The sequence below is a fragment of the Diplotaxodon limnothrissa genome, linkage group LG9 (assembly GCF_057381915.1).
Source record: "Diplotaxodon limnothrissa isolate DT_005_m linkage group LG9, D_limnothrissa_male_GT1.1, whole genome shotgun sequence".
In the NCBI taxonomy this organism is placed as follows: Eukaryota; Metazoa; Chordata; class Actinopteri; order Cichliformes; family Cichlidae; genus Diplotaxodon; species Diplotaxodon limnothrissa.
Window position 1 is genome coordinate 7,684,969 of NC_140604.1, and position 72,089 is coordinate 7,757,057.

The 72,089-nt window shown below is 42.7% G+C and overlaps 1 protein-coding gene across 2 annotated transcripts; it reads left to right on the forward strand.

Moving 5' to 3' along the window:
* The first annotated feature begins 523 nt into the window (after positions 1-523).
* znf438 (zinc finger protein 438) lies at positions 524-53,926 on the forward strand. 2 transcript variants are annotated; one of them, XM_085361917.1, is made up of 5 exons: positions 524-631; positions 27,680-27,765; positions 31,316-31,405; positions 51,309-53,074; positions 53,210-53,926. In XM_085361917.1, the coding sequence occupies exons 4-5, from the start codon at positions 51,333-51,335 to the stop codon at positions 53,796-53,798; spliced, it is 2,331 nt and encodes a 776-aa protein (XP_085218043.1). In that variant the 5' UTR covers positions 524-631; positions 27,680-27,765; positions 31,316-31,405; positions 51,309-51,332; the 3' UTR covers positions 53,799-53,926. The 2 variants fall into 2 exon arrangements, with proteins under 2 accessions (XP_085218043.1, XP_085218044.1); XM_085361918.1 differs by lacking the exon at positions 524-631 and adding an exon at positions 27,504-27,575.
* Positions 53,927-72,089: the final 18,163 nt, after the last annotated feature.

Below are 72,089 nucleotides of genomic sequence, written 5' to 3' on the forward strand. Positions count from 1 at the left end.
GCCCCTCCAAAGGAATGGGGTCCCTTGTGTCACTGCAGCCTTAAATAAAATACCCTGTTGCATACTGCACACGTACAGTAGTTGTATGTGTGGTTACGTGCTTTCTTCTAAAGTTTTGAAACACCGTTATGCGTCTGTTACCGTGTCCTGCAGTGACCCCCACCAGCCCGCTCTTATATGTTTGATGTGTCTGAGCTGTCTGACAGCTTCAGTGCTGTGCTGCGCTGCGCTGCTACAGGTTATTACACGGCTACTCATTGGCTGCTTTGACAGAACAGAGGAAAGTAGGTCCCCACGGGCCGTACTATTTATGCCTAAACGGGGTGATAAAATAAATGAGCGACTGTATTATGTTCTTCCCTTTTCACTCAGACTGACACTGCCAGTTGCAGAGTGGAATAATTGTTTGTTATTTAACTTTTAAAATATAGTTGAAGTGTGGGAACGTCGAGAAACGTAAGCGTTTGATAAGTCGCACACATTCATCACCCCTCGCCGGATCAAGCGGATGGTTTGGCTCAAAATGGCTGTAGAGAAACAGTTTTGAGGATCGACGCTTTTGCCAGGTTTTTAAGAAAAATGAGCCACCCTGTAGTTTGAGGGCACATCCGCCACATAACTGGGGATCCAGGTGAGACACGTTTAAAGGTTATTCAACATTTGCACCCGACCCGTAGCTTACAGGGGGGAAAAACAAGGCCGAAAACGGCTCGCTTTGCAATGTTGTCAGGGTGCCTTGTACTTGCAGCGGGAACAATCCCTGGCTCTGGTGTTGATTTATAGTGTGGATAGCGGCTTCAAACTGAAATAACAGTCTCCAGAAAGTGTGGAATTTGGTGTAAAAGTACTCATGCATCACACGGTGGGTAGAGGAAATGTAACTACGATGTCATACAGGCTGTGTGTAGCTAATGCAGAGCAGGCCTGCGGCTAACCCTGCAGCTGTGCTGTGCACAAATACGTCACCAGGATAGGATTCCCTGCAGTGAGATGTGTACACTGACACAAAGCAGACCCGAGACATGTGGAAGCAGATACTAGGCTGATTCATATTGTTTTGAATGCAACCCAACGTCTGCCCTCAGCTCAGTTCCTGGGCTTTTAACGTGTGAGTGGAGGATCGAGCTGGAGCCCCAGTGTGTATAAATTTGATGGATATCGGTCTTGATTGCTGTAGACGTTATAACTAAGGCTGTGCAGATGGGTCAGGGGTTTAGCCAGGATATGCAGTATAATGCCAGCTGACATTTAGTGGCTGGCAGAGATTTTGTCATTCATACAAATATGTGTGTCAAATATCTAAAATAAAGAACACTGCAAGTCATGCTGCCAAGAATTTATAGGACCTTTTGGAGCAGTGCAATGAGATGCAGCCCCCAAAACATTTCTTAATTGTCAGAAGTTGTGATTTTATTATAGCATATGTGATTTTTAAAGTAGATAATAATAGACGTACTTGATTTTCCACCTCAGGCCCTTTGCAGATTAAGAGCTGCGGTGTTTATTCAAGAGGTTCCCAAAAGATGATCAGAACTAAAGAACATCTGCAACATGCACACCATTTGTTTCAGAGTGTTTTAATCGGTTTTTAATCACTTTTCTATGTGAAACTGTGTACAGTGCTTGACACAGAACTGTCTGATTTGTAGTGGAGATTGGAATGTGCACATGTGATGTGATTATGCATTCACCCTCTGTGAACACTTATTTTGCATGAATCTTCTGAAAAATATCTGATTGTTATCATGGGCGCTCACTGAGTCTGTCATCCTGCAGTTCAACTCTGCGATCCTGGGCAGTGGCACAGGAGATGGTGGTATTCCTGCTTTGGAATAAAAGCAGATGAAATCAGCAATACTGAGTATTTCTGAAACGGTGTTTAGGGGAACCCATTCTCCCCACTCTCTGTGCATTGTTTTAAGTGCCAGTGGCTGCTGTCCAACCCCCAAAAATGTTTCTACCTCTGTGCTTAACAGCTGACAAGCTGTTCTTTTCATCAAATGCTGCTCATTTTCCCCCCTCCAAACATACCTCTGGTGATAGTCCCAGAAGAGCTCAGTTTACCTGCATGTGTCCAGAGCGCTTGTTTCCAAGTGCAGTCTCGCTTATCCAGATGTTGATTTTTGTGATGAGATGGCAGGTAAGGTTTCCCTCTGATCACTCTTCCAATGTCGGCCCGGTTTGCGCATCCATGCGTCACAGTGGAACCATCACTCCTGAGTCAGCAAAACCTTCCCGCTGCTCGTTTGTAGAGCCACAGAGGGCTTCTTTTTGTTTCTTCTTTCAGGCATGCTGTTTGATGTGGAAGTCAAGGTTCTTGACTTAATTGGCATTGCTTAGTGACATTTTCACACAGTGGAAATCCAAGGCTGGAGGAGGGTTGGCGTCTTTAATAGACCTGTGATTGGCAGGCTTCAGTTTTAGATCAGCTGTCTGCTTATGGGAGCTGTGGAAGAGTCAGAGAATTTGTAGTATGACAACAATGAGACATGTACTAGAAGTGGAATGAAATCTTTGTTACACATTTATGTGGTTTTTAGATTTTTGGTTCCAGTTCTGATCTCAGTAAACAGGCCGATGGGCTGCTGTTGATGCCCTTTTCAGTTCTTTCACAGAAAATGGAAAGTGGATATTAAATGCTTTTAAAGATGTTTTAATGACGGATTTTGGAGAGGATCGAGGGAGAAAATTCCCCGCCAGTCAGAGCCATCTATTTGGAGCTGGAAATCTGTCTTGCTGTGGTATACATGTTCCAGCCAGTATTCTTGGTCTTTCTTTCTAGACACAGCTATATATTATGGTCACCATCTACAGCAGCCCAGTATTTATTTATTTATACATAATAAAGATGCTGTAACTCTCTATCTTTACTGTGGGAAAGTCTGAGACTTCAGTTCAGTGCCTTGCTCAAGAGCACCTGGCTGGCAGCGTTTTAGAGAAGAGCTCTTTTTCTCCTCTTGCTGGTCTGCTTGATTTGATGCCAGTGAGAACTAATTCAGAAGTGCAGAGAAAAAATGTTTTCACTGGAAAACCCTTTATTCACAGAAATCGCTGTTTCAGCGATATTTGTGCTGATGATGGAAAACAGGTCATGCCACTCAAATCAGAAGATGACTTTCTGCATTTGGTGGAGGTCTTACACTCATAACAAAACTCCTCCAACACATGCTTCACAAACAGTAACCGCCACCACTCAGTTTCCTACCACCAGCCTCTCCAGTGTGATTGAGCTTGTTGTCATCACTGGAAATCCTGCATTCTGTTTCTGTTCTGATTGGCTGGCTCACAGAAAAAACAATGAAACCAAAAAAAGAAAAGAAAAGCTGAAGAATTGACAGAAAAATCTCTCTCTCTACAAACAGTGTCCTAGCCTAGGACCTGGATGTCATATCCAGGCCATGCAGCTTTATAGTGTGTGAATGAAAGCATGGAGTAGCCAGGAGGGAGTCATCATTATCATCACCTCTTTTAGCCTGACAAAATACTAGCCCCCCTGAAAAACTGACCAATGCTGAGTATTTAACTTTGTAATGCTCAAAGTTTGTAAAATCAAGTTAAAACTGAGAGTGAGCTTCCAGTTTATACACAGCATACAAACTTCAGGAAAGGTTTGAACTGTAACGGGCAAAAAACAAATAATTATTGTTATTGTTGCTGTGGAAATTTTTTTATTTCTAGTAGAATAATATAAGCATCCAAAATATAACTAGGATGCTTGGAAAAGCTGTGTTTAATTCCTTGCTCTGTTTTGCAGCACTTAATAATTCTGTCCTGTCTACGTGTGTATGTATAATATAAGACGCGAGCTACCAAGTTATTGATTAATACTTTTTAGCAGGTAGTTGTCTGCAGATATTCAAACTATCCAGTAGCTTTTGGCAAAAAGATGAACAGAGGAATTTTCTCTTTCATCCCTACACTGCTGCCTTGCTGAACATGATGTACTCGATGCCATCAGCTCTCCATCAGATGCAGGTTCTGGTTAGTGTGATTGTCCACTTCACAGCTGATCACAGTAAAGAGATCTGACGGGTCACAGGAATGGCAGCGAAAACATGCAGTTGGCAGGGGCTAGCCAGCTAACAGCAACAAAAGTTAGGAGGACAGTCCACTGTTAAACTGATAGTATATGCAATTAGGGCTGCTCAATTAATCGAATTTTAATCACGATTACGATCTGGGCTTTCAACGATCATTAAAAATGACTGAGCCGATTATTAGCCCCTCCCTCATTTATCCGCGACCCCTTAAAGGCCGGTCCGTGAAAATATTGTCGGGCATAAACCGGTCCGTGGCGCAAAAAAGGTTGGAGACCGCTGATTAAGAGGACCTGAAGGAAGCTCGGAAAACTAAGCAGAAGTTATTTGGAGAGGAGAGTGACTGCCGTTGGTTGAAAAGAGGTAAAAAAAACTTCAGTGGTGTTGCACACTATTTTATATTATTTTTTAAAGTCATTGTTAACCCTTTAAAGCCGGTCAGAGCAGCACACTCCGTTTTGTGTAACTATTTTTAAATCCCCGTGGAACCTGAACCGCGTAAGCTAGCGCAATAAACCGGAGGAGTTGTACTTACATCTGATGCCATCAGCTTGTCCTAGGTCACGGTTTCCTTCCACATAAAGCTTTGCAAAAATTGCATAAAAAGCGCTTGCAGGAACAAAAACATAATATTCCAGAAACACGCTTTGCCGATCCGATCAGCTGTTCATAACACTTCCTACGTTGGAATAGACGTCAGCGCGAACTTGTGCATTTCCGCCATTACCTGCCCGAAACTGGAAGTGACGTCAGTTTCGCGGAAATGTAGTCTTTTTCACTATCAGGGCCTCAGGGCCTATACTCGTCTTTTTAAAAGTTATCTTTGACTTTATGACTTTCTGTGTCGTTTCTGGGATGCTTAGGACTCATATTGCACTGCTGGAAATAGTTTATTTTGATGCATATGCTGCTTTTTTGCAAATTTGCAGTATAATATTCAGTATAATATAACTGTCGCATGTCGCATGTCTGCCATTTCCTGGCCGAAACCGGAAGTGACGTCATTTTCGCGGAAATTGTAGTTTTTTACTTGTAGGCCTTAAAAACCGCTACTGGTCATGTTTGACTTTTCTGAATAGTTTCTGGGATGCTTAGAACTCGAATTGCACTGCTGGAAATAGTTTATTTTGATGCACCTGCTGTTTTCTTTGCAAATTTGCATCATAGGATTGTTTTTTCGTTTTTCCTGCAGTATATAAAAATTGGTGTATCTCCAAAATAAAACTATGAAGACACTCAAAATAAATTTCCTGTTGTTGTAAACTATTTTTTGCAACTTTTTTGTATTTAAAGTTTTGAGGGATAAACCTCTTAAATTTCTCCAAATAGAAATATATGTAAAAAAAACAAAAATGATTTTCAAATTTTTTTGTAGTTTATTGCACTTTTTTGCAATTAATGTAGTTACTATGGACTTAATGCATACATATTATTAAAATATGGGCTATAACAGTTATTTAGCAACTTGAAATGCTCCCACAAATGGCACTACAACATGTAAAAAAATAATATAAGCTCTGGCGGACTTGGTTCTATAGTAGGTCTTAAAGGGTTAAATAAATATCGTCAAATAATCGAGATCTCAATTTCAGTGAAAATAATCGTGATTATCATTTTTGCCATAATCGAGCAGCCCTATATGCAATGTTCTCTCGGATTGATGGAGAAAGAAATGTGCTAACATTTTAAATGAATCACTCCCTTATTTAAAAGGAATAAACGTGTCCCCAGAATGTCATCAGAATGTGTATTGTCCTGTTATTTATGACTGTATCATAAGAATAAATACTCTATTCTATCTAAATAAACCCTGTCAATCAAACATTTACGGTGCTAATGTGTTTCCTTTGGCCCTGGGTAATAACGTCTTTTATGGAAGGAAAAACTGAAAAAGGAAAAATTAAAATAAAAAAAAAAGTATTTAAGCACTGCTGGACTTCCAGCTAATTTAAAGTAATAATGAATATGCTGCACTTGCCATTTTCTTTACTCTCTTCTTTAGAATAAAAAAAAATGCCCACGGAGACGAGCGCAGCATATTTATTGTGAACTTAAATGAAGCATTAAAGGCAGCAGAGCAGCTGGCTGCCTTTCACTCTTAGTGACCTGAATATTTGTGAAATCCTTGCTGTGTGCGTCCCTGGCCGTTATTTCTATGGGAAAATCTGAAGATTTCTCTGGAACTGCTTTCTACTGGAGAAGAAATTCCTGACAATTAGTCAGATGACTAATTAAACATAATGGATACATTACTGAAAGTAGTTTTTATAGCAAAGCTGCCACAGACAGCATAGAGACAGTAGTCGATATATTACATGTTATAGCAAATGTAGTTTTTGGTTTCTTGTGAGCTGAACAGAACATTTGGTGATCTCCTCCACTCTCACTCAGTATTGTAATGAATGTATTTCAATGATTTCTGATGTTGTAAACACAAGGCTATTATCTGATCACCAAAATGGTCAGGATCCCCAATCAAAGCTGCAGGCGCTGTTAACCCAAGCAGTGAGGTGTGATGGCAGCACCCTGCCAATATTTGCATAAGAAAATGAGTATTTGTATGCTGTACAAAGAATTAAGTGTAAGGAAAAGTGAAAAGAAAGAGGAAAGGTCTCAATAAAATAAATACATTTAGATAGGTGGTTTATGGTAAGTGGACTGATTCTTATATAGTGCTTTTCTACTCTCCCAGAGTACTCAAAGCGCTGTATACAACATGCCTCATTCACACAAGTGCAAACTAATCTACGTTCACACTCTGATGAACACATTGGAGGGCAACTTGGGGTTAGTATCTTGCCCAAGGATATTTGACATGCAGACTGGGGAAGCCAAGGATCGAACCACCAACCTTCCAATGGGTAGCTGATCTGCTCTACCACCTGAGCCACAGCCACCCATTATGGTTGTAGGGTTTAACTTAACTATTCACTAAACTTGAATGACTTGAATTGCAATGAATAACTGGAAAAACTGGGGTTTTCTAAAACGTTTGACCGGTAGTGTATGTATTAAAAATTCCAATTATGTGTGACCTCATATTCAAGGTCAGAGGTCAAGTTTTCTGAAAATCTCTGTAAATGCAGTAACTCAAAAAGGAAGTCACCAGGATTTAGAAATGTATATGATGGCTGCATCTCGTAGCTAGACTAATTTAATTAGGACATTCCCCTAAAGTTTGCTCTGTTGTGTATCTTTCCTGTGGGTAACTGTTGTGGGACTTCCTGAAATATCAGTAAGATGCCACATAGCTTAACCCCGGTAGAAGAATCATAGGGCTATGGCACGGGCACCCAGGATCCCCTCGAACAGTAGAATCTGAGCTAATAGACATCAGACCTGCATGGCTAGATAAGTGGCAAAATGTTTTGATTTGACCTAATTCGAGTGAAGTGGCCCTTTTGCGATGTGCAGAATGGCGCTCTCTGCCTTTAAGTGGCTGCTTTATGTTTGCCTTGCAAGGACTGTCTCATGTGACATGAGCGCAGGTCACTCCAGCTGAGCACGGCAGCGTAAACTGAGTGTGCACTTCATTTAGGCTAGCTGCCAGATTATGTGACATATCCACTTATAAAGCTAATGACGTACTCATAAATCAGCTTTGATTGTGGCTTTGGTAAATCTGGGAAATGACTTGCATTTACTTTTATTGTTCATTTCACAGAGCAGCTTTCTGCTCACTTGGAAAATTGGTTAGCCTACACATTTTTCTTTTAAAGATTTTTCTTTTTTTCGCCGACTCAGAGCCGCGCTCTGGCCTACAGATGACTCAGCATGAGGAACACCCTCTCTGTCTTCCTACATGCACGCACGCACGCACGACCTCCTTTATCACACAACTCACTGTGGGAAATGTCTCACACTTTTAAGGTTCAACGATTAAAAAAAAAAAAAAGAATTGTGCTACATGATAACATCTCCCACCACCCCCTGCTCCCAGAATATGAGCAAGGGACTGGCATGCAAAGCCCAGCATCCAGCGTGTAAACATGTTTGAGCGCCAACAACTGGAGCATTTAGTTCTAGCCGGCGCACAGCTAAGCTGTGGTTTCACATGTGGCTAGATGAGGATGGTGGAAGCAGGCAGAGGAAACTTAGATGCTTGTCTAACATTTCCGCTCAATCATAACCAAGATCAGGTTACCATAACGCACAAACACACACACATGCACACACCAGATTTCTGCACTCAGGCATCATTCTGTTTCCAAGCTTTGAAGTAACAGCCTAAGTAGTAGAGTAACAAAAAAAGACAAAGAAGAAGCTGAGAGCATTCCCAAAACTTGTTGACATTTTACACGAGGGATATGATAATACAGCCTAACATTCCGCCCATCATTCTGCATGGATTAGCTCGCAGGTCGGACTGTGTAGCTGCTAATAATTGTGTTTTTCTGAGCTGAAACTTGCTGGAAGGCTTGGCCTACTTTCTCAGTTATGGTGCGTCTACATTATGGGCCCAATATAGACCCTGCAAAACAGAATTAACATGCAGCTCTTTTCCTAAAAAGATAAAACTCTCCTGTGTGAGTTTTGAAAAGAAAACCTTAAAGTTTCTCATCCCATTTAGCCCACTTTCCCCCCCATTTTTTTTCAGTTCTATCTGAATTCTGTGCAGATGATATGCATTGCATCTGTTAAGTGCTGCCCAAAGAAGTCAAGAGTGGCGGATTGAAGAACAAGGAAAGTGCATCTCTAGCCTGAATAATGAATAGGCGACCATATTGTGGATGGGGGAAAAAAGGAGGATGTGGTTCAGTAATAGTCTGGTGAGCATTTCTTTCTCGGCTAAATTGTTGGTCTTGCTAGACTCTTGTTTCCAAGAAAAGTTAATGAAAATTACATGTGAAGTCTAATGACCGACTGTTACAGGATTTGTAGGCTGCAGGCAGCTAAGGTATATTATTATATTAGGCTGCCCCTCTGAGTATTAGCATAGTTCCTGGCTGTGTTCCACTTCTAGCAAACCATTTTGGTCAAAAATGCCACCGAGTGCTGTGATGAGAGTAGACTTCAGTACCGACCCTGTACTTACCGGTTACAGGGTGGTACTTTTTAGATTTGTCAGTGTGATGCGTCACAAGTCAAATCAGGTGCTTTATGATAACGAGTTTCAATTACAGCTCTTACAGATCTAGTGAGAAAGTGTATATACCTTTTTCTGCAATACCTCCACACTGGGGTGCCCTTGATCAAAGCCCTTAACCCCAAGCTTAACCTCCAACTGAAAACAGCTCTTAAAAATGTGTAGCAAGATGTTCTCTCTGTTTGTATATAAAGGTTTTAGGAAAAGGAAGCTGCGTTCTGCCACGATCATGAAGTGGTTTAGTGGCCTAGCCCTGCTATGAGTTGGTGCAGTCATGGGGTTTTCTCATCATTCTCTATTTTTGTATTGGAGTTTTTTAAATGTGTATAGCAGGGTATTTTTAAAGGTCTAATTTTGCTGCAATGTTTTGCAAATACTGATGGTTGCTAAAGAAGAACAAGAGTATTTTTGAAGTTTAAAGTTATTTTAAAAAAGTCTCAGTTTCATTGAGTCTTAAGAGGAAATAAATGACATTTAAACTGGTTACTTTGGGCATAAATCCATAAGCATGAATCAAGTAGGTTTCATTTGTTCTGGTTCTTGTTGGCCCCTACAAAAACAAGGCATAGTGCTCCTACTACCCCCCCCAATCCTCCACTCTGTGTGAACCCTGTTCTGTTTTTCTACACATCTCGCAATAAAGCAGGACCCGAGTCATGACACTTAAAATTATCACTAATGTTGTGTAAGAAGCATTCTTTAGGGACTAGCAGGCAGTTTAATCTTACAGTTTAAGAGTTTGAATGCCATACACAGTGCTGATTTTTAACTCTACTAGAGTAGCAGAGCTAACACACTTTGTTGTGTTGTTACCGGTGTTACAGTGTCTTATTTTCCTTGATATAAAATGTGAAATATGTCTGGTCTTCTCTTGTTCCAAATGTTGATATTATGTCGTGTTTTTATGAGAAACAGAGAGTATAGGAGTTGTTCTAAAAAAATAAAATGGGGCTACAGATATCAGCTTCTTTAAAATGCTCACCAAGCTGAACGTGAGCATTTTAAAGAAGCCGATAAAGGAAAAGGGGCTAACGCTGGAGTTCATAGTTAGCCACAAGCTAGCAGCCTCGGTATGAGCAAACGATCCGAGCAGTTATGAGGAAACTTGTAGAGGCCAGTTATGTCCTGTTAGTTGGTGAAGTTACTGCAAAATGATGCACGTAACTGACATTTATTTTATGCTAGCCTCTGTAAGTGTTAAAGTGATCCTTTGCTTTCTGCTCCGTAGAGCAGGTTAATTCCCGGTTAAATGTTTTGGCCTATATGAAGAGGGATATATTTATTTATGTCTGCCAGTCTAAGTATCTCAGACATCAGGGAAAATGGAAGTCATTTTGGGCCTACGCGTGTTTATTCTGTTTGAGACGGGCTTGAGAATTTGAAACCCAAACCCACGCCTTGTCGTCCCTCCGAGGCCCCTCCCACTCCGGTCGGCAGGCACGGCGCTCGCATGAAAGTTAGAAGAGAGGCGTTCGCTTTCATCCCCTGTCATTTGGCCATTTCCCAGATATACCATCTCACCTTCCCTCCCCTCCGCTCTCCTCTTGCTGCTCATTTCTCTGCCTGCCCTACCCACCGTCTCCTCAGCCTCTCATCTCTCGGCATATCTTTCCTCCAGACACATTTGTGTGTCTCCCTGCCTCCATCCCACAGCTATGATTTAGGCGTCAGGGCTGCTCCCACTCCTTCCCAGCCCTGGATCAAGTTACCCCGCCATTACTCAGACGTTCCCCCTGCGATGGTGCTCCATGTCAGGGGTGTAGCGGAGCCTGCCTGCCTCTCCAGACCTGCAGACTAGCTCAGTTCAACCACAGACGCCCCTGGTCAGTGGAGTCTCTCCAGCTATGGCACAGACTCCCTGGAAAATGATGTGGCGTGGTGGGCAGAGGGGTTAGTGTAGTTTTACTTTGGTTTCTATGTGGGACGCTGTCGTAACTCCAGCACTTGGGCTGCTTTCGCCTGGCCCACAGAGCAAACGGGCTGCATTGGGGATCTTTTGTTGTTGTCGTTACCAGTTCACCCACAAACACTAGACTGTGCAGACTGTGTACCAGCTGTGAGCCACACAACAAGCCCAGCCCTTCCATGCGTCACAAGTCGACGGGTGATTTGTGGGCCTCATCGTTTTATGGTTATGTAATGTCGGTTCCTTTGACGAGTAAAATGTCTTGTTAAAGCCCACACCGCCCTGTGCCCATAAAAGTGACTGATGCAGGCAGTATGAGGGCCTGGCTATCCCGTTAGGTTTGGTCTCCCATCCTAGACAGCGTGTCACGGGGCCTGGATGAGAGCTGTCCAGCTTGTGTAGCCAAAACATGACGCTGCAGAAATTTCACAGGCTTGGCTTTATCACTTGATTGATGCACGCTGAGTAAAACTGCTAAATCCACTGAGGAATTGTGGGATCCTATAGGTCTAATTTATGGCAGTCACTGGGGGAAGGCGTATACCTGTTTCTCTGCCCACGCCCCCTTTCATTGGGTGTAAAGTTTTATAGAGGCTATAGCATCCTACTCCCATTAAGCCTGTTGTGCACTTCAGTGGAGCCATAACTCCCTTTCTGCTATCGCCAAGCTTTTCAGCTCCTCTGTAATTTATTTAACTCTGACATATGGCTGTCCTGCACGAGGCAAGGTAGCATATCACAGCACAGGAAGGCCCGCTCAGGCTAAGCTAATCCTTTCTAATTGAAAGGGAGGCAGCGTTGTGGGCCAGTGGCTTGTACGTCGCTCATCTTTCTGCTTGTTTTACAGTAATGAGACATCTGGGGCCCGAGCGCAGAGCTGTTTGTAGTGGGAGAAGTGGTTCCCGAGCCCGAGGGCCTGCAAGGCTTTCGCAGACAGAACAACAGAGCTGACTGCTTGTTTGCTCCTATCTGTATGTGGGCATTTTTATTTTGCCCTAGCCGCCTTGGCACGGTGTCATCAGCCATGCTAATGTTAGATTTGATTTATTTCTTTGGAAAGAATAATACATTTGGGAAATTTAGGACAAGGATGAGGCTATTTAAGTTAAAGGGAGGACGTTTCATTGCCCTGTCTTCTAATATTAAGTTTGCATTCTCTACATCTCCTGTGTTGGTCTGTAGCCTGTTATTCTGAATATAAAGCTGCCAAGAGGCTGTCACTTAAGGTATAATTTGACTATAGGTTTTTTTTAGCATCAGTGCAAACTGAAGTTCTGTTTTACTTTAAATGTATTTACTTATTATTTATATTGTGTGTTGGCTGTAGTTTGTGTATTGAAGAATAAAATTGGTTTCTGTTAGTTAGATGGTGAAGAGCAGCGGCCTAAAACAAAAACCTTGCAGGCTGGGCATTGTGGGTGTCATAGTGTCACTCAGTCACTTATAGCTCCAGGTTGGCCCTCAGTACAGCCTCCCTGTTTATGAGGAGAGTAAGAGAAACCTTTTTCTTCTTTTCAACCACACTGATGTTCCTCCTGAGCTTATAGTTTAGTTGAAATTGACCAAAGTTTGACATGTTCTCGGTTCTGCAGTTTTGACTGCAACTCAACTGATTTTCTCCATGTAGGCTGAAAGCACTAAGCAGTTTATACCATATGTAAGTATATAGTTTTATTATGATTTTTTCCCCATTGATTTGAGTAGGGTAGTGGATGTTTGTCCATAGGCTACAGCTAGTATAAGAGCAGGCTGATCCTAACAGTCATATAAGAGAACTATATGGGTGCTTTTTCTGTTCGTGTGTAATTTCTTGATCTACCACCAATCTAAGTAAGTGTTTGCATATGGTTTTATTTTTAATTTTCCTTCCATTGTTTGTTGTGAGCTATAACTAGTTCTGTCTAGATGTTTTTAATATTTCCAAAGGAGTCTTGTAACCTTGTAAACTTGAGCTTGTTCCTTCCCTTTTGGTGCATCGATCCTATTCTCTTCACCTCTTAAACATTGTCTTTAGGGAAAGGAAGAACTTTACCACAGTGACTTCATGTCCATCCTATTCTTCTGGATGTGATGTCTCAGGAGCACCAGGAGGAGATGTATTTGTACTTGAGGATGAACTGATGGATGAACTTGGATGAACTTCTCAAGATTTCACTTGGTAATCATAGCACATCTGGTAGTGATCTAACTGGTTAAAATGATAATGTAATGATAACGACATATTGTTTTGCACACATACACTTTCTTTGCGTGTTTTTATTTTTATCATTCTTTTCTCCCAACTCGTCTGTGATCAGTTTCCTGGTGGGCAACCCTCCCTGAATCTGAAAGTTCAGTTGTTCTTCTGTTTTTTAAATCTAACGGCTGGCCTGTCCATGTTGTTGCTGCTGCAGACGGACGTGGTCCCTAACTCCACTGTCATGGACTGCAGCTGGCAGCTGTAGTCGTTGGGCTCTGGAGGTCAGCTGTGGGTTGGAGAGCTACGCTCCTCTGTGCTGAGGCTGCAGAACAGTAACTCCGTGACATCGGAGTTGGAGTTAATTGCAGCTTACTACTGAGACAAGAGGAGAAACTTGTAAACTAATATTTACAAGTTAGATCTACTCAATCTAGCTCAGTGGCAAACACTGTAATGTTTTCTTTGATGCCATAAGGAGGAACAAAGAGGGATCTGTGATCACATTTTCCCATTTGGTTCAATAATGAAATGGCAGCTTGAAGCTGTTGTTCCCATCTCTTAAATTCTTTGAAGTCCCCATAATGAGTCTTAACAGACATGGATTTACACTGCAGCATGACCGGTTGGCAGTCATTCTTGCCTCCCCCCCCCTCCCTCGTTCTACTACCACCTTGTTTATTTGCCCCAAGCTACAAGCAGTCACACTGTCCTTGCATTGCCATTTTCACACAGAAACGGTGACCTGGCAGTGCATTAAGGCAGATCTGCAGCTACACTTCGAATCCTGTTGGACACGCTGAACCCTGTGCGGCTCACCAGAGACCTCTAAATTACTGCTTTTCACAACCAGAAAAGCACCTTGCATGTTTGAGAAGAGCTTTTTTCCCCTTCTATTTTCTTTTTCTTTGTTTGCAGTTATGTTTTTCTGTCTCAGTGGCAACTACACAAACGCACGCACCGAAAACACTTAAATCTGATATCTTTCCTTGTGCAAGATGCTTTTTTCTGTTAAAAGCAGAAGTTGGATCTCTATCACTTCAGTGTGGAACGCCAGCGTTACTTCACGTTTTATCCTGCTCAGGAAAATATATGCTCACACTCTAAAAGCCATGAGGCTAACCTCGGCACAGGTATTTAAGACGCTTAAGGTTAATACTAAACTGCTGTAATCCAGTTTTTGGTTGGATTCAGAGCAAAGATAGCAGCGGTTCAGCATGTACCTGTCAGTACTAAATGATTGCTTATTTCCTGCCAGAGAAGAGTGGAGTTGGGGGGGTTGGGATGGAGTAATAGCAAGCAGCTGCCTCAGCTGGACCTTACCTTTCCTTTTTGTTAGCCTGCTGCTCTCTCAAAGCTAACCTGCATGCCAGAACGCCTACTCCCCCCCCCCAAGTTCTGCCCTGGCTGTCCGAGATACTAAGCGCTGTAGGTGGCACATAATCCGGATGCAGCATGACAGGGAACAGGCTTGATCCATCTTGTTGAGTGAGAACTTCTTGTTGGGGTGTTTGGACAAAGCCTTGTCGTTTTGTCCTGAGAGGTTTTTTTTTATTTATTTATTTTTTATTCATGCTGCTTTTCTCCGATTAACTAAATGCTCCAACGATCGGCCAAGTTTAAGCAGCCAGCACGAGTGGCCATATTTTATATTTATCACACAGAGAGAGAGGAGCAGTGCAGGGCAGTTGCACCGGCTATCACTCTTTCATTGGAAAACGATAAACATAAATCTGTGGAATGCATCCCTGTGATCTGAGTCCGTGGTGGATCAGGGAATGACGGGGAGTAGCAGAAGGCCCGATCTGCTTTGCCTTCCTCAGGCAGTAGAATTCGAAGGCTCTCTGGCTCTGTGGGGTTTGCTGACATTTTCTTTTTTGGGGAGGGGGCCCTTCAGCAAAGGCAGACAGTGTCACAAGTGCAAGATTGGTGCTTTAAAAAGTCAGTGAGGATGTGAGAGCTTCTTGGAAACCCCCTAAGCAATACAGAGGGACTTTGGGTAGGGCAAGGCTTTTCCCCATGAATCACAGCTAATTAACGAAGTAATTAAGATCGGAATCTCGGCTCACAGAATTGTCTATACGTTCAAATAGGCCATCAAATGGAAAATCCCTTCCATTTGTGAAAGGGCTAATTTAAAGCGTTCAGACCTTTTCCTCTCCATTTTTCCCCGCCGTGTGTCACACAAGGGACATCTGTTGAAAAGAGCAAGGCAATGTTACGGTGAGTTAATGCGCTCTCCACTCCATCAGAAGCGCTGTTCATAATGCATTCGCTATACACATTTCAGCTTGAGTGAATTTATTTCAATAAATAATGTCACTCCAAGGACACGCTTCGATCTTTGCACGGCGGCCACGCTCACCGTAAGCCACGTCGTATTGTTATCTCATTCCTCCTTGTGCCAAATGATAGATTAACAAACAGTTTAGAAACGGGGCACTGAGTATGTCTGCACTTTTATCATCTCCGCACACTGCCAAAATAACCTCCTCCTCTTTATGATGGATGTATTTTCCAGTTTTATTCTGCTCCTACAAGCTGGACTGCTATCTTTAGGTATGGCCATAATGTTAGGGCTTACAGGGAATTTCATATGGTGGGCAAGAAGTGGATACGATTTATGGCTGGGATTATGCCCAGTGTGCTTTTTCTGGTAGGTGCTATTTAGGTGGTGCTAGCATGTACTGTTTAGACTTTTCCCTATGCCTGTCTCTTTCCTGAGTTTCTTCTAGAAGTAGAAAGCTTGTTGGGAATTAAGGGAAGTGTAAAAGAGATTGTGGATTGGTGAGTGGTTGACTGGTTGACCTCTATTGTGAAACTCATTCATGAAAAAAGGGCATTTTGTAGCATTGTTTCCCTGCAGTGTCTCTAAGGATTTTGAACTCTCTGGTTTAGCTGCAGTTAGTTTAGTTTAGTTGGGTTTTTTTGGGGTTTTTTGAGCAAGGGGGGGTTGGAGTGCTGAGTCACCAGCTAACGCAGACCTTCCCAAAGTGTGGGGCCCGCCCCCTAGGGGGGGCGCAGAGCCATTGCAGGGGGGGCGGAATGAAAAGGGGGAGAAAAAACAAAACGCTTGGACACTGCTAGCACGGGGCGGCCACAGAAACGCAAAGCAGGAGATGAAGCATCAGTGAATATGTTTCCAAACCAACTTCATTCTAAACCAAAGACTAGAAAATATAGTGAAGCCAATCTTCCCTTTGGTTTCACCTGCACAAGTGCCGAGGTAGGTCTCCCCTGCAGAATTGGTTTTCGCTGGGCTCTTCAAATCACGGACAAACAGTATCCCACATTCTTGATTTTTAGTTCACAAACACTCGTTGTAATGACTAACTACTCCTGACATTTTGGAGATTTTAGCTCTTTATACAGTAAAGTTACAGCGGGATATAAATAACATCAGGCTGATCCTGCCGCGATTTGTTCCCCCCGTCTAAATCACGGACAAACAGGATCCCACAGCTGTTTATGTTTTTAAACCCATTTTGCACAGAGAGGCATGTTTTGAAAAGTGTATTGATAGCAATGTTGAATATTATTACACAGGAAAAAAAACCAACTACATGTAAAATAATCACACCGTGACGCCTCTGCCTTTCTAAATAGAAGAACAGTAGCTGCGTGTGTGTATGTAAGCCTGTAAAAACCGAAGATAGTCAGATTAACAGTATTTTGTCTCTATCTGCCATTCTGCAATTCATCTCATGTAAACAATAACGTGGCGCACAGCGTGACGTGGAAGGCACATACCTTTGACGTTGTGTGACGAACTCTGTATTCCTCGTCCACAGGTAAACACAAAAAAGGAGTTTTAAAAAATCTCAGTTTTCGGTGATTCGAAACGCCGTTTACGTGTGGACGAAACAGCTGCGTTTTCAAAGATACTCGTGTAGGTGCGGACGTAGTGTAAAAAAGTTAGTAGTTTATTTTCTTACTACCTGTAATTTATTGCAGATTACTTGTATTTGCTTAATTGTTTACTAAATGTTTGAGGTGTGAAATAAACCGAAATATCCGAACATATCTGACAAATGAAATACTAAAATTTCATTCACTAAAACTGAAGCATGAGCTTCTTGGGCAGGCTGTACCGCGCAGCATGCTGTTTTTATTATGAGATTGTTCGATCAAAAGGCTCAAAGGCATCAGCAGCACAGAGTGTGCACAGTTCAAGATGAGACTTAACGGAGGTGAGTCCAGCAGATGGCTACCTTCCTGTACAGTTTTGATGAAAAGGGAAATTGGCTATTGAGACCATAACAAATTTTTGTACCTGACCCTAAACATGCTTATTTTGTCACTGATCTTGGTAATTTTAACATGGCCTGCGTTATACTTCACGTGTCTCTCTAGTCTGCTAGAGTCCGCTTGGGTCCATTTTTGGGTCCAAGTGTTGTTAATTCTGTCATCAGACTGTGTCAACGAGGATTCATGTGGATGTCCACGTCCGTGCCAGTTTGTTTCGAACGCAGACGCTCATCCACAGACACTTTATATTACAATGAACCAACTGCGCATGCACCCCAGGCGGTGGACTTCAAAAAGACCTCAAAGAAGTGGAACAGGAACGACTTTCAGTCCATCGGGCTTCCAACTCCCCAAAACCCATTGATTCACATTTGAAGACACCCTCAAGTGGGTATTTGATTAACTACAGTATTGGCTTTACTTTCCTGTTCTGGAAGTTACTGCTTGGTACACTGCTATGTACAGTTTTTCTCCTTCAAACTATTTGTTTCCCGGTCCTGAGGTTTTCCTACTTGAACTGGGACAGAATTGCATATATGTGTTATGTTTCAAAATGTTAAATCTTTATTACTTTGTGAATGTCTTTACTTTTTTCTTGCACCATCAGCAAGTCTGTGATTCCAAGAAAAATATCTTGAGATCTACTGAATACTGTGAATGTACTGTAGGTGTATAAGCAGTTGGATGTAGAATAATTGGGCAAGCAACTGAAAAAAATGGCTAATTTAATAATAATACCCAATAATTACTGGTGATGGCATTATTAATGAGAGGCTTTAATGAGAGTACAGCCATTTTTCACTATGTTCTGACATTTTATGGACACAACAAATGACTGATTCATCTTTAAAAGTAATCAATAATGTTGCTGCTTGGGGCAGATTTCTAGTCTGACCATTATTTGAAATCGCAGCTTGTTAACTGTGAAAATCAAACAAGACAGTGATTGCTTGAAAAACAAATTTCTGCTCATAAAGGCATTTAGCTCTCCTCATCCTCACTTTAAGCCTGTAAGTCTCAACTGTGGGTCAACAAAAATTCAGATTGGATGGTTTTTTAGTATTAATAATTCATAAAAATTGGAAAGTGGGGCATGTCAGAAAAAGTTAGAGACCTATTGCTACCAGCCACTAGCAGCTAGATTTCTAGTGATTGTTTGCAGCTTACAAAAGGTTTAAAAGAACAAGTGGGTGGAGCTATAGCATGGGTATGTCTGCTTGAGGTGCCCGTCCATGAGATCTTTAATTCCCAGTAGAGCTTCGATTGCAATCTGAGGGAGTCCAAAATCGTTAGTGCCTGTAAACCCAGATCCAGGTGATGAACACCAGAAAGGATCTGTCAGGCTGACGGAGGGGTCTTATTGGACTTGGTTAGCCTGTGGGACCCTAGAGGTAGCTGACAGATGCTGGGAGAGGTACCAGGTCAGATACCGGAAGGCCCACTCCCCTGGGATTAGTTTAAGACCACGGATCAACACTTTTGTCAGCCTCAAAATGATTCTTGCAAATTGTCAGAGGGGGAAGCAGTGCTCTACTTATACACGATACAGTGGGAATGCTGTTGACCTCAACTGATGCTACGGTCAAGTGATGGAAGGAACACTTTAAGGATCTCCTCAATCCCACTGTCATGCTTTCCATAATGAAAACAGAGTCTGGGGGTGAGGCCACTGATATAGTTTATAGGGTTGTCACGATACTAGAATTTCAAAGTTGATACGGAGACCCAAGAAAATACTCTATACAGCTGGGAGGATTTTGACCAAGTTTAAAAAAATTTACGTGTTGATTTTCAACTTATTTTCCCAATTATAAGTTAAATTTAACCAAAAAATTCTCGCTATCATGTATTTCCTGAGTTCCTATGGGCACTTGGTCTTGTTTGATGCCACTTGTGGGTCAGAGGACAGTGCAGGAATAGGTCTCTTACTGCAGGTTTTATTGGATGATAAATGCTCTCTGCTCAGGGCACAAAGCAAACCTCTGTTTCCTGAGCTGTCTTGTACAATTTGTGCTGAGCTCAGTGTAGTGCCAGAACATTTCCACTTATGTTTCACCTCGGTCTACACAAGTATACTGTGCTGAAAGATACACCAGGTCAAACCAGTGATGGGGAAGTTGAAGCAGAGCCTATGTTGAGCTTTTTTTTTTAATTTTTCCAGTGCTTTTCTTGTATTATGTTTGAGCCCCTCATCAGCCTTGTGATCACTGATGTAGGCAGCAGAGATCTGGCTAAGAAGGCACAAGTGAAACTTTTCAGGTCCTTAAAAAGTCCTTCTGTGAAATGGCTTCATTTAGATCTGCGGAAATGAAGTTTACACTTTCAGGTAGCAGTATGAATTTGCCACCAAACCTAAATCACTTCCTCTTCTCCTTCCTCTCGGTCTGGAAGGGGTTACTCTCCATGTTTCCTGTCTTAATTCCCAGAGCTCCGGCTACGTTCTGATTGCTTTCTTGATGTTAAACATTCCCAGGCTCTTATAACCCTCTAGCTTGCCTCCTCCATCCAAGAGCCGTCCCAGGTGTACGAGTGGGCGAACCTCCTGTTTTTAAGGATAAAATCTCCCCCTTTTTTTCTTCTTTTTTTTTTTTCTTTACTTGGGGTTGGAGATACTAGAGGGGACTGGCGGGGCAGGGAGCTGTGCGATGGGAAAGAATTCTTTCCCTGCATACCATTTAGCTGCTGTAAGGCTGTGGGAAAGCATGTTTTCCCAACCATGCTTCATTTGAGGCAGCTTGTTACGAAAGAAGTCCAAAAGGTTTCGATTGTACAGCTCATAGAGTCGACTGGTATTTTCTGAACATCACGGTTAACATGTGCTTCTCTTTTAAACTTCATCTCTTTATTCTTCCTTACGCGATTCCTTCCCACTCCCTTTCCCCTGGAGACACCTGATCGACGGCTGAGTTATGTTATCTGGCCTGAGTCAGCGCGGCCTTCGCATCAGTCATAAAACAAAACGGGATCCAGATTGCGCTAACATGCCTGGGTAGAGGCTGCAGTGTAGATGTGACCCAGGAGCAACAGTCCAAGCTGGACTATATTTAGCTCGGCGATGCTCCGGCTAATTGCCCTCCCAGGCCTAATCATTTCCAGGCTCTGCAGCTCACAAATGACTGGAGGGGAGGCCAAACACCCACTAACCTCATGTTAAAGGGATGTCAACATCAATGGGGGATGTCGGAGCGCTCCGCAGACAAGACAGATTAGCACAATATTCTTCCTTCTCATGCGCTATTAAGATGTTCTCTAAGCGGATTGGATTGAAGAGTCCAGCATTACTGTCTGCTGCAGTGTATTAATTGAATCTGTTTTCCTGCCTCTGTATCAGTAATGTGACGACTCTTGGCAGCATCCTCTGAAAGCGACACTGCGAGCCCGTTTTCATTTCATCCTCGCTATTGAGGCCCGCTAAATCCCTCCGCTGCCGCCTCCTACAGCCAGCTTAGCTGCTTCCCCAAATGAGGAATGCGCCGGTGCCCCCGCCCCGCTTGCCTCTCCTCTGCTGCGATGTGGCGTTGGTGGAAAAGTTTACTTTTCTGCGATTTGTTCTCACCACCAGCCCTCTCCCCCGATTCGCGAGTTTCCGTCCTTGTCGAGTTGCGCTGCTTCCTGTGCGGTTCCTGTCCCAGAGACGTGCCCCGTGTTTCACCCGGGCACATGATGGCCTGGGTCAGGGGGGTGAGGGCTCTGTGCTGAGGGAGTGGGAAGATGACACAGTTTGGGTTGCCTCTCGGCCTGGTAATCGGCTCTAAGCTTCCTTCCTGGTCCAATTCCCAACGGCATGCTGGGAGATGGTGGTTTTCCAAGGCTGTCTCCATTATGCACACCTGGAGGTAGACCAGGTAGCGTGCCAGTAATGAAAATGTCACATAATTCAGTGAGCTGTTGATGGAAAGGAGAGGTGACAAAGTCACTGGCAGCACAGGAGTTGGATGCTGTGACCTCGCTGAGCAACTCTGGGATTTTAGAGTGTATGTTTCACAGTGATGGTGGTCATCCTCACAGTTTTACAGCTACAACGATGCAAATCATATGACGCTTATAGTGCCTCAGTGTCTTATCTAAAATGGCCTTCTTTATTTTCTGAAATACACTGTTACAGTGGTGAATTCAGAGTTTCAGACAGCTTCTCTATTCTTATCTCTGCCAAGGAGGTTTTTTTGGTGGTTTTTGCTGACATTCTATTCGCAAACAAGTAGCTGGAAAAGTTTCAGATATACTGTGATCAAATTTTGTAGGGGTGTAGAGTGGGGTCATGTTAACAATCCAGTAAAGTCAGGCTTACAATCCACCAAGGCCTTGAAGGTCAACTCAATGATTTGTTGGTTGAAAATGGACTAAAAGCCTAGAAACGTGATTCTTACATGTGCCCTCACATATAGAAAGCCCTGTATAAGAATGCTAAACCTAAAATTGTGTCCTAGACACACAGGGACAAGACCTAAAACAGCTGGTTTCATACAGTGGATGAACTAAGGCCCGGCATGAGATAAATATTAATTAGTTTGAACTGTTGTGCAAAGCTGCTCTTTTAAAGACCAAGAGTAAAATTAGTGAGCATGACTTGCTAAAAGTGAGACTTTCTTTGTTGTTGCCGTGCAGTTTAGTTTTATTATGTTGTCTCCTGGATGCTGTCACAGCTTCCTGGCAGCGCAGGACTATCATCACCTTCGATGAAAGATTTTGGCACGGGAGTCGTCATTGTCCTCCTCCTTATTTTCATCTGCAATAAGAGGTGAACCGCACACGTTCGGTTATGCCATCTTTAGTATTTCATCTGCCTCTAAATCAAACACACTCACTTCCCTCTGTAGGAGGCGAACACTGAAATGAGCAGCGTGAAATCTGTAAACAAAGCGGCTCATGCCAAAGAGATTTAATGTAGTGATAGTGACAGCTCTGCTAGGATTATCTGGCTGGATGATATTTTTGAAAAACAAAATACTGAGTGTGGATTAACCAAGCTTTCAATGCTATTTGTTCCCCACAAAGTCAAACCCACAGAAAGTAAAATGATGGAATATTTCCTTAAATCAAAAAGCAGCAGTGTGATACTTTTCAGGTGACTGGAGCAACGGCGTTGTTAGAATAAAACAACACAACTGTTTTAGTTTTCCATTTAGGCAGAAGAGGGAGAAATCCGAGCTTGGCGCCTCAATGAAAGCTCATATGTGGCCGACTGTAGGCTGGTCTGTCCGAGGTGAAAGAAGCAGCGAAGGATGGAGAGCGAGCGAGCGAGTGAACTGAGTTTGTCAGCTTTTTAAACCTTGAAATTGATTCTTCTTCTGGGTTCTTTTATTCTAATGACAGGCTAATCCCCCTCTGCTGTTTCCTTCTGTTATAAATAGAGCCTCTTATTTCCCTGCTCCGCCGTGCGCCGCTTCTGAAAATTAGCACTCATGATGAGTCTGCGCTCTCAGCAATCAATTTGCCACAGTAAGTCCTTCCAAAAAGGTTACCTGTGGCAACTGAGCCCCAGTCACGTTAACTTTGAATTTGCCGCTCCTGCCAATTTTGATTCAGCTAATTAAATAAATGGCTCCGTCTGGAGAGTCAGCTGAATGAAATGTCAAAATATTGATGTCGAACGCTGACGTGATTTCAGGGTGCTTGTCATAAGGAGAGGAGGAGCGTGGCTGGTAGAGGGGGGGTGTCAGCCTCAGGGCTACTGTAATCCTATTAGTAGAGATCTGCTTATTTATGAGGCTGTAAGTTATTCTTGCTCAGCGTGGGCTATCCATCACAGTTTGGTTGTCTTATTCTGGCCTGCTACAGTCACACAGCTAAGAAGTGTAATAGCAGAGTATGTGATTATCAGATGGAGCTCTGTTATCTAGTCACTCACATCATGACGCTGGGGTAAACTGCTCAGAGTTAGCCCACCAGGCCTCTTTCTGGCCGAGTCAAGGAATGTTTCTTTTTCTCTGCTCACGTTTCCTCCGCCTGCTTCCTTCTGACTTCACCTCTCACCTGCCGCCTCCTGCTCCCGCTAACAGGCTCAGAATGCCTAAAATTAAATACTTCACGCTTCATACAGTGTGTCTGACCGTGTCTAAAAGCAAAAGTGTTTATAGCTGTTCTGAATGTCCAAAGTTGAAAGTGGTGCAGAGAGCATGCCATCATCCTCCAGGCAGCATCCCACTGCCTCCTAAGTCTCTTTCCAAGAGCTCCTGTCTTTTTGTGTGCTTGATGCAGTGAGTCACAGAGATGGAAATAAAGGAGCCGGTGTGCTCTTCAAAAAACAGAAGGCTGTCGGCAGGTCGGACGGCATCTGAACCTTCCTTCCTCCACACCTCTTGCTACGTGGTGTCCGAACATTTCTGCAGCTTTCTGCAGCACTCTCAGCTCGCAGCATTGCACGTGGCTGTTCAGTTTTCATGTTTACAACCACGGGCATCACCACAAGTGGCTTCCGTGCGAAGCCGTGTGAAAACGTGTGTCATTATCCCCACAGTTACACAATTATCCCTTATCGCCTCTCCACGACATCCGCAATGCCACCCCGCCTTCGAGTGCCACCATTTGAGAAAAAAAGGTGCAAAATGTTTCTGTCTGACGGTCAGAGGCACGTCATATAAACTAGTTGTTTTCAAGCACACTTTGAGCCCGAGGGTTCACACTCGTATGCAGCTGTTGGTGGAGTAGCAAAGAGCAGTATAGTGCACACAGTGCCATCCAGATCCTACTGTGCCTGCCAATCAAATACATAAAGTTTATATTTAATTGAAAAGGTTTATGAAATGAAATACTTGGTATGCAGTGAGTCTACATATAGCATTAACTGCCCACAAAAAAAGAAGCTAATTATGATAGAGTAAATTCTTCTCGTATATTATTGGATAGAAGTTTACAGCCTTTAAACTCATGGCTCTGTCACTGCAATTTAAATCTTTTTCAGACATCCCCAGTTTTTACCAGGATGACCCTGCAGGAAACATACCCGTCACAGGACTTCCATAACATGTTGGCGCTATAAACTGGCTCTTTGGGTGACTGTTTCTGTTATTTATTCTCATTTTGTGTTTGTTTTAAGGCACAAGCAGGGGAAAAACCTGTGAGCACAGTCTAGGATCTGAATTTAAACTATAAACCTAACTATGTATTTCAGTTATTCAGTTGTAACCAGGTATGCTTTATTTCATCATCTAATGAAGACCAAGAGCTTCCTGTGGACGTTTCAGAATCTACATAGTCTAATTTGTGATAAATGAGATTTGCAGATGATTATTTTCTTTATTTTTTCTGTCACATTTGACAAGACGCACCCATTTGCTGCTTTTGATAACTGGGACCCCCTGCTGATAATAACTTTTCTATTCTACTATGAACTACATCCAGTGGACCTGGAAAGGAAATGCAAATTCACAGCACCTTATTGAGCACATTTGGGTGTTTGTGTTGGCGACTCGGGCAGGTCTGTGGTGAGTCTGGCACGCTGTGGGGTCTCTGGGTTGCTCTGATAGCGCGTGTTCCTTTGAGGCCCCAGCATGCTGCGGATAACGACACCGGCCTCATCCAGAGTCTGATCTCAGGCCAGCTCGGAAGGAGCCAATATTTCAGGCTGCCAGGACCCGAGCATAATAAAGATACACCCACGGTTGATTGGTTGAGCACATGATCAGACGTGTAACATGGGTTTAGATAGCTGATAGTGCCGGTCCTCACTGCTCTGGTTCTTCGCTGGCACACGACGGCGCCGCCTGGATGCACCTTCAGAGGATGAGCCCACCCTTCTCGTCTCTCCTTGATCTCCTCTCGCTGTGCCTCTCTGTTCTTTCTGTGCCGCTCTTTCCCCCCCGAAACAGTCTTTCTTCTCAGCCTTCTCCCCTCCCAGTCTCTCATCAGATCCACAGGGCCAGATTTTTATCGCTTTTCTGCGAGTCCTGCGAGGGGAACCTTGAGGGTCTCAGTGGGATCAATTTAAAAGGGAAGCACTTGTCTCTCCTCCTCTCCTTGGCCCTCTCGGCTGATAGGGTCCGCTCGCCAGGAACTTGCAGGCTTTTGATCTCAACCACCCCCGTCATCACCCCCACCGCTGCTCAAAGTTTTTGTCAGAGCTTGGCTCTATGGGAGAGGGGAAAAAAATTTTTGTTCTACTTTCTGAGAAATGCTGGCCCCATCCTCTTTCTCTGCACCTGTGAGAGACCGAGTAACATTTTGTAAACCCACGGGGTGGTACTAACAATCTATGGTTTGACTGACTTCTCTTTGAAGATGTGAGAGTGATCCATCTCTTCAGGTGGAGGTACACCTAAGAGGACCCGTAGTCCTCGAGCAGCTCGCTCAAACAACCTGTGAGAAGTTGCTGGGAGCTGCGATGCATTATTCACAGGGTGTTACAAAGAGAAGGGTACAAGGCGATGCCCGCGAGTGATCCCATGCTGAGCTGCACTGAAGTCGCTCCCCTCTTTGTAGGACATGAAGGAACATTGACCCCACAGCATGGGGACTACCTTAGATTACAATAAACATCCAGGGAGCGCTGTGTCTGGGGTTTTTGATAAAAGGGAATTACTTTATTAGAGCTTGGGTCTTACTTTTAGAATTTCTTATTGTTTTTCTCAAATTTTATTCGATTCAGTTAATGGTGGTGGAGCAAGAAGCAGAAACGTCAGGTTAGGTTACTATACCACTTGTCACAGGATAGGTTCTGATTAAGATTTCGATTTGATCAATTCCAGATACGGCTTTTTCAGTCCTTTAAGGAAACGTTCTCTGATTCCCAGTTAAAAGTAAAAAACTGTATCCAAAAAGCTCATTCCAAAACCTGTAATGAAGGCCAGTGTCAGTTATATTAACAGAAATAATGCTCAGATATGTGACAGCAATAATGAAGTGTAGCATCATTGTGATATGGTGCTGTTACAGCTGGCTTTTTGTAGTCCTCCATATGATTATGTAAGTTTGTTGTGTAATGTAAGTGGTTTGCTGAGAGAAGGGCAGCGTGAACTCTCAGTGTGTTTTTTGGATAGAAGCCAGGCCTCGTCACCCTCCTCCTCATCCACCTCCTCCTCTGTCTCCTGCCAGGTCACCGAGGGTCAAACCAGAGTTTTTCTTGTCCTACCTCGCTGACCTCTCTCTCCTCTTGGGAAACCTCGAGTTACATCTCAGAATTAAAATTCCTGGTAAATTTAGCCAAACCAGGCCACAAGCCTCTTTTGCACGTTTGTTTTTCCAGGCCGTATCGCACGAGCGTCACCTTATTCCTCGCCAAACTGAGTTTCTCAGCGGCTGAGAAGACGGGCCCGAAAGTTCGAAGCAACGTGGTTTGTGAGCGTATCTCACTGTTCAGCGCCCCTTCTTTCCAGGGCTCTTGGGTCCCTGGGTGATGACATCATCGGCGTACTTGTGCACTAATTGAGGTTTAATGCTAGAGTAAAGCGAGTAGGGCTGTAATTTTCCCGCCCTGGCCTGGAATAGAGACGAAAGCTTTTCATGTGGTCGGGGCTAATTCAGGCTGCAGTGCTGCAGCTGCGGGACACCTCACACTTTTGTCCTCCTCTTTCTGCCTAGAGATTAGAAAAATATGGAAAGCAATATGACGGGCTTGGCAATGCCCAGGTTTAGACATACAGAGGAGCTCATATGAGGAGGCACCGCCTCATAGGTAGGTGCATTTAGGTGTAGTTGAGTTGGGGCACACTCGTGTCTAAAAATTGGACTTTTAAATCAAAGTTAAGGTAGTAGGTTTTCCACAACTTTTTAAAATTAGGCTGGGAAGAAACACTGCATCGATGAACTACAGTCACCCCTAATGATAAACAACACAACACCGCATGTTTTATACAGGCTGTCATTACAATAGTATGTACACAAAGCCTAGGTGTAATGGTGTTCATCCTCCCATCTAGGCAAACACAAATACACATGCACACCGACACAAACACAGAACTCAACCTGCTCTTTATCCTATCCGCCATATCAGGGGCTGTTTGAAGTAGAAGGCCTTAATCAAGTGTAATCACTGGCATCACTTGCTGGTTACGGGGCTGAGAGGGGACGGGCAGAGAAGGAGGGCAAGACCTGCAGAGACACCTGAAAGCAGCAGGATAGACCAGAGCCGGTGTAATGATCCATATGACAGCAACAGATAACTGCTAACACCAAAACAACTATCATGTAAATCTCTTTGCTTTTACGTATTAAGCTTCTAAGCTGTAATGTCTGTGGACATAAATGAGAAATGTTTAAATCTTGACTTGTGCTGCTTTTCTTTCCTCTAGGTGGCGCACGTTGGTGGCATGTATAGAACTGGTTGGATAATCCCCCCCCTTCTGCAACCTGCAAATTTAAGCGTGCAAGAAAATTTGTAAGTTCCAAAAGACTTTGATCACGTAGAGCAAACCACTCCTTAACATATTGTTTCGTGGGTGACAGCGGTTGATTTCACAGTAAGAAGCTTCTGCATTTTTATTTCAAGGAAAAGTTGTTCAGACTTATTGCATATTTGAACTGGAACTTCAACACAACACAGAGTTTGACATTGAAATTTCTTCTATTTATCAAAAAGTTGGCAACATTTTTCACCTTCTCACCAAGGTTCTTGTCGATGGCTCGTACCTCTGTCCGGCCTCGTGCAGGTCTACAGTCCTGTCATGTCCTTTGTCAGCTCTTTGGTCTTGCCCATGGTGGCTGGAATGGAAGAAGTTTTTTCTGTGGACAGGTGTGGTTTATACCCAAAGTTCAGATCAGATCTATTTGTAAGTGGTTGATTGGTTGATTGACTGTATAGACTAAGAACCTTCATAGTGTAGTGGTTTATACATTTGTCTAATGAGCAAGAAATCCACGCTTCAATTCCCGATGCTACTCCTCGAGGGGCGGTGACCCCCATCAGAGATCAGTCGCTGCTGAAGTGGCTCTACTAAAGCATGTGGACTGGAACGAGCAAGAGACCGACCCACTAACCTACCCACCTGCTGAACAACAGTCACCACAGTAGGCTGTATACACGGACAGACAAAGAGCTTATTGCATGATTTTGTCGGCCTGTTTTCTGATACATCGGTATTGGCATTTATATCAGACAAGAAAGGTAAAGAAGAGATGGGAGGAACCGCGCTGTGAGGGTTGTGTAGTAGGTCCATCATGACCAACACCCAGCTGATCCAAGCAGAGTCGGGCAGAGTGTAAATGAGTAATCTGTGACTTGTTGTGACAAGATTACTTTTAAACTGCAGCTTCATTTTATCTTAATTTCAAAATTAGTCGAAATGTGAAGATTACAGTTGTCGTCTGCTGAACGTGGTCCTAATACTCCTCCACAGACTATTTAGATTTCAAAACAACTTTGTTTAACTTCTTGTCTCCCTGATAAGAGAGCAAAAGCATCTCGTTTTCATTCAGCCATCTAAACACTCGAGTGAGAACTTCTCCACGATAAATCAGAAATGATGCACAGCAGTGCACCAACACTTCAACAGAAGCTTTTTGGCATGCGGAAGCTGAGCGGCCAGCCCTCGTATGGAGCACTTTTCTCAAGTGAGAATGGAAATAAGCAGTAGATGTCATTGCACATAGCATATCGGTGCCTCTGTAATGTACAGTGGCCCCGAGGTGCGATTTAGAAATGAAAGAATGTTTTGTGATTAACTCTCGGCACAGGCACGCACACATACACACACTGATTCCATTGTACCAGTCGGGTCTAACTGGCCTACGCCTGCGCCAAAGCCTGTTAACTCCAATCCAGAGCGTAGAGGCTGGTAATGAGCACTGTCAGAGCTGACATAACAACCTCCCGCTCTGGGCCTGAACGCTGGAGTCAGAGAGAGAGAGAGAGAGTGAGTGTGTCGGTCTGCGCCGGGCTGATCCTGATTCAGCTGCAGACTGATGGTCAGACCTCACCAGTCTAGTGTAATGTGTGCTAAAAAAAAAAAACCCGTCTCCTTTAAATTCAGACTTTCTTTTCTACAAACTGTGACACATGGTGTGAGGTTAGACTTAAATGGCGTTAAAACTCAAAGTATGAAAGACTTTACTTTTAATTCCCCCATACCTGGAAAGAATTACACTCTGCTTTGAAGCTTATTACTTAAGCTTTTAGACCACCTAATCAGAAGGAATTAACTGTTCTTTGAGTGCAGCTGACTTTGAGTTGAAAATAAAGGGTCAGTGTGATATTTATATTCTAAAATATATATGAAGAAAATGCTAAAGATGCCTATTGTGTGCTTTACTCAAGCTTGCATAAACGTTTTCTCAGACGTGCCGTGAGTGCACTCTTGAGATATGAGGTGTTCTGTACTGTCGCGTATTTGTCCTCAAGGTTAGCATCCCGGCTCATTAGAATCAGCTTGTTTAGAGCGGATGACTCGCTGTGTTGTCTGATTCGAGTTGAGGCAGCAAGAAAACAAATGCAGCCCTCACGTTCCAGCATCGCGTGTCCTGGCCTCCTATTTCTCAATAATTTATCCAGACAACTAGAATGATTATTATATGAATATGCACTAAAAATTCCATTCTTGTGCTCTTTCTCTCCAAGTTTGTGCATGTCAGTGTGTAGAGAGTGCGAGCGAACACGGAGCTGTGTGTATGCAGCACTTTTCCGCCTGAAACAAAGGAGGTGTCAGAGCGAATTAGCCCCCCTACAACTGAACGCCCAGAGAGCTTAGAGATGCACCACAGGTTCTGCTGAGTCGCACATGAGCCGCGGTGTCTGCTCCCCTCCTCCTCCTTTTGCCCCACCCCTGCCCCATTCCCCCCCTCCGACTCCTGAGTTGCTCTAACAAGGTTGTTGGAGGAGGATAAGGCGTGTTAAATGAATAATTTACACAGAAGAGCGCTCCTTATTTATTTAATACGGCTGGATCTGACTGAGTGGGCAGCCTGCGTCCCCAACTGCTGAGACACTGTTGGCTAAACGAGCACTCGCTCAGCTTAATGGAGGGTCAAAGCGACAGGCGTTTAGAGCGAGCGAGGGGTTGCAAGAGAGAATTTGTTGATATAGTGTGTGTGCGCGCAAACTTCTGAAACAGGCCATGCAGAGCCATGCTAGGGTGTAAACCTTGTCACTCCTGTGCAGTCTGTTATCACACCAGTTTGCTCTTTAAATTTCTGATCAGCTACCACAATATTTCTCCAGATAATTAATGGAATACATTTATGCTTTTTCAACATTAAATTAAATCAATGGGATTTTAAATATTTCATGTATTTTTTTTTTTTGTAGTTAAAATAAGTTAAAGTAATTAAAATAATTGCAATTTATAGATTAATTTTACTCAAGGTATTCTCACTAATTATTTTTATTGTCTCTAGATATAATAACTTTATTTTTTACACCATAATCACAGATTAGAAACAAGAAGGGTGATTGTTGTGTTTGTTTTAATGCTAATTAAAATATCTTAAAGCTAAAACAGTTTCAACCCTGCTAGTTAGCGTGCCAGTTAGATAGCATATTTAGAGTTATTGAGGCTATTGAGTCTCTCTAGCTAACTAGCTAGCTAGTTAAATTTGGCTACTATAACAAAAAAAAGTCAGCTTTTTGCTCCTCACATACTAGTACTACAGCAAAACTGAATTAGCTGTCTGCTAATAAAGATATTTTTGATGCAGAGTAATAATACAGTTTTGACCTTGCTAGTTAGCATATTCTGAACTACTGTGTTATTAGGTGGGGTAATTATTATTATTAATTGTTGATTGGCTTATTTTTCTCATTTTATTTTATTTTTTTAAATAATTCTTTAAACTTTATTCTTTATTTCCTGTTATTTATTTTTTAGCCCACATTATAATTTTGATCCCTTTGGGACTCCATAATCCACCACATCTGTGTCACCATTTACCAAAATTTTGTGATTGCTTTGACTTTGTCTATAAAAATGAGTGAAAGGGTTGATGTGTCTTCACAGGAGGAGTGCGGAGACTGGGGGGAGGGGACCACAACCTGGGCACCAACCAGAAAGTGAGCAGCTGAAAAGGAAGGAAAGATCATCCAATCGGTAAACACCTCAGGTCTACGTCAGTTGTTTTAAGATAAACTTTATTGACCCCATGCAGAGACATTGAAGTGCTACACCAGCACACAGCAAAACATTGTACCTGCTGCTTTCAGCCGATGACTTAAAAACACTAAGAAGTTAAGGAAAGTTTGAATTAAAAATTGGACTAGAGAATGAAATTATGTGATGGCTGTAGAGAGCAGGGTTTACTGTCATTATGTTAGGATTTTAAAACATTTTAGAGATATCAGAAAATGTCAGTCGTGTTCCATAATTAAAGATCGGCTCTCATTCTAGTAGCAGAGATGGATTAATCAGGGTATGGCAAAAATCCCTGAAAGACCTGGGTAGCTCTGGGTTTCCTCCTCCTCATCTTCCTGTGGACAGAGACGGTCTCACTCAGCAGAAGCATCACAGCACCACAGTTCTTATATGTGTGTGTGTGTGTGTGTGTGTGTGTGTGTGTGTGTGTGTGTGTGTGTGTGTGTGTGTGTGTGTGTGTGTGTGTGTGTGTGTGTGTGTGTGTGTGTCCATCCCAGGGGAATGAAATCCCCCAGCTCACACTGACCTCATTATAAAAATAGCTCGTCCATCCAGCCATCACATATCCCACATTTCCCCTCTCTTCCTCGGCCTCTTAGATACGTGGCAGTCCTCCCTACCTTCCTCTTTCTCATCTCTTCATCAGTGTTTGAGGTGGACTTAACGTGAGATTAAAAGCTTATGCAAGTCCGTGTAACGCCAAGGTTTCCTTCCCCTGTCATTAGTTTTGTGTCCCTAATCTGGGGATGTCTTTTAATCATGCAACATCTCAGAGCAACATTAAAGATTGCGTATTACATAATCAGTTAACGCTGCTTCTTGGTAGGGTAGAGATTCCAAGCTGTTTCGACGTTTTTCCACAGACTTCCTGTCTTTTCTTTTACCTGGTCCACCGCCTGCCAGAAGAGAGGAATCCCTCCCACTGGAGTGAGCAGCGTCTGGTTAATTTAACAGCAGCATCAGTGATTATTACAGTCCGAGTTCGCCTTTGATCCTGCCAGACAGCATTTGTCTTAGTTGGGTTTTATAATCCAACAGAGACTCCTTAGCAGATGCTCGATTTATGGACTGTGAACAAAGACTGAGATAGACAGACAATTTCTGAAGACATCATACATGGAGATAAAGGCGATTTGACCATTCCTGCTGAGGTTTAGTAAAGCTCACAGTTAAACACAGTCACCAGTGGGAGATGTTTGTCAGCCACTGAGCCACTCTGCTGGAGCAGCTTAGGCTACTGCAGGAATAATCATTAGAGTGCAAATGATTACAAATCACTTTGTTCTACAGTTTGTTATTTATTTTTTTTTAGAAACAGAGTTATAGTGTACTTAAACATTGCAAAATTACTGTTTCTCAGGAAACTAATTTCTGGTGCATTTAACACTTAAAGAGTGTGTGTAATAAAGAAATCAAACAGTTTAACAAACTTAGGAAATATGAACCTTATCCAGTAAGTCTTTTGTCACAAAGTCTGTCACTTTGAATCTGAATGCTAAGCTTTAAAACACGCAATCATAGGCCGCAGAATGAAATCTGAGCTGATGTTCGAGCGCAGTAGCTTTTTGCAGACAGAAAGATCTTCTTTTCTCCTCGTGGATCTCTGCCTGCTTTGAGTTTCGAGTAGTGTTGATAAAATAATGATTTTCCTTTTGAATTTTTAAAAACGCCTCATTCTGAGTATTTTGAAATCATTTCAGGTTTCAATTTTACATTAACTGTACGCCCATACATTCACGCTTTCTACACGCACACACACATTATCCACACAGCCTGAGTACAGAGGAGGAAATGGTTTATCTCAGAGGCTTTAAAAAAATGCAAAACCTCGACAAGTTCATGAAATGTCCATAAGAAAGTATAAAAACATTTTTATATCCCAGTTTTTTTATTCCATGCTATCAGAAATTCTGGAATAGTGTCTCTACAGAACATGATCCATAATGTTCTTGCAGGGGAGGGTGCTGCTGCCGATGATTGTGATTGATTAAGCAAACACGCTGTCATTTCATAACAAAAGCACCCACAGCAAACACAAAGCCCAGTGTCTGGCACAAGCGCTGATAGCACACAAACAATTATCACATGCAGCGGAGCAATCTGAAAAATGACTGTGTGGGTTGCTGTATGCAGTTATGTGCCAACATAACAAGCATTAGGCTGATTAGAATTCCGACATCAAACTTCCTATAGAGTAAAGTTACCTCGGTTTTTTCCCCTTGCCTGTGTAGAAATGGACTGCAAAGGCTGCTTTGGCTTCTCAGTCTGTTGGACATAAAATCTTGGGCACAATTGCTGTTAGCAAAATCATGAACCTTTCTGTAAGAAGGAACTTTCAGTGGGAGTAAAGCTACTGACCAGAACTCCCATTCAAGATTCACCCATTGATCTGTCTCACCTTGGATTAGACGGTTTCATACAAAACAATAGTCACAAGTCAGCAATGCACATACTGTGTTTTAAAGGTCACTTAGAGATTTATTTAAGATCAGGTCCCTTTTATAAATGGTTCCATTTGGTTTCTGTTATATGCTAGTAGTTACTGTACGTAAAATAATATAATAGAAGTTTAAATTTTAAAGGATGCAGGTCAATTTGTTAGCTTTAATGTGGATAAAAAAACGAATTATCAGCCGAACAAAGAGGATAAACTGGAATTATTAGCATAAAGTGTGTTTGGCTAGCTAAAAGTATAAATGGTTACATTTGCCAGCTAAGCATCAAATAGTGGACCTGGCTAACAAGGTGAATGGATGAATTGTTACAACTTCTGGCTGCAAATGATGCAAAGGTGTGCCGCGAATGGTCCCTACAGACAAAGATTACCTGTTATATGTAGCAGTAACTAAAAGGCTGGATCCAGTTTATAATGAGCACATTTGAAAGTCACAGTTGTTGTTAGTAACAGCGTTCCTGAGCCCATGTGACGTGTTTGTTGAATCCCAAAGGTTGGGATGCAATGTTTTAAGTGATGCAATGAGGTACATTCATCACTTGTGTGAGTGTACTTGTTTGCGTTTACCTCTCCTTTGTAACATTACCTTCTTACCTACACATCCTGCAGCTTACCCCCCCCCCCCCCCCCCCCCCCCCCCCCACCAGAAAGACAATTCAACGTTAAATATGGAAAAGCTGCCTCACATTGACCTGTTTTTGTTTTAACTGTTGGATTCATCTGCATTTCTTTTGATCTCACACTGGGTCTCAAGGAGCAGGCGTCATTAAGAAGGTTCACACAACATTTTTTCTTCCTCTCAACATGGCCAAAGCTCCAGTATGTGAACCCTTCTCTGGCAGTGCCCTTTACTCCCCTGCAAGCCCCTTAAAGTCCTCTGCTTTGCTACGCTCCCTTTGCTTCAGTGCTTCAGTTGGGTTGAAAGCCAAAACCATTCTTGTCTGTCCTTCACCGCTAATCTGACGTGTTCGTGTGTTGTGTTGCCCTTGGGGTGGGTTACCTCCACCTCCACCCCCTCCATCTCATCTCTTCTCCTCCCCACCTTGCTGTTTATCCATCTCTGGGCTCTTCGCGTCCCTGAACCTGCTCTAATTAGCATCCCACACAACACTGTTTATTTACTCAGGTACTGGCAGAAGGGGAGGGAGGCGCGAATGAAAGGGAGAGTTGGAAAAAGGAAGGATGAGGCAGAGAAAGCTGGGAAGTGAGGGAGGGAAAGAGAGGGCTAGGAAACAGGAAGAGAGGGAGAAATGATTCAGAGAATCAAAGAGCTCTGAGACTCACTCATACCGGATGCATGGCGTAATGATGGTTAGAGAGACGTGATGCAGAAAGTCAAAAGTGAGAGACAGAAATCTTTCCCGCCTCTCCACGCCTCCTCTCTGCCATTTCCAGTGTTTCATCTGAGATGCAGAGTGCCTAAAATTAGCAAGCTGGCAGCTTCCTTCCTTCCTCCCTTCCAGGGCCCCATTAAAGTTCTCCCATTGCGTCGAGTGATCATTAAGGTGGGTCTGGGAGTGCAGGTGTTTTCTTAGCACCCCAGTCAAGGCTGCAGTGGCATCACTTTTCTTCATCGGGGCCAGCGTGAGCAAAAACTCTATGCAGTCTTCATTTGCGGGAGTGTTTGAGCTTTCTCCTTGTGAGTAATGAACATCGCTCAGTCTGTCAGCAAGGATGGAGGAGCATATTAATAAACAATGGACAAAGGAGCAGCAGAGAATAGATAGAAGTGGACAGGCCTTGTTGTTTGAACATCTATGTGTTTGACAATCAGGCGGTTGTACAAATCTTGCGCTCAGTGTCTTGTTCTTTGGTCATGTTACCCTACCCCTTAATGCTCTGTGTCGTGCACCGTTATCCAGCTGCCAGTGAATATCTGTGAGATGTCAGGGCTCAGATTGCTGCTTAAATGGACTGGATTGTACATAATCTCACAAGATGGGTAGTCTTTCCTTTTAAAAAGAATTAGATAAAAAAAGAAAGCTCAAAGTTCAAAGCCTTCATGCTTTAACAAGTCTTTGCAGTCTGCCAGGCACTGGGTATGATTGTGGTGTTGCGAGGTCACCAGGTGAAGGTTAAAGGATTTGACACCCACTTCGCTGGACGTCTGTTTTTGCTTGTGCCCGATTCACTGTAAACCTACTTGACTGTGCAGCTTAGCGATTTTGAAATTTCAAACACTGCGGCCTCAGTTGCACCAGTTCCAGCTGGCTCTTTGTTGCATGACTAAAGCCGCTTTCACGCTACATCCCTGAACTTTTATTGGACTTACCCAACAGAGGTGCATGTGGCAACACAAATGTTCCACTGGACACTAAACAGTCTTTAACCAGCCGTCTCCTTAGTACAAAGACTGCGAGAATAGTTCAGCTTCGTGCACTTACCTGAGGATGCATTCAGGGTTTTTTAACCACTTTTCAAATCTTTTTTTCTTGAATGTTGCAGGTCAAATTTCTGGTGTCACAGAACAACAGTTTATGTAATTTCTATTTCAAACTAGACGACTCAGAGTAAGCAAAAGAGAGATCTGATGCCACAGCAGCCACCTAGGCGACCTTCTAGTACAGGGTGGGCCATTTATATGGATACACCATAATAACATGGGAATGGTTGGTAATATTAAAGTCCTGTTTGTGGCACATTAGTATATGTGAGGGGGCAAACTCCTCAAGATGGGTGGTGACCATGGTGGCCATTTAGAAGTCGGCCATCTTGGATACAACTTTTGTTTTTTTTCAATAGGAAGAGGGCCATGTGACACATCAAACTTATTGGTAATGTCACAAGAAAAACAACGGTGTGCTTGGTTTCAACATAACTTTATTCTTTCATGAGTTATTTACAAGTTTCTGACCACTTATAAAATGTGTTCAGTGTGCTGCCCATTGTGTTGGATTGTCAATGCAACCCTCTTCTCCCACTCTTCACACACTGAGGAGAAATGCCAGCACAGGCATCCAGTATCCGTAGTTTCAGGTGCTGCACATCTCGTATCTTCACACCATAGACAATTGCCTTCAGATGACCCCAAAGATAAAAGTCTAAGGGGGTCAGATTGGGAGACCTTGGGGGCCATTCAACTGGCCCACGACGACCAAACCACTTTCCAGGAAACTGTTCATCTAGGAATGCTCGGACCTGGCACCCATAATGTGGTGGTGCACCATCTTGCTGGAAAAACTCAGGGAACGTGCCAGCTTCAGTGCATAAAGAGGGAAACACATCATCATGTAGCAATTTCAAATATCCAGTGGCCTTGAGGTTTCCATTGATGAAGAATGGACCCACTATCGTTGTACCCCATATACCACACCAAACCCTCACTTTTGTTGTTCCAACAGTCTTGGAGGGATCCATCCAATGTGGGTTAGCATCAGACCAATAGCGGTGGTTTTGTTTGTTAACTTCACCATTCACATAAAAGTTTGCCTCATCACTGAACAAAATCTTCTGCGTGAACTGAGAGTCCTGTTCCAATTTTTGTTTTGTCCATTCTGCAAATGATCTGGGTCATCCTCGTTGAGATGCTGCAGTAGCTGGAGTTTGTAAGGGTGCCATTTGTGAGTAGCTAATATCCGCCGAAGGGATGTTCAACTAATGCCACTCTCCAGTGACATGCGAGTGGCGCTGTGGGCTCTTGCTGAATGAAGCTAGGACAGCCACTGATGTTTCTTCATTAGTGGCAGTTTTCTTGCGTCCACATTTTGGCAAATCCAACACTGAACCAGTTTCACAAAACTTAGCAAGCAGTTTGCTAACTGTAGCATGGGAGATGGGTGGTCTCGTAGGGTGTCTTGCATTGAAATCTGCTGCAATGACCCGGTTACTGCGTTCACCAGATATCAACACAATTTCAATCTGCTCCTCACGTGTTAACCTCTTCGACATGTCAATGGCTGTGAACAAAGAGAAACTTGTAAATAACTCATGAAAGAATAAAGTTACATTGAAACCAAGCACACCATTGTTTTTCTTGTGACATTACCAATAAGTTTGATGTGTCACATGGCCCTCTTCCTATTGAAAAAACAAAAGTTGTATCCAAGATGGCCGACTTCTAAATGGCCACCATGGTCACCACCCATCTTGAGGAGTTTGCCCCCTCACATATACTAATGTGCCGCAAACAGGACTTTAATATTACCAACCATTCCCATGTTATTACGGTGTATCCATATAAATGGCCCACCCTGTATACTTGTTGGAGATTGGTGTCCACAGTGGGGCTTGCCAAATCCTGGTTTGCTTCCTTACTGGTGAAGGCAGCTTCTGCTGCTGTACATCTACGAGTATCAATACTTTTATGTGTTTAACCTACTGTACCTGTGCCTACTACCAGGTAAACAAAGCTAAGAGATCTTGTCAATGACGGTTCTTCTTTGTGGATTTCAGTGCAAATAGTGCAGTTATGTAGTTATGCAGTACTGTGAAGCACTATGGTCAACACTGTTGTTTTAATATGTGCTATATAAATAAATTTTGATTTGATTTTGATTTGATGTACAGTCTTGGATGGCAGTTTCTTAACTAAAATGGTCCCAAGTGGCTGTCCTGTAACACGTCTTGTCATCTCTGACAGCTCTCGTCCCTCTCTTCTTTCCTTTTCTCCTCCAGCTCCCCTCTGCTTTTCCACCACTGTTTAGTGCTGTTTGACCTGCTCAGAAGGGCCCAAATGTCACAGCAGAGGGAAAGGTCAGGTAAAGGTTTTAGTGCTGAGCAAAGTCTGGACGGCTAACACAGCGCTGGATGCCCGAGGGCGTCGAGGCGGGGGAGGAGGGCCACGTTAACACTTCCGACCTTGAATACACACACACCTACCTCTACACAGTTACGTGCACTTTGACACACTGCTGTCACCTCGCATCCGTGTCGACGTCACTCAGCTCAGAGCCGGGAGCCACATCAGCTGCGTGCAACGTGGCCGCGTCTGTTTATGTGTGCTCGTACGCTCATTTGGGTCATCTGCAAGCACGGATGATTGAGGACACTATGGCTTCCCGGGGAATGACGCATGGCCTCGCTGTGGACATCGGGTCACAGGTCGCTGGCTGTCGGGGGTTTACAGGATCCTGCTTTTAAAGGGCAGGACCTCCATTTTTTTACTGACCACTTTGGAATCCTTTTGAATAGAAAATTATTTGGATTCATATAAAAAGGACGAGTGCGTACACTTCCTTATTTTGCAAGTGAATGAAAGCAAAACACCGAGAGTCTGAGTTCAGTGTGTTCTGTACGGTGAATGGCAGATCAGTGGTGGGATTTCTTTATTGATTAATCTACATCCACATGCAGGGCAGAGCAGCCGGATCCTAATTGGAATGGATTTCTCTCTTGCATTGATTTGCTCAGGTGACAGTGGATGACATATGTGTGTGTGCGTGCGCTGAATACCATATGGTGTTCTGATGTTCTGTCTTACAACAGCTTTCGCTGTTTGTTGTCCGGTGAAGAGGTGAAAAGGAGCAGCTGGATGTTGGCAGCGTGTGCGCCTCTTCTTTGGCTCTCTCATTCAGAAGCACTCTGAGATAAAGCAAGAACACTGACTTCATTACCCCATGACTGCTTTCATGCTTTCACCCACACACACATGCATATACGAGCTGGTGCGCAAAAATGAGTAGTTAGCATGCATGCAGGCAGAAGCAATGGAGCACAGATAACTTTACACAGGAGGGAATGATGTCATTTCCTCTTGGATGCATTTTTGGTTTTTTTTATGTTTTTGCATCTTAACAAAGGCAAGAAAGGTTTATCTTTTTAACTAACTCTCTCACATTTACTTATCCCACACATAATGTGTGTGAGCGTGCAAGAGAGAGGGGGCTACTGAGAGATGGCCGCTGGACATGGCTTCTCACAGCCGACTGGCCCCGACCCCCCATGATCTGCTCTCTTATCTAGTCCAGATCCTGGCCTTTCATCTGGGCTAAAACCTGGGGGAGCTTGGCCTCTGCTGTTTTTTAAGTCTTCTCTCTCTCTCTCTCTCTCTCGCTCTCTCACACACACACACACACACACACACACACACACACACACACACACACGCAGTCTCATTCCAGACCCCCTCCATCTCCAGACTCTATCTGTGAGTCCCAGATGAGCATTGCTCTCACCTACAAGAAGAGATAACAAACCTCACACTCCTCTGCTCTCCTTTCCCCAAAATACTTCAGATTTGATTTCTTCAAAACTCACTGTGAGGGGGAAAAAAAGAAATTACCTCCCCTTTCTCCCTTTCTTATTGTCTGCTTCGTTTTCATGTGAGAATTGGGTTTTTTTAATGTTTTTTTTTTTCTTTTTTCGAGATGTGGTTGTTGTTATGTTTGGGTCCTTGCCACCGCCTTCATAGATAGGAAGCAAAATGCTGCACTCTGCAGTTTAAACAGTAGTTGTTTGGCTAAAAGCGAGACAAAGCAGAATCACAGAACGCATCGGGGATGCTCCCCAAACACGGTGCTCTTCATGTTTTGACACTGAACAAAGTGGCGCTTTCAGTTCTCACTAAATTGCATTACTGCCTAACAATAGGTGGGTTGTTTTGGCTGGTCGGCCAGTCGGTCTTGGCTGGACCAGATCTTCATGTGACCAGCGTTCAGCTGTGAGAGCATGAGCTGACGTTTTTGTGTGTGTGAGTAAAGCGTCTGCAGTTCATACCATGTCATTCCATTCCAGGTGGATGCCTGGCCCGTCCCCACTCTGCCCTGCTGCTCACCCCTGACCTGTTTCCAGCATAAACACCAGATCCTCACCTCTCACCCCTCTGGCTTTACCTGATAATCTGTCTCTGTGGAGCAACCCCCCTCTTTCTCACACACACACTATCGTTTTTCTTCTTTCTTCCTTAGTTTCTTACATTCTCTCCAGAAACCAGATTTCTGCATCACCCTAGCAGTGACCTCTGACCCCAGTCAGATCGGAGCAGTTGGCGTTTTGAATCCAGCAGCAGTTTGAGTAGCATCAGTGACCTGCTTGCACATTTGTCTCTTAGCCTTGTTGTGTTATGCCCCCTCGAGTCAAAGCTGCATAACAGTTAAGGTGAATGGGGTTCGCATTCGAAGACATTTTTCTTTACGGGAGCATGTCGGCCATCAGTGTGTGGATGAGTTATTTTGGAAAGTGTTCACAGGCCCTTCACGTTTTATGAATTAAATGCACTTCTTGCTTATTTTTCTGCACACAATAAATCACATTTACAAAGCAAAGACTTCTTTGTAATTACTGTGAATTTTATTTAATGAGCAATCTTTGTCACAGCACACTAATCTGAGCTTTACTGAGGTGAGTCTGGTTTACATTGATGCTAGCTTAGGTTACACGATTAGCAGGCGAACATGGCGCAAAGGTGAAATGGAGCGACCGATCCAAAGCCCTCTGCTGTGCATCTTCCACGACTTTCCTGTCCACTCTCCACTGTCTATAAAAATGAAAGGCCCAAAAAAATAACACATTAAAAAATATTATCTTTCCAATTTACATATGGCATCATCACCCAACCCCTCCTTTTTCTTTCCTTTTTTTTGGAGGACTGCACATAAGTGCACTTCTGTAGCCTGTGCTTTGTTGGAGTTTATCCATTCTCTATACGTAGACAAAGAGTGGGCACGTAGCAGGACCATCCTTGAATTAAGATCCAGCTTTCTGTTAGGATTTTTCTAATCATCCCTCAAAGATCCAAGGCAGATGGCCAAACAAAGTGATGTAACCAGATTGAAAAAGGCTTTCACTAGGGCTGCTTGATTATGGCAAAAATGATAATCACGATTATTTTCACTGAAATTGAGATCTCGATTATTTGACGATATTTATTTAACAATAACAATGTATTGAATAATGACTTTAAAGATTGTCAAAAAATAATATAAAATAGTGTGCAAATACTGATAACAGTGCAAATGTTTGCAATATAAAAAATAAATGAAAAATGTAAACATCTATGTTTAGTGAACTTTGCAGTGTTGCTCTGTGGTGCAGCTACGACACTGTAGCAAAGTTTACACACTGTGTCTACTTGATTCACGTCTGACTCCGCGAACCCATAATGTTTCCACACCACTGAAGTTTTTTTTTACCTCTCTTTTCAACCAACGGCAGTCACTCTCCTCTCCAAATAACTTCTACTTAGCTTTCCGAGCTTCCCTCGGGTCCTCTTAATTGTTGTGACGGGTGTTCGAAATGCAGAGAGGTGCGCTCGATTTGCCACACGGAGCAGTGCGAGAGTAAAGCACGAGGGAGGAGCTAATAATCGGCTTAGTCATTTTTAATGATCGTTGAAAGCCCATATCGTAATCGTGATTAAAATTCGATTAATTGAGCAGCCCTAGCTTTCACCAATAAAATGGTCAAGAAACACCATCTCCATTTGTTGCAGAGCTCCACTAGTCTGGAGAAACTGTAAGCAGAGCAGCCATCTCAAAAACTCATAGCTGATCAGACCTAGAGTGGACAGACAAAATCTGGCAGGATCCAGATATTGCTCATCACTGGGCCTAATGGGATATTTGGTTAAGTACGCTGGTGCCAGCATCATCCTGTCATGTGTAAAATAACAACTAAAGGTATCTGAAAGCTTTGTCTATCATTTGTGTGTCTACTGAAAATGACATTGCATTCTGTTGTCTTCTTTGATCAGATGTTGAGCCTTGAAATGCTTTGACCTGTGAAACAGAAAACAACAGAACTATTAAAAATTCTAGTTACACTAGCTGGATTTTATTATAGCTTGTGCTTGATTGTAACTGGACATTGCAAAGGGCTGCAGGTCTAGCTTTTAAACAACCGTTGCTCTTGATTTCTGTTCATTTGGTGTCTTTTTGTGTTTGAACACCAAAATAACCTTCTGGGGAGAATAGAGAATGATGACAGGGCAAGTTGACCGCTGCTGTTACATCAACAAGAAATCAAACCCTTGCCCACTCCTTCCTCTTTCTCATTCTCATTTTTGTCTCTTCCCTCTCCAATGTGCCTGAAGTGGAAGAAGGGAGTTTTTAAAATGCAGGTTATGTAGATAGAGGCACATACTGAGACCTGAATCAAATTATGAGCACACGGAGGGAAATTAGCAAACTGTAGAAGGGTTACAAAAATAGCTGGAAGTTTAAAAGTAGCACTTTGACATATATCTGTATTGCCTTCTGTGCAACAGTAAAGGGGTCTGTGTTGTGTCATTGACCCATTCAGTGAAGTGAATTAGCAGATGTGGCCCGAAAGTGTTTTTTAAAGTGTTGTCTTTAGGGCCTCTTAAAATGAGAACAAGTCTTAATTGTGATAACAGTACATTCAGTTCAGTTTAATATGGTTTTATCATGGCCTCCAGATGCTTTATATTGTAAGTTAAAGACACTATAATAATACAGAGGAAACTTCAACAATTAGATCATCCCATACGAGCAAGCAATTGGTGACAGTGGGGAGGAAAAACTCCCCTTTTAACAGGAAGAAACCTCCAGCAGAACAAGGCTCAGGGAGGGACAGATGTGGAGAGGGAGTCTGGACAAAAGAAACAGTCAGAGATTAAATCCTGAAATGAGCTAAAATGAGTCCCACAAATGAATGGAAGTTAGCATGCTAAGTGACAATGGCAGCTCTGTAAAACATTCATATATACCTACCTAACGATCAGGTGGCTGATCGTTAGGTAGGTATTCAGTTTTCAGGCTTTGGATAGGTAATTTTTAGAGTGTAAATTTATACTGTTTTAAGCTTATGAACATAAACGGTGGTCATCAACTTTCAGCTCGACTCACTGGAGCCATCTTACACCAGGACAGTTTTCATAACCCTCCTGATCTCCCACCGCTGGCGCTGCTCTGTTTGCCTAGTGACTGTGCAGTTGTGCTTCAGCTGCCTACATAGGTTGAGCCTTCTCCTTTCTTTGTGTACAAAGTTGCCCAAGGATAAATTCCCTGAATAAAAATCATGAGGAAGTTTCCCCCTTTCTTTCTGTTCCTACTTCTTCCTCCTGCAGTGAATATGGTCTTATAAAACACAGCAACGCAATAACACCACAGATAGAAACTTAATTAATGTACACATTGCAGAATTAATCAACAGGTATTGCCTCAAGTCCATTCTCTCACTTTTTATACCTACATAAAGCACCCAGAGGAACGCACATCCCACAGTTTTATTCCACTCTGTGTTCTGCCAAAGTCACAGTCAAATTGGAATCAACTATCCACACAGAGGAGGAATATCTCCAGCTTTATGGAGTCGTAATGCGGTAGGGGTACTGTATAAATAATCTGTGCACAGAAACACTTCCAGCTGTTAAACAATATGCCCTTTGCCGTTTTTCTTTTCCTCTCCTCCTTTTGAGTGTGCAGGGCTTTGAGCGTGAAAGCAGGCAGGGGGTTTTGTATGGAGAAATGATTTTGTTTAAATATTTGCCTTTTGTAACACCTCCAGATTGTTGCACTTTATGCTGTTTGGTATTACAGAGTGGAGCTGGAACATTGCCTGTATCAAACGGTGCTATTAAGGTTCAGGTTATAATGTGAAATTGAAATCCCAGAGTCTGTTTACAGTTAGGCCTTTTGAAGCATTCCAGTGTAATCTGTCCCTGCTTTTGATATAAAGATAGAGTATTGATATAAATGAAGGGAATTCTGTCTTTGTTTTTAAAACCATACCTGTGGCTTTTGATTGATGGATGGAAACGCTATGGTAGATTGAGATAATAAAGACTTGCTTAAAACCTCACTCTGAGGTTATAGTTTCCCCCACTGTATCAACATAGTCAGAAAGGTGAAACACGGAGTGCAAAGCCTCATCCCCACTGGGCTACCATGAATTGTTATTTGTGAACAAGGGATGATAAAATAAACCCAGGTCTTTTTTTTTCAGGGACATCCTCGTTGCCTTTGGCCAAGCTGAGTAGGGAGCAGCTTTCACGCTCCATTGACTGATCCTTACAGGAAGTGAGGGGGGAGGTAAAAGGAGTCCCTTCACCACAGATCCTCAGCATGTACCTTGACTACATGCTGAGCCCATATCAAAGGGGGCACTCTGTCCTTAGCCTGGGGGACAGAGAGTCTGCTGTTTGGGTCTAGAGAGACATGGGTAATAGGACAGCTTGTCACACTTGTGCATATGCCTGCATTTTACACACTGCACGTTGCTGCTGTCTTGCTTGGGTTGCAAAGTAGCGACACCACAAAAAAAAAGAAAGAAAAGGAGACCGTATGCAGAGGGGTTGCATTTATATTAAGGTCCGAACCATCAACCACAATGACATGAACTCTAACCAGTTCTCACTAACAGTGCAGTGAGAATACTTAAATTTTGGCTTCTGAAAATTGTTCTTGCATCAGGAGTAAAAAATGCATCCAAAATATATCTCCCGCCCATTCTGACCACATCTTGTTGCCGTCTGTAGACCAAACCAGTTTAAGCCTGCGCACGTGCTACGTGTTGCAGCGTTGACTTTCATTGTTCATGTGGAAAAATCTTGCCTCGTTCATAGACAAAATCTGCATCCACGGGGCAAGATTTACAATACTTGAAGTTAGGGCTGGGCGATATATCGAGTTTTTAAAAAATATCGATATATTTTCATACGAGATATAAGATGTGACAATATCGTTTATATCGATATAGTCTATGTTACGTTATAATTATACTTGTGGAGCCGCAGGTTTGCCTCTCTTTCGTCCACTTTTGTCTCTACGCAACGTTACTCGGCCTCGCCTCTCCTGCACTGAACACAACTCCCCCATAGCTTCACCTGCAGGCAATGACAAGATGAAAGCGGAAAATCTCCGTTAGCGAGTTACCGTGCGTGGGGCTGGATGGCGTCAACGTGTTAGCGAGCTAACCGCGCTAACGACATGCAGCCCAGAGGGGCTGCACGGCCTAAAATCCTTTCCTTTTCTCAAAAATCGACAGTGCGCCTTATGTATGAATTCTGGTTGTGCTTACTGACCGCGAACCGATTTTATGTGGTACACAGCGCTCAGCAATCTGTCAAAAAATGTTTTAATATGACTTTGCTAAGCTACGGAGCTGCACCGCTTGATGGATTGTCGGAGAATTACGGCTACAGAGGAGGAGCCTCGCGGAGTGATACGTACTGTGTGTGTATAAGGACCACAAATGGCACCTGTTCAGAGACGTGGTGCAGCTGTGAAATCTGTCTCTTTGTTATTATGCTCAGCGTCTATTAGTTTACATTTTGACTGCACAATTGTGAGCTTTTTGTTATGCACAAAAACAACATTGTTTTCTTTTATTTATGGACCATGATTATTTAATATATGCTGATAATTTATTTTTGAGTAATATCTACGCTGTATGTAAATAAAAGTGCCCGTGTGACATCTGGGACACAGTGTGACTAAGAACTCTCTTTTTGTTCTTAACTTATGGCTTAAAAAAAAAAAAAATCGAGATATATATCTTATATCGCCATCCAGCTAAAAAATATCGAGATATGAATTTTGGGTCATATCGCCCAGCCCTACTTGAAGTCACTGATGAACACCTCGACACAAAGCAAAGAAGTCTTTGCTTTGTAAATGTGATACTTGTAAGGCAAGGCAAGGCAAGGCAAGTTTATTTGTATAGCACAATTCAACAACAAGGTGATTCAAAGTGCTTTACAGAGACATTAGAAACAAGAACAAATAAAAAGCATGATTTAAAATTGAATAAAACAAGCAAATAAACTAACTAACTAATTAACAAACAAACAACAGTATATAAAATCAAAACAGATAAAATCAGAACAGTAGATAAAATCAGTAGTTAAATGTAAGTTTTGAAATTTAAGCTTAAAGTGTGGATTTGGTGCTTTATTCAAATGCAGCTGAGAACAGGTGAGTCTTCAACCTGGATTTAAATAAACTGAGTGTTTCAGCTGATCTGAGGCTTTCTGGGAGTTTGTTCCAGATATAAGGAGCATAAAAGCTGAATGCAGCTTCTCCGTGTCTGGTTCTGACTCTGGGAACTGATAAAAGACCGGATCCAGATGACCTGAGGGATCTGGATGGTTCATACTGGGTCAGGAGGTCATTGATGTATTTTGGTCCTAAACCATTCAGAGCTTTATAGGCCAGCATCAGAACTTTAAAGTCTATCCTCTGACGGACAGGCAGCCAGTGTGTGGTAGGACTCGACTTAAGCGGTCAAAGAAGTGCAGGAGACTGATGCTGTCCAGTGTAGCAAGTGATTTATTCACCATTCTGTGGCCCAAGAATATTTACAAAGAAACAAATAAGAAACTCAACTCTATAATAAACTCAATTCAAATAAACATAACTGAACTTAAATCAACGGAAATTAAGGTCAAACTGCACACAGCTACACTGACCTGAACCCTTCTTCTGAAACACCTGAGTTCGTCTGCTTAAATAGTCCCCTTAATCAAACACTTTCTCCTCTGGACTATTCCATTCAGTAGGTAGGTGAGATGAACATGATTATATTCATCCTCTACTACTCCTCTTGACTGGCAACATAAACTCTGGTGTAATCAATACATATCACAACATTAAATCTATTTCTTTATAAACCCTTTAAAATCAACTTTATTAAATTATAAGAATTCTTCCCCTCCTGCCCTTGGTCTCTTCCTGTGACCTCAGATGAACCCAGAAGGTATAAAGCAGGAAGTAGAACTACATTTCCTCCTTTTGCTTCTGGAAGACAGGTAGGTAAAGGTAAGTTCAAACAATACAAATTAACAGTTGAAATAAATAACATGTTAACTTAACAAACTTGCATGAATTGATTTAAACCAAGATGTTATATATAATCTGTAAAAGTGCAGAACATAAACAAACCCGGGATAGTAGATGTTTGCCTATTGCAGATTACATGTGAAATATGGTTAAATCAAAACAAGAATGTTAACTAAGAATGTAGACAAATGGTCTTCTCACCCACTTTGTCACACAGTGTAAGGACCTCAGAGCTGGACTGATGTGGTCCACTTTTTTGGTCTTAGTGAGGACTCGAGCAGCAGAGTTCTGAATGAGCTGTAGTTGTCTGACTGATTTTTTAGGTAGACCTGTAAAGATGCTGTTACAGTAATCAAGCCTACTAAAGATGAATGCATGGACTAGTTTTTCCAGGTCCTGTTGAGACATCAGATCTTTTATCCTTGATATATTCTTGAGGTGATAGTAAGCTGACTTTGTTATTGTCTTAATGTGTTTTTCTAAGTTTAGGTCTGCATCCATCACTACACCCAAATTTCTCGCCTGGTTTGTGGTTTTTAGATGTATAGATTGAAGTTCTCTGGTGACCTGTAATCGTTTTTCTTTGGCGCCAAAGACTATTACCTCAGTTTTGTTTTTGTTTAGCTGGAGAAAATTGTGGCACAACCAGTCATTGATTTCCTCAATGCATTTACCAAGAGCCTGTACAGGGCCTCGGTCTCCTGGTGACATTGTGATATATATTTGTGTGTCATCTGCATAGCTGTGATAGTTTATTTTGTTGTTGTTTATAATCTGTGCCAGTGGGAGCATGTAGATGTTAAACAGAAGGGGTCCCAAGATGGAACCTTGGGGAACTCCACATGTGATACTTGTCTGCTCAGATGTGAAGTTACCTATTGATACAAAGTATTTCCTGTTTTCTACGTATGTTTTGAACCAGTTTAGTACAGTTCCTGAAAGACCTGTCCAGTTCTCCAGTCGTTTGAGTAATATGTTGTGGTCAACTGTATCAAATGCTGCACTGAGATCCAGTAAAACTAGGACTGACATTTTTCCACTGTCTGTATTCAGACATATGTCATTAAACACTTTGGTCAGAGCGGTTTCAGTGCTGTGGTTCTGTCTAAAACCTGACTGGAAGGCATCGTAGCAATTATTCTGTTTTAAGAAGTAACTGAGCTGTTGGGAAACTGCTTTTTCAATGATCTTACTTAAAAACGGGAGATTTGAGATCGGCCTGTAGTTGTTCATTTGTGTCTTGTCAAGATTGTCCTTTTTCAGTATAGGTTTGATTACAGCAGTTTTTAGTGATTCTGGAAACACACCTGATAATAAAGAAAAGTTGACGATCTGTAACAGGTCTGACTCTAAAGTCTTTGAGACCTTTTTGAAAAAACTTGTTGGCAGGACATCTAAACAGCAGGAGGAGGAGTTCAGTTGACCTAAGATGTCCTCCAGGTCTTTGCTGTTAATAGGTTGAAACTGTTTCATGGTGTTTAAACAGTTTTTTGGTGGACACAGTACATATCCTGGATCTGCTGTTGATGTACCAATTGCTTGTCTAATTTTTTGGATTTTTTCAGTGAAGAATTTGGCAAAGTCATTGCAGGCCATGGTCGAATGAAGTTCAGCTGCCACTGACACAGGAGGGTTTGTTAGCCTGTCAACTGTAGAAAATAAGACCCGAGCATTATGGCTGTTTTTAGTGATGATGTCAGAGAAGTAGGACCTCCTTGCATTCCTCAGTTGTAAATTATAATTGTGAAGTTTCTCTTTATAAATGTCATAATGAACCTGGAGGTTTGTTTTTCTCCATCTGCGCTCAGCTTTCCTACACTCTCTTTTTTTATTTTTCACCAGTGTGGAGTTTCTCCATGGAGACTTTTTCCTTCCAGAGATAACCTTCACCTTAATGGGAGCAATAGTGTCCATTACATTTAACATGTTAGCATTGAAGCTATTGACGAGCTCATTGACTGACCCTCTGGGCAGGTCAGGTGTTAATGGGAAGACCTGGTTAAAAATTGCACTACTGTGTTCAGTTATACACCGTTTTGTGATCACTGTTGTTGATATATTTGTGTGGGCTGAGATTTTACTTTCAAAGAAAACACAGTAATGATCAGACAGGCCCACATCAGACACAGTAACCTTTGAAATGCTCAGGCCTTTGGAGATCAGTAGGTCAAGAGTGTGTCCTCTATTATGTGTGGCCTCTGTTACATGCTGAGTCAGCCCAAAGTTGCCCAGAGTGTTACTCAGGTCTTTAGTCCCTTTGTCCTGAGGGTTGTCCACATGAATGTTAAAATCCCCAGCAATAATTACACAGTCAAAATCAACACAGATCACAGACAGCAGTTCACTGAGGTCATTAAAAAAGTCTGTGCAGTATTTGGGAGGCCTGTAAACATTAAGAAACACAACTTTGGATGGGGCCTTCAGCTGTAAAGCCACATATTCAAAAGACTGAAAACTTCCAGGAGATAGCTGCTTACAGCAACCCCTCCTCCTCTCCTGCTCGCCCTGACCTCACTGATAAAACTGTAGTTAGGAGGGGTCGTCTCGATGAGAACAGCTCCACTGTTACTTTGGTCCAACCAAGTTTCAGTTAAAAACATAAAATCAAGGCTGTGCTCAGTGATTAAATCATTAATTAAAAATGTTTTCCCAGCTAGAGATCTAATGTTTAATAAAGCCAACTTAAGTGTTTTAGAGGTATTACTTGTCCCCTCATGTTTGGGAGCAGTCTGTGGCACACAAGGTATGTTTACTATGTTTAAAGATCTTTTAGAGTGCAGCTCTCTGTGTTTTGACCAGGCCACATGTCTCCTGTCACCTAAAAGTACAGAAATTTTAAAACCTTCTAGTAAACAGGGTCCCAGCTTCTCCTGGGAAAAGTCATCACTGCCATAATCCTCACAGCCCGGACCCTTCACATATCACATATCAGACTGCGGAGACAGGGCATGAAGAGGAACTAAGGGGGGCGAGGCTGGGCAATGTGACTTCGATTGCTCTGTTGAGGGTGGGGCTCGATGGCGAACCTTTGGCCGCTCTGGTGGGGGGTTTATGGGGGACAAAAAGGGATTGGGACGGGGGGTAGATCTGAGCCCAGCATTGACCCGCTCCATCATCTCCTCAGTGAATTTCAGGTGTGGGGAGGAGGGAGAAAGGGAGGGGGAGGAGGGTGATGGCCTGTCAGGGGTTTGGGGGACTGGGGAAGGTCGTGGTCCCTTGTCCTGGTCGTTGGTGTTGTTGAGAGAGTTGGAGGCAAATAGGGACCCCTCTTCTTGCCTTAGATGTCTCTCCTTTCTGAGGCTCTTCCTCAGATGCCATGGATGTCTCTCCTTTCTGAGGCTCTTCCCGGGTGGGGGCAAATGGAGCTCCTCCTCAAGGTTTCTGCTGGGCTTTGTCTGTTCTTGGAGTACTGTTTGTTCCTCTTTATGAGATAACTCCTCGTTTATCTCAGCCTTGGCACCAAGGACTGTTAGTTGAAGTTCTAGTCACCAGCAATGCACATTTTGGCAGCATGCTGGTAAGTATTTAATGTAAAAGTATATCTGCATTTGTAAATACGATCAGGACGTCTTGGCCTTGATGTTCGTTATTGGCTGTTCCTGTCAGAGCATCAGCATGCAGGCTAGCTGATGGGTTGCCTGTTCGGGGTTTAAGGGGGATTTAAGACTGGAAAAGCTGAAGGCCCTCAGCGCATGAACTTATATACATGTTTTTTATGCTTGTGTTTCAGTTGGTAGTGACTGCAGACCATCAGATGAAGAGCCTTCAGTTTCGGAGCATTGCCCCCAAGGCCCCGGCTGTGGTGCCCTCTCCTTCCCCTGCGGTCCAGTCCTGTCAGCCCTCATCTGCTCTGCCTGAGGCTACCACTGCCTCAAGCCCCAAGTCCATCATTGTGCCCACCCAAAACTATGCACTCATGCAAATAGCAGGTCAAGATGGCACATTCTCCCTGGTGGCGCTCCCACCTTCTGTTTCTTCTCAGTCGCCGCAGCATCAGAAGAACCTTAAACTACCCATTCCCAGATACCAGCCAATGAGGAGCAAGGGGACCACAGATAAGGTCAAATCTCCTCCACTACCTGCCAGGGTGAAAACAGCCTCCAGAGTTTCTGACTCAGCACAGACCAAATCAGTGGGTTGTGGAGCATCAACAGCTATTAAGAAGAATCTACAAGAGACCAAGCACACAAAGGAAACCCTTGTGCCCAAAGAAGAGCCTTCAGAGCAGCTAATTCTAATAGACCCAGCCTCCTCTGACATCTCTGTTACTGCTCTTCTACCAGATAATGCTGTCCTCTACCCGGGTTCTCAGTTGGAGCGAGTACCAGATGGCTCAGAACGACCTACCACCACTGGTCTCATTCAGAACCTGCAGTACCCCCCTGCTTCCATCAAAAGCTCCCAAAGCAAATCACCGGAGGACAATAAGACTACAGTGAGAGTGTGCCAATCTAAGCTGGCTGCAGCCCAGACCCAGGGCAGTATCACTGTCCTTTCTCCAGCTATCTTCAGTAAAGCAGTCCAGATTATCCCATCCCCACCTAAGGGGAAATTACCCATTTTGCCCTACTCTAAAATGAAGAGCACCCTCATCCCAGCTGCCAAGCTCAATAATTTATCTCCAGAAAAGAAAAGTTTACCTGGCCTGAAAGGACTCACCAGCCCTTTAGATTCTACATCCAAGTCCCACGAGACAGCTGAAACCTTGAGTCACAACCGGGTGCCTAACTCCAGTCTAGAACCTCAGGTCCAGCCCACATTATTGCCTGTTGTAGGAACACTCCAGAAGCCACCTGGCAAGAAGAGAGGAAGGAAGAGAAAAACAATGGAAGACATCTTAGCTTTTGAAGCCCGCAAGAAAAGGTCTTTATCCTTCTTCCGTAGAAGGGTCCCGGAGAAACAGCCGGCAGTTGTTCCAGGATCCAAACAAAAGGAAGTTGATATTTCAAAAAAATACCGCAGCATTCGACCCAAGCCCATGTTGGTGATGGAGACAGTTCCCCAGTTGGTTAGTCTGCCTGCTATTACGCCAGATGGCCAAGAACAGGAGCTCATACTTGGTCATCAGCTCCCCACCTCTACCACAACAAAAGCATTGGACTGTCCACCTCAGCCAACCCCGGTAACCCTCCACCTCAGAGGAGGCTCCCATCCTAGAGTGTTCATAGGAAGCCGACCGCCCCACCGCTGCCCCACCTGCAGCCGCTGCTTCAAATTCAAGCATCACCTTCAGAGCCACATGAACAGTCATGCCAACAATCGGCCGCACATCTGCCCCGTCTGCCGCAAGACGTACGCTCACTCAAGCAGCCTGAGCACCCACAAGAAGCTTCATCACTCTGAGGTACGGCCACGTCGTTCTCTATCCTGCGAGTTCTGCGAAAAGGCCTTTGGATATGTTGGGGTATACTTCAGTCATCTGAGAGAGGTCCATAAGGTGGTGCTAACCGTGGAGCCGTCAGTCAGTCATCACGAGGAAGACGTGCTTGTAGAGGGGTAAGATTATTAGCGATTGAGATAACTAATGAATATATGCTGCAACCTCATTTTTGATCTTTAACTTCTGGCAAGGGGAATTAAACAGCCAAAGATACTGACTGACTGCACCTTATTCCTTTTATTTCTCTGCAGGGGCAGCTTGCCGGAACCATCAGATGAACAGGATTGTGAAGATCCTGTGGAGCTGCAGATCAAATGTGGCCGCTGTCAGGCAATCACTCCCACCTTTGCAGACATGAAGATGCATTTGCGATATGTGCACGGGGAGGAGGTCCACATTCAACTCTGTGAGGGCCAACCCCCACGGGGAGGCCGTGAGGCTGAGAACGAACTGGTAAAGCACGCTGCCCACTACTGGCGACAGTTAAATGAGAAGCGCAATCTGGTCAAGTGTGGAAGCTGCGACGAAGAATTCTTTTCTTTCTCCAAGCTTAAGAAGCACATCATGTCCCACCACCGAGGAAGGGAAGGAGATGACAGCGGGGTCCTCCCATCACCAGAAAGCAGCGGAGGCCTCGGCATTCTTGCCACAGGTGCAGTTTTTAACTGTGTGCTTTGCAGTGAGGTGCTAGACACTAAAGAGCTGGTCATGGAGCACTGGAGGTGTCACCACCACTGTGAGCGTCCGAGCCTGCTGTGGGATGCCCTGAGCTCATACTCTGGCCAGGAAGAGGGCGAGGCCGACCGGGATCTGGAAACTCCCGCTCCAAGCCCGCGTTAGCCGACTGGCCCTTTGGGTTGGCGTGGGCTCCTACTCATACACACTCAGTTCTAACAATCAGCAGCACAGGGATAGAGATGTTCTCTTATAGCACTAGTTTCATCTTTCACCACTGGAGAAATCTGACCTTGTGCAAAAGATGAAAAACAGTAAAGATAAAATCAAGCCTGTGGTGAAAAGTGATCTTTGTGTTAAGATTTGCAAGAGATGCTCTCGCTAGGTCAGAGAATCCAGTTTTATACACAATATCATTTTTCATGTTATTTTGATTGCACTGTTCTGTTTTTGGACTTTGTTTTGTTTGGAAGTATGTATTTAATATCTCGTTGGAAATGCAAATGATTATTTTCTATCTATTGTTTATTTAAAAGTTATTAGAGGTCATCTATGACCCAACTGAAATAGTCCAGGGGTCATTTCACCCTTTAATATATCTAGCCATGCAGATAAGATCAGATTTTCTTATCTTTTTCTTTTTTTTAAACGTGCCGAACCAAAACGAAAAGTGACACCACACACGATCAAATGTTTAAAAGCGAAACATGTTTTTGTAGCCAGATAATCCTTTCCATGTAACACCAGGCACATTTTTCACAGGACAAAGGTTTAGCAGTCAACTGCTGTAGCTCCAAGTTTGTTGTTCATAAGTCACAATAGCTCCTGCAGCTTCCTACTCGTTATTTCCCATTCATTTTGCTATTTTATAAGCAAAACATTATTGGGGATATGTAAAATGTGAGCACAAACTAATTCTAGTCACCTCCATTTATCAGATAGAGTCAGAAATCTTAAAGATGACTCAAGCTACCAGGTCTGCATGGCTAGATACTACAACAGAGCATTGAGGAGATCATTTTATTCGGGGACGGCTGAATTAAAAGTAGTTCATTGGGTACCATCTCAGTGGCTGACAATTTAACCACTGGCCTTTGCGTCATAACAGTTTAAAAGTGTTCTGTAACTGTACAATCCTCAGTGTAGTATTGCTCGTGTAACAGAGTCCAATTAAGGGCAGTATTGGGGTTCATTATCCACCTGGACCCATGAAGGAACACTTTTCTTAACCAGCACCCAAGTGACATCCTTGTGGCCTTCTGAGAAAAAAAAAAACGGAAAAAAAATGTTGGTGTTCATGCGTAACGTGACTTATCATTGGTATGGTCCTCAGTAAGCCGAGTTCTATCTTCTTGACTTGTCGATTAATGCCTATATGTGTATTCTGTGATATGCCAAGGGTCTATTCACACTTGTGATTGTAGAAGTGAGGTTTGCATTGAAGCTTTTTCAACCACTGACAGAATACCATCGGTTTAGTAAATACGCAAAGGAAAACCATTGAATCGCCTACCTGTTGTTGCCAGCTCATGTACGCACCTGTGGAATTGTGTGCACCTAGACTCTGAATAGAGTTAATATAAACTGTTGTCAAGTCCAGAAAATATGCTATTTTATACTATATAGATTATTAAAGAGGTCTCTGAGAATATTTATGCTTGTTATTGGTCCTTAAAGAACCAGCACTGAGACATTTGTTGTTTGCTTCTTTTTTGGGGGTGGGGGTGCTTAAATGTCTTGCTCTTGGTTGGGGAGCACAGTAGCTCTGTTAACGTCTGTCTGTATGTATCTTTCATATGAAGAAGAAAAGAAAAAAATCACAGGGTCAAGTGAATGTACCTGAATCTTTTAAAAGACCTACCAAAAGTATATATATGCTACATAGACTTATTCTATAGATAGAATATATAGATATAATGAGAATAAATATATATATATTTACATAGAGTAACTAGTGAATCAGCTGCTTTGTTCTGTCAGTGAAGGAGGGGAAACAAGATGCATATATCATTGCCAGCACTGGCAACAAAAAGCCATGTAGAGCTGTCCTTATGTGTCTGACACAAACAGGGGACTGAATGAAGGCCAAAGCACTGAGAGAGTACTCTGATGTGTCTGGGTGTTCATCGGTGACTTGTTCTTCGCTTTCAAGCCCTCAACGCAAACCAGGAAGTGGCAGGCTTAAGGGTCAGTCTCTTCTCTCCTCAGATACGTGCGTGTATGACTGTCAGCAAAAGTCAGAAAGTGAAAAATCTCACATTAGGCGATGTAATGTGTTTGGCTCACATGATATGTTGGCTGTCAGAAACAAAAAAAATAACAAAAGACTGAAAGTGTTCGTGCTTGTGGCTGTTTATGTACCTGAAGAACCTGATGTTTATGAGAATAAAGATATGCTTTGTTCAGGACACTGTGTGTGTGTGGATGTTTTTTTTCTTCTTCTTTTTTTCACTAAACAGTAACTCAGGAAAAGTTAAAGTTCAGAATGCTAAACTTGTAAGAAGCATAGACTGTATTTGAAAACAATGGACAGAGCCGCCATGATGCCACCCACTGTGTATTTGAAGGTTTAACATTAGCTCTTTATAATAATGGGGCTGGGGCTTGCTGGGCCTAGTTTAAGATGGGACATGGTCACTGCTCCCGTCTGGACGCTTCTGCCCCTTCCTGGGATTCAGGTTCTTGTTGGTTCTGAGGTGCGTGGCTGGATGTTCTAGTGTGGTCATTGGCCCGCTCCCCTCGTGGCTTGGGTTGGCCACTAGGGGAATGTCGGGTTCCTGGTGCAGTAGTTGGCGATACATTGTACATTTCTATTTGTTTCCATCAACCATTTCTGGCTTGTTTCTCTTGCCTGTCTTGCCTTAGACATCTTCATACTATTCCACTTACAATGTAATAGCAAAATGAACACATAAAGAAACGAATAAATAAACAGATAAAAGATTCACATGAACAAGAGGAGCCTGTAGAGATTCTGTGCGGCTGTTCTTGCAAAAGCAAAATGTGTTCGGCACCAAAATGCATTCAGATCACAGTTCTGATTGCAAAAGCTTCCACACAGGACAGGATTTATTAAAAAGAAGTTTGCATTACTTCATTTATGTAATGACGCTGAGTGGTTGGGTGTGGCTGATACATAACTTGCATTATTTATATCAATAAAGAATAACAATCACTAATAATCATTAGTTATTATTAATCTCTCACTCTCTTCCACGCAAGGTTATTATCGTTAACGAAAACTAATGAAATAACGAAAACTAGAAGTGAAAAAACATTTTCGTTAACGGAAATAAAAATAAAAACGAGACTTTACGAAAAAAGGAAAATAACTAAAACTGTAATGAGTGTTCACAAAACTAACTAAAATTAACTGAATTTATAGCAAAAATGTGTTTAGTTTTCATTGATGTGTGCGTGTCATCCAATAGTCAAGGGTGAAAATGAAGTTTAGTTTCCAGATTTTTCTTGCTGTCTCATTATGCCAGCAGGTGGCAGCACGTTAGTCGAGTCGTCTGCGTTGCTGCTCCGTCCACGCGCAGAATCATGTCAGGAAAAGTTGGGAGAAAGCGCCAGAGTCCAATTTGGGATTACTTTGAATATGACTGTGTTTTGGATGAAGCAAGTGTCTTGTAGTGGAAAGAGACAAAATATGAGGGACATTTCTCAAGGGAAAAAAATCCCACAAACCTTAAAGTGCACTTGAAAAGCTCACACAAGAAGGCTAACCTAGCTTACCTTGAGAAGGGAGCACACTCAACCCTCATCCCCAGAAACAGAAGCTAACCCCAGGCAAGGCAGCGTGATGCATCCCGAGACAACAGGACTGGGATATCTACACAACTGTGTGAGTCAATTGCCTTCAAAAAGTTTATCAATTCACTTGAACCAAAGTTACGAACACCCGGTGCTGCAAGAGTTAATAGTCTCATTGGGGCCAAGATATACATTTTATAGTTGCCTGGTATCAATGGTTGTTCATCTGGCCTAATTTATTTATTTATTTATTTAAAGAACCCATAGGTGGGAATGTGAGTTGTCTGTCTCTGCGTGTTAGCCCTGCGACAGACAGGCGACCTGTGCAGGGTGCAGGGTATGGTAGCTGGAATAGCAACATACCCAAGGATAAGCAGAAGAGAATGACTGATATGATGAAACTGGGATTTTGTTACACTTAATTATTGCAAACACAACTAAAACTATAACTGAAACTAATCAAAACCAAACTGAAACTAAGGATTTTCAAAAAAATATAAACTAAACTAAACTAGCAAACAATTGGTAAAAACTAATTAAAACTGATATAAAATTGAAAATCTGAAGTCAAAACCAAATAAAAATAAAAACTAATGAAAATTGAAAAACTATTAAAACCCTGCTTCCACACCATGGCCGCTACGAACTCAAACAAACAACACAAAACAACGACAGCCTCTGTCAGGTTTTGTATTGGTGCCTCAACTTGTCTCTTGTCCCGTCTCCCTCCAATCACCCTCAAACGGTCATAGCTGACAGTTCATCCCTGAGTCTGGTTCTGCTGGAGGTTCTTCCTGTTAAAAGGGAGTTTTTCCTTCCCTCTGTCGCCAAGTGCTTGCTCATAAGCTGTCATCTGATCATTGGGGTTTTCTCTGTATTATTGCAGGGTCTTTACCTTACAATGTATAAATAAACCTGAATAGAATTGAAAAGCTCTAAACCCTGACATGATTACCGGGGTTATCATTGAAAACAACCCAAAATCTCAGCTTTAGAAAGGTCATGATTGATTTTGCTTGAAACCACTTGTTTGGAAAAGACATTGTTCATTTTGCTAAGCTCCTACCTCTGGCACCTCACCAGCAGCCGGCTGCACGTGAAAAACATCGGCACTGGTGACAAGATAGTCATGCATGACACGGGCTCAGTGCTCAGAACTGCCATCGATATGCTAACGTGCTGTTTTGCATGCATGTTTACTATTGTCACAATCTTACATGTGTTGACATGCTAATATTTGCTAATTAGCACTAATCCCAAACTAAAACTGACACTGATGGGAATGTCAAAAGTTTTGCAAAGATGATCACATAAATAATGAAACTGATTTTAATTGCCTGAAACCGTTCTACAGGAATGCACTGGAGCAAAAACAGCAGAGAGGCATTGCAGGATACTCACCAGAAGAGATTTAGACAATGACATTAATTGATATTTCTCTTTGGAGACGTGCACGTATGTATGGATATAAAGGTCAAGTAAAGTGGGTTACCCAAAAAGCGTTTGTGAGCCTGCATATGCCTTACCTCAGTGCTCCTCCCCTCCCAGCAGACTCTCCATCTGTCTGTTTTAGAGTCTTGATGTACTCTACAGATACATGTGTGCAAACGCTTCTAGCTTTTGGACTTCCAGTCATGAGTATTGATCTCCATCTTTTACCCCTTTGCCTGCTTTGTTAGACGACAAATTCACACACAACACAGAGATGCTGACGTTATAGTAGTTTGCATGCTGCCAGGCTCAAACTGTCTCTGATGTGTCCTGGGACCTAGCCATGCTACCCATTGCCACACCGGTGTGGAATGCAGGTCCTGGGCTCTAATTGATTCGGCCGCTACGAACTCAAACAAACAACACAAAACAACGACAGCCTCTGTCAGGTTTTGTATTGGTGCCTCAACTTCTCCAAACTGCTTTACAAGCACTTGACTTCAGGTGGATTTCAGCTTGGGTGGAAACACAGATAGAGCTGCGACATTGCTACATTATCGTCACCATCGCACCACATCGCAGGCGCAGATAAAAAGGAAAGCGCTGTACGCTGATGCATATTTCCCTTTAATCAAACGCACACCACAGCCATCACGGCGCACTCCCACCTCACTGTGGCTCTCAGGGGGACAGGGGAGATCAAAGCCACCCCCTCCCCCACGACCCCCCGCCTCCCACAACACACACACACACACACACCTACCCCAACCTTGCTTGTATATGATCAGTGGGAAAGGAGGAGAGCTAGGGGCTGCCTCTTTCTTTCTTTCTTTCTTTCTTTCTTTCCTTCTTCGAGCCTTTGAGCAAAACCTCCGTTAACAATCCTGGAAGTGTTGAGGTTGAGCAGCTTCTAAACAGCGCTTTTTCAATCCTATTCATATTGGACACATTGATCCACTTATGTACTTAGTTGGTGTGTGTACCTGTTTCTCTTCCATCTGACCCTGATGTGCATGCCTGGCTGGGTCGAAACAAGAGCACAAAACAACAGGCAGGAAGACTTGGAATAACAACTGGCGTCACCGGGAGAAAGCCGAGGGAGATTTATAGGACAGTAAAAATGTGACCCACGCTGACCACAGATGTTCTCGTGAACAGCTAAGGTGGGGTGTAATGACAGGGCAACATGCAATCTTTCTGGCCGGCTCCACTCCCACTTTCTCAGTTTTCAGTGTCGACGCACGCTCTGCTGCCACTCTGTCTCAATAAGCCAACACCCGTGAAGCTTCTGTCAGCACGTGTGCCGTGTTGGTGATCCATGTGCACGTTCATCAAAGTGATTCTATGGTTTCATCAAAGATTTATAAACTCTCCTGGATGTCAGGACTTAGGCGAACAAATTGGTAATCCCACATCTATGAACTCTCCCTCCATCTCTCTCCTCTCGATGTGGAGATGTGACCCAACCCTTCCCTTCCTTCCCTGCTGCCTCTTGGTCTCAGGTTTCAAAGCACCTCATCTCTCTTCACTCCTCCCAGATTAGTCATCTAATGAGCAGCAGTGCTGATCAGGTGAATAATTGATGACGGGCGGCTGGAGAAAGGGATCGATCCGAGCTGGGCTGTGGCTCTAAATGGAGCAGGGAAGGAGACACCTCAGGAGGATAAGCAGGCGCAGGTACACCACTGCAACACTCTGTGCTCAGTTGATTAGGATGTAGATTCAGTATTCTTGCCTGATTCACAAATAGGAAAAGGCTAAAGAGCCACTTCTGGACAACAAAGTTTGTAGGAAGACCAACTTGATAAATCTTGATAAAACCTCTGAATGTGAATTTGTGATAATACTGAGGTAAAGCCTTTAATTACAATAATACCTCCACTGAAGTTTATAATTTCATTGTTGCAGCAGTGTAACAAGGCAGCCCTTAGTGGCTGGAATCACAGTGAATCAACGCAAGTGTAGTGGAACAAAAAGTATTTATTTGCCATACAGCTCTCCTTACAAAGAATTCACTCGTCGAGCTTCTTCACAGCACAATCAACCCTCTCTAATGACAACCGGTCACAGACTAAACCATTATTCCACTCACAGTATACAATATATCAATTTGAATAAATAAATACATAAATACATTGCACATTTTTATATTAATAAATCTTTCACACTTTAATTTTACACCAAACCCAATATTATAAAAAGATTCACCACACTCTCAGCCCATGGTCTCTCCCGGAACCTTCATATGGTGTCTGAACCCCCCAGGGAAACGTTTGCCCAGACACCTTGAAGAGGACACAGGCAAGAAAAGTGAGTAATCATATCTTACAAACACTTATTTGCACCACTTTTAATCCTAGATTTCCCACACACATTTGCGTTAGTTTTCCTTACTGGTAAACCTTAATCACAATCTCAATCACCATTCTTTTCTCCTCACAGACAACCAACACATTGCTTGATGAGGAGCAGCTGTGCAGGATCTGAAACAGGGCTACCAACTGATTTTAAAATTCCCAATAAATATTCAATAAATAATTAAACTTCTTGTGTGCAAATGTTTTACTGTGCAAATCCATGCTTAAAGTGTGATGCTGAATAAAATGCTTGATAAGGTGCTTTTGATAAAGTGAAAGGTGTGCTCTAAAGTGCTATACAGATAACAGAATATAAATAAATGTAGTAAGGGAGGCCTCTTCCTTATAAGTAGGCTTTAATTTATTTAATTATTAGCATTGCAATAGATCTGTTAGAACACAAAGAACTGATTTAAAAAGATTGTAGAAGTGCCAAAAAGTGCATTACCTCTAATGGCCACTTGAGGCTGGCACCCAAAGCGAGCCAATCCGACTAAACTAGCAAGTATAATGTCCAATGTAGTTTACAGCCCGGTATAAGAAACACTTTTGGTCTCTGTACCTATTTTTTCATTCATGGTGACAGTACAGAGGGTGAATTATTTTATAACTTAGCCATTAAAATTATGGGGTTCCATTATAACCTTAACAGTTAGTAAATTCCACCTCGCAGCAGTGCAGGTATAAAAATACCTGCACTGCTGCAGCATGCAGATGATAACCGTTGTAAGAGATGTACTTGAATACCAGTTGCCACAGTAGATCTTCACTGTTAGTGGGCTCATGCATGATCAGGGAGGGGAGGGTGTTAAACTAAGTTCAATGAAAATGACTTATAGAGGAAAACAAACCAAAAAGGTTTTGCTGATGCTATCACGCTGACCTTTATTACATTAAAACTCAGCATAGATAATTTTTTATTGTTAATGACTGATAACAAATGTTGGGTGAGGTCATGTAATGAAAACTCAGAGGAACATTGCTGGGACAGAAGGTGACTGAAGTCCAATTCATCAGTTTCTCCTTCCTCTTCCTGAGCTAACAACAAGGCAAATGGAGGTATGGCAAGAGGTCAAAATTTCTTTATAGCAGCCACCAAAGTTTTTTGGGGGGTGAGAGCTTCCCTGAACCACTCAACCTCCAGTCTGATCTTGTTGTTGAGTGTTGTTTTTAGAACCGCCACCCCTGTGTGTGCAAAGGACTGAAATGTGCCAGCCAGCAGCAGCTCCTTGAGCTTTGAGCGTACAGTTGCTTTGATGGCTGCTATTTTTCCTCATAAACTAAAGACCAAAGGCCTTTACACACCAGAATACATAAAATTCATGCAAATATGTTGTGTGTTAAAAATATTTTTTGGACCCACCTGTTCTTTATGCAGCTGTTCATACCTACCAGACAGATTTATTTTCTGGGATCGTGCTCAGTTTTTTCAATTTTCCTGATTTGTCACATCTGAACAAATGATCTAGTAAGACTAGTCTTGTAGAGCATTTTTGAGGACAAATTATTTGCAAAATTGCAATGCAATTAATAATATTACACAACAAATTTGCATCTGACAAATTTGAAATTTCATGGTTTCTTTTTGGCTCGGTGTAAAAACAAAAACTTTAATTACTAGTAGGAATTATTAGATCAGGTGCTGTAGGCAGTTTCAGATTTGCTAAACTACCCAACAGACATACAAAACTCTGCAAAGTTTACTTTGCCTATATATTCCATTTTGTCTTGCTTTACTAAGGAAGGAAATGATAGCATCTGATTTTGACTTTCACTCTAAGGCAGTTCAAAAAACAAAACAAAAAAGCCCAACAACAACAGTGACTGCTCTTTCTTGAGCTATCCAGTGTAGCTAGGTCGAACTAAGTAGGGCTAAAAACCTTTATATTGTGACATAAGCAGCTGCAGCATTATCGGATTGCCTTCATTTCTGGAGGGGTTTGTTTCCATTATGCTTTTCTTCTCCACTGTTCATGTACTCAGTTACAACATAGATTTGAATCTTTAATCCCTCAGGATGCAAACCACAGATGTATTGGATAAGTACAGTATAGAGCAACTCTGCTTAAAGGCTTTAGTTTTCTTTTGGAACACGGGTTCTGATGCTAAAAGTAAAAATGTGTGACATGCATCCAGATTCGGAAAACTACTGATGTTCCCTGCCTCCAGTAACATGTTGCTCCGACACAAAGTTTCATGATATGGAGGCAACCTTCTTGTATATTTCCAAACCTATCAGTCAATGAGTGGTATTCCTAACACTGATACGTGTTTCAGTCCTCATAGCTGACTGTCAGTACTGCCTATGGTTATTTTACTTGTCATTTCTACGTGTCACCAAATATCACTGGAATTCCATGGTGTCTGGTCAATACTGCTAGTCTTTTCCTTTGTGTACTTCCCTCTTAGCTCGTTGATCTGATGTATGAGAGATTCAGGGATATCACTTTCCTTCTAGTGGAGTTAGCCACCTTAAGACCCATTAATGCTGCAATCTTCTTCTGAAATCCAATTTTTTTTTCCTGCTCAGAGTTCAGTAACTAAATGTAGAACTTGCCCAACTCTCCTATTCCATTACCAGTCTGGATCCAATAGTCTCATACTCTTCAGCAGGAGAGATGACTGCACAGTGTATCAAGCCAAACCAAAAATATGCTTTTGATTTGTAGAAGAGACATTATTCTGCCAGAGAGGCAGGGTTAGCCAACCTTTCTGACTGCATGCAGTTTGGTCCAGAAACTGTCTACACGAAGGATGGACAGCTCATAAAGTTTTAAGAAATCTCTAGCCTCCCTGTACATTCCCTTCTTTAGAAATACAGGACCTTTCCCTCCATGATACACGCTACCTGGACTTCAAGACAGGCTTCTTTTCTCGGGATAACAAATGCATTTTATTGCAACTTTGAACTCAGCAGGCATTTCATTAATGTCTGCAGAGGAAACGCAACACACTACTCTGCTATATCCCTACACAGCAGGTCTATCTGGTCACTGACTTCCAAATGTGGGACACTTTATTCCGACATGGAGCTGATTGGAAACCATATTGGTGACATTGCTCCAAGTGAGTCCGCCTCTACTTTTCCATGTCGCTTCGATGGGGAATCTGCTAGGGGGATTCTACTCATTGCCTCTTGGTCCAGATGGTCAAGAGCTCCCAGTGTTCAGCAGGGTAGGCGGCATTTGCCCAGGGGGACTTGTGCCATCTGTTCTGATCCTCCCCTATCTTCTCATATAACTCCAACTCTCTAGGCCTCAACGCAGTGAATGTAAAGACACAGATAAAGGATAAAGGTCAGATTCCCATCTAGTATTTTTCCATGGTTGTCTTTATACTGTAACAATATGCCTTTTTTTTTTTTTTTTTTTACCTGTGTCTTGTCCTCATTTCTCATCCTCACATCAGCTTCTATTTCTGCTATGCGAGTGTGTGGCAGAGTTAAGTGTGTGCGTCCGAAAGGATTCAAACAAGACATAGAGCATCTTTCCGGAGTCATCTTAGCTCCAGGGAATGTGGCGAAACAGCCAGATGCTAATGCTGCTCTTTGCCTTTGGGGAATTATGTTTGCCTGAGCTGTAACCTACATTTACTGAGCATTCTTACACATAAGGTTAAATGAATCAGGGCTTTATATGAGCACACACACACACAGATACAACAATCATCAATACAAACATTCCAGACGCACACACTCAAACAAGTAGGACTCTGTTTGCTGGAGCGCAAAAGCTAACAAGGTTAGCGAGTAAGCAGGCATCTGAATCTGTAATGAATTTATTTAGTCTGGCTCCAAGGAGCCGTGGGCGTGGGCTAATAAGAGGAAGGGGGTTCTTCTGCAGAGTGTTGTGCATGTGAGGAAAAGAGAAATTTTGCTTTAGAGCTATCATCCTCACATTGTTTTTATTCTGTCCTGCCTACAGTTAAGATAGGTAAGAACAAGAAATGGGGAAATCTGCATTACTGACCTATGTAATATGCATTTGGTTTGATTAAAGAAGGTGGCATTAACCCTCTCGAGGCAGGCGTTGCCGATTTGCAACAGTTAAAAACTAACAACCTGATTACCCCACATACATATTTTATGAGTTTTTTTTACTCAGGAGTACCACTGCAAGGACTTGGTTGTGCATTAGCAACAAAAAGTTTAATTTGAGCCTGAGAGGGTTAAACATTAAGTGGAAAGCAAGTGTTGTATTGTAGGTGAAGTGACTTCCAAATCAACAATCTGTGTAGAAAACACACCTCCACCTCCTCTCCAGCTCATCCCCTCGTCCCCAGCTTCACATTGAAGACTATGTCTGGGATCTGCTCACCGTCTCCCCCTTGGGGTGGAGCGCCGTCTGACTCGGGTCGTCAGAATCAATTATCCTCAGCTCCCTTTTCCCTCCTCAGCAGCGTTTACATGACTCACATTTTTCAGACCCCATCTAGAGCATCTACTTCCATTCTTTCTTAACAGCGTCCACCCCCATCCACCACCCTGAGGCCCCCCATCCTGTCAGGGCCGAGGAATAATTCCCCTGCTTTTCCAACGCTTTTGGGAGGAAAACGGCACAAGGTGATAAATCTGCAGTGATGTACTGTAGAAAAAAATTAAATGAAGGAGAAGAGAAAGGAAGCCGGGAGGCTCAGTGCTACTGCCTGCCTGCTCAGCACAATGGGGAAAAAAAGCACAGGCTTTCGCAGAAGGATGGAGATGGGGAGTGGGGGTGGTTAGGTGTGGCAGAGTGAAACAGGACAGTAAAAGAGAGTTACTCATCTTGGACACTGGATGCACGATCCTAAAGGCAGCTGAGTTTGCTCACAGGGTATCATACAGCTGGAAGCCCTCAGCACGCCCCTTGAGCAAGAACTGTAAAAACATCTTTCAACATCATTGCAAAGCAGCATCACCTTAGACATGCTAAGCTCTGCTGCTGAAATAAATACTCAGGTATTACAGGTCTTGTAGAGAAGAAAACAACAGAAATGTGACCTGGGGCTGATATGTGGGAGGGTTTGTGTCCATCAAGATAATCAATACCATGTTATTCTCTAGAGCAGAGCCAAGAAGGGGTTCTGGTGCTCCCTACATTTCTCATATTTAATGCCTGGCTGATTTTAATAGCTTACACTCCTCGTGGGCAGGGGGGGATGGAGGAGGGGTCTGATATCAGCTGGCATCTGTCGACACCTAAAATACCTCAGAAGCAAACCTGGAGTGTTTACCTGCCCCGATGAGTAACATAAAATACAAACAATGCAAGGTGTAATTGGCACTGATGCGCTTTAAAAGCCCTCCTCCTGCTCTCCAAACACCTGCAGCCCATGAAGCTGGGCGGCCCCCTGGGAAATCACACATTAGCATTTAGCCGTTTCATCTGCTGCACTAATCAGAGCCAAACGTTTCAATAATACAACACAAGAGCTGTTACGCAACCCAAAGAAAGGGTTGAGAGGGAGAGAAGGAGCACTCAGTGAGAAGGTATTTCCAGAGGTTGCGAAGCATTTGGCACCCGAGTCAAGTAGCTGGATAGATCTGGGTGGGGTTTAGGGTTAGCAAGTGACCTAAACTGACCCTCAGAGTTGTTTTTCACGGAATAACAGTGTGTTGTAATCTATGAATTTAACAATTTGTTCAGCTGCTCCAAAAGTGACAGCAGTACGTTAACTACTTCCAACCAATCCCAGGAGGAAGAAGGACCACTGTGGCTCTGTAAGGCTGTGATGTGACGCTGTGACATCTTTTCTGTTAGCATGTTAAAGAGGTGATTAACATGTATTATCTATCACAGAGTTTAGCTTCTTATGGCTGATAGAGGGGCTAAAGCAGGGCTGCCACAATACCCTACTTTCATTATACCATTATAACAGCCAAAATAATAACAAATGGTTTATCTGTCTGTTAGCCCTGCAATAGAGCAGGAATTGGATAAGTGGAAGAAGAAAAACTCTTTCTACAGGACTGTCTGTCTGAACCTCTACTAGCTTAACTTTTCAGGTACTCGGTATTTCGGTGCTAGGATTATTACTGCCGTTGGATTATTTTTATTTTTTTAAATGGGCATTAATAAAATAAAGATTGGCACTTCAGTTTTTAAAACGCATTGTCAAAAACTGTACAATTGTGAAACACCCAATTACAATATCGTGAATATCTAAACAAACTTCATGCTCATGTATCTAACAGAAAACTACAAATATTAGGGGAGCTTTTGCTTGCGGGTGGCACAAGAAGATGAGGTCACCTAAGTCATTAGGTGTTACACTCATTGTACTTTGTTGGATCTCACATCACTTTATAAGTTGGAGTTGTTGAGACATTTTTCCCTGGGCTGTCCCCCCACAAAAGAAAGAAAAAAAACACTACTGGCAGTTAAGTTTTGGACACATGTTTCTATTCAAGTCATACCTGAACTACACTCGGGCTGTTCTTACTCACAGTAACTGGCAGGTTAGTTCTGCTTGCACCTACTCTGGAACCACCTACCTAACAATTCATCAACTTCATACATTTGCCCCCTTTAGACGCCAACCTCTCTTGCAGTCTGTGCTCCCTTCCTGGAGCTTGGCAGCCTCTGATCAGCCTCTCTGGCCTGCAGCGAGCAGGAAATGACCTATTGTTCTGAGATAATGTGAAATATAATGTTCCCCTGCACTCTTGGAAGGCATTCTGCCCTGACAGCCTCATTGCTGTGGGCAACAGTAGGCGCCAAGTATATGAGCACCTGCCAAACAGAGACGTCCATCAGCGGTGCGGTGATGCTGGTTTACAGCAGAGAGATGAGAGGGTAATCCCCTGGAGACTTGAGGGAAAACAAGCACTTCTCACACAGCCGTTTCACGAAAACTCACCTCCGCCCACTCAATACAACCAGGGAGATTTTCTATCATCTTTTTGAAGCACATGTAAGAAAAAAAAAAACACCTCTGAGTGCATATGAGGCGATGCAGAAAGTGAGGGTGAAACTAACATGATGAGTGAAAGCTTCTTCATCGCTCCCACTGGAAAGAACCCGAGTCAAACACTTACATCACTGAAGCATCTCGGCTTTGCGGATTCATTCCCTTAAAATCAGTTCATCAATCCCTAAGATAAAAGCTGCAGCAGGCAAGCCAGCAAGAATCACAGTTTGTCAATTCACACCCTGGTAGACACATGTAAGAAATCAGAGGGTTTCCAAACACGACCACACGAGCCGTGTTTTGGAGGGGCCTCGCAGCTCCTAGCTCCAGCTCCTACATGACGAGGCCTTGGGTTTGGTCAGAAACCCTCATTGATCATTACAGTACGCTGTCGAGCTGCACTTTCCCTGCTGTGGAAACAGTGAGGGAGTTTGTTTATTTGAATGCATCACCGGCCAAAAACTCATAAATATCCTTGGCAACGGTGCAGATTAACAAATCAGTCCGCAGAACAAGAACAGCAGAGACAGAGAGAAGGACGATCCGTGTTGTGTAATGGAAACGCAAGATCTAAACACCCGCACAAAGGGGTCCACGAACACAATTTGTCATTCTCTCATATTCCTTATGCAGGTTATTACTGTCATCTTCCCTAAAGTCACGATATTAGCTGAAGGATACTATAATTATAGGTCTTGCATTTCAGTTCCTTGTGAAATAATAACTGTATCCAGGAAACTTTATTTAGGACTGCGCTTTAGCATCCTTAACAAATCAGTCCGCAGAACAAGAACAGCAGAGACAGAGAGAAGGACGATCCGTGTTGTGTAACGGAAACGCAAGATCTAAACACCCGCACAAAGGGGTCCACGAACACAATTTGTCATTCTCTCATATTCCTTATGCAGGTTATTACTGTCATCTTCCCTAAAGTCACGATATTAGCTGAAGGATACTATAATTATAGGTCTTGCATTTCAGTTCCTTGTGAAATAATAACTGTATCCAGGAAACTTTATTTAGGACTGCGCTTTAGCATCCTTAATGACCGAAAGTTCAAAGTCAGTTTCACCTTTCTTCTTCAGAGCCTATTCAGCTGTTGTTTGAGATAACACGTTCTCAGAAACCATGAAGAAATGCTCCTACAACTTAAACATTCTCAAACAGGATTCTCCATGAGGTGAAAGATGTAGAGGGCGGCATATTCAGGTAATAAAAGGGTGTAAATCTGTCAGATTAGTGACAAAATGAGAGTGTGTGGGATTAAGGTAAAGCACGGATGCGGCTTCTTTTTGCTTTATTACTCATCTCACATTCAAGGCATCTTTTTTGGAGGAGGTACGCACCTAAATGGATTAAAGTCACAATTCAGTCCTTGTATAAACAGACATTTAGGCATATATCCTCTTCACTGTATCTTTGTGACTGGATGCTTTGATGTTCAACCAGCCGCCCACTGTGACTTTCTTCCAGCTGCTGAATTGTCTGTTCAGCATAGCTTAGGCTCAGACGTTTGGAGGTGCCTAAGACTGCCACCTATTGTTCTTCCTCTAAAGGCTCTGTGCTTCTGCTGAACTGTTGGTAGTGCATTGTTTTTACAGATTAAAAGAGGCTGTCCACGAGGCCTCACAGCTCAGGGTATATGTTTTGTAAAAGTGCTTTTGTTTGACACGACACCTCGTATGTGTCTTAAAGTTTTTCTTTTCTTTCATTTTCCTGGGAGTTTTGGGATTTTATGAGTTTCTTATTATATATTTATATATTTTATTGTGCATACATTACAGGCTCCTGTAAATGTCAAGTTATCTCCAAAATGCAACGTTTGAAAGAAACATTTTTATAAAGATGTAGTTTTCATTTCCAGTAGATCGTTAAAGTGATTTCCGTTCTCTTTTCCAGTGGCACCTACTCAGCTCAATTCAACTCTACTCAATTTCAGTCATTTTCCAAAAAAAACAAACCCTATTGTTTATATTCACATTCACATTAATGTATGACTGCTGTATAACTTTAAACTCCCACAGTTTAAAGTCATACAGTTATTAGGGTTAGGTTAACTGGTGTTTCTAAATTACCCGTGAGTGCTAATGGTTGTCTGTCTCTCTGTTAGTCCTGCGATAGACTGGCAAACTGTTCAGGGTCCATCGTGTCTGGGATAGGCCCCAGCCTCCCTGCAACCATGGTAAGGGTATTTTTTACCAGACTCTACACTTTGTTGAACACTCCAAAAAATAACTCTTTAAATAAACGCAATGGAAAGGATTTCCACATTAATAAATGGTTTTCTATTAGCATTAAGTGTTTTTTTAAGGACTAACGTAATTTGCATGGGTTGGATCAACTCAATTAAATTAAGTTCGACTCAACTGGAGATGAATAAGTTGAGTCATCATTAATTAATTAGGTCGGTCTAACTAAAGTACATTAAGTTGGAATAACAGAAGCAATATAATCACTTGGAAATTCCTTCCATGATTTTTTTAAATGTTCATTCAAAGAGTTATTTTTTGAGTGCAAGGCTGAGTAGGTATAAAAAAGTACCTGGTACCAGGTACTACCACCAAATGGAAATGACTAAAAACCACATTGAGTTAAGTCGAGTCAAGCCATAGGTGCTAGTGGAAAAGGGGCATAATAGTAAACAAAAAAGCTACTGCTTATTTATTTCTTTTAATGTAGGCGCATTTTATTAAGAGATAAGTAATCATTAAATACATTTAGAAAGGTCAAAGACAAAATTTGTGTTCTTTTAGCTTCATAGCATTCTGAGCGCTCTGAATTTGTTTCACCGCATCTTTTTCAGTCCAGCGACAACCTAACTTAGCTTCCTTTTTAGCTAGCAGTCCATCAGAATGAATACTCAAATGGCTCCTTTAGCCACTTAGTTGTGGGAAAAGAACAGGTAGTAAAGATTCTGGACCACATTTAAGACTATAAACTTGACAGAAAGGTCTTTTAAAGTATTTACTTACATGTAGACTATATCAATGACAGCATCAACTGTCTGCTAACCTTTTCATGTATGTTAAAGATTATTTACTGTAACCTGCAATAAGGGGAAACAAGTGAACAGTTACAAACTGAACAGATAAAAAAAGTATGAAGTTGTTATTACACTTGACTGGTTTAATCTTTTTTGCTTAGCAGGTAATGGCAACATTAAGCTAATGAGATACGTTAGCTTACTTAGCTATTCTAGTATCTAGCATTTGAAAAGAAGAAAAAATTCAGGGTGTCATTTGTTTAAATTCATAAAATTGTATTATTTAAACATATTATGGATTCAATTTTTATTCATTGTGTTGCCTGACTTCACTAATAATAGTGCTTTTGACTTTAAAACGCTTCCACACATTAGGTCTGTATTCTTTCCTTGTCTGATGTTGTGATTTTCTTTTCAGCAAGTAACTTTCAGGTTATGATATAGTTCAATGTGCATATTTAAATACAAAAGAGGTATTTCACAAATCAGCATTTGGGGTGAAATAAAAATTCAGTTCAGGGTCACAGGTTCTGCACGACATTATAAACAGTAACGAACAAGTTACTGTTCTTGTTCGTTAAAATATACAGAATCTCATCGTTTCCTAACATTAACGCAGCGTTTACACCCTCTCACTCCTTGGAAGGCATACAGTTACTCCTACAAGAATGAATGTAAAAAGGGCCCCAAGTCTGCACAGTGGAGCGAGTGAAAGCAGAAACAGGCCTATAAAATGGTAAGCAGGCATAAACAACAAAGCTGTGCCTGTCGCTGAGCCTCTCTCAGCCTCACACTGTTAACTCGACTATAAGTACTGCACCGTGCAGCAGGCTATCTGAGATTACAGAAGTGAGTTACACCTGATGCCAATGGAAAGTACTCCATACTTTAAATATTTAATCAGCCCCTTCACCGTGAAGCAAATGAGGCGAGGTAAAAGTTGCCGAGTGGTTGGAGGAGAAGAGGGACGGAGGGGGGCTGCCCCGGCTGCATTTTGTGCACATGTGAAATATGAGTGAGTTCACACGAGAATGTGCCAGC

Excerpts from the sequence above, each read along its gene's own strand:
- znf438 (XM_085361917.1), top strand. The coding sequence starts at position 51,333 with ATGAAGAGCCTTCAGTTTCGGAGCATTGCCCCCAAGGCCCCGGCTGTG. Across the intron at positions 53,075-53,209 it reads GAAGACGTGCTTGTAGAGGG|GGGCAGCTTGCCGGAACCAT; the intron begins GTAAGATTATTA and ends ATTTCTCTGCAG.